Consider the following 58,726-nt stretch of genomic DNA (forward strand, 5'->3'; position numbering starts at 1 on the left):
CTCAGTTATCTCAACTGTTTCTTGTAGAAAACACCTATGATGAAAAATGGCTCAAAGTTATGCTCATATAATATGTCCGGGACATGCTTGAGTAGGCCTACCTAATTTCTTGATTATTGATGCGTGGATAACATTTTCATGCAATTGATACAGTATTTTTAATGATACTCAATATACCAACATAAATATTCCTATACAAGTAGAGCTTCCAATCTATAATAACAGGGAAAGAGACTCATATCAATATTATTGAAGGTCTTTATAATCATGCTCAATTGGAGTGCCAGCCAATGTCTGAATCAATCTCCCCTACCTCAAAATTGAATCTTTTCTATAAAACAAAAATGTTCTAATTTGAATATAGTTTGATAATTCAGATGAAATAGAACTTGTGTCCAGATTCTCAATTATTAATTTTGAGATCCACTCATAAATTATTTTGGAAGAGTTCTTCCTCGATGAAAGAAGGAGATTTGTGGGACAATTAACCAAAATGGGGACAATATGTTTTATGGGTGTAATAAATAAATATAGATAACCGGGGATGAATCCCAGGATGTATCTCCCCCAACAATAGGCCATTCAGGCAATATTTTAAGGAATTTTGGGTCTTTTAGAAAATATTTCAACTATAAATTGAGTTTTGTTTGTAGCTCAAAACACATTTATTCTCAAAAATCAGTAATTTGATACTTTTTAAATATTTAAATCTAATTAGAATCTTGGATATTGAATAATTGTAGTTTATCTCATGGAAAAGTAGTTTTTTAATTTTTCAAGACGTGAGATAGATAATAAAATTATATTACATATTTTGTGCCATTATCCCCATTTTTATATACTTTTAACTTTTTTGCGTTTCAGCTTGCAGTTCTTCCATGCTCTCATATAGGTAGTAGTTATTTCTCCACCCCATAGAATTTTCCTCAAATAGATTCTAATAAAGATTGTTTCAATTTCCTATGCTCTCTATGATTGGCCTGAATTGAATTTTGTTGGAATACAATGATTTCATTCTCTCTACTTATTAGTAATATTTTTGTATAATTGCTGATAAGATTAGATGATGATGATAATTTGTCATTTATATGAATCACTATCATTGTGTATAAACTCTTGTTTTTCAAATAAGCTATTTTTGTTGTAGCACTGCTCGCACCTATTTGGAATTTCTAATAGTGAAATATTAATAGACACCAAGAAACACAATCAGAAAGAACCGTACGTAATTCCTGAATAGCATTTTTTTAACAAACTGTCGTCTGGTGCTAATTTATATTAAGAGGCTTTAACAACTTGAAAGTATTCAATTATTATTATTTAATATTATTAATTATTATGTATTTTGATAAGATAATAATTATGTCATCAAATGGCATACCAAGTGTTTTAACATGCTATAATAAGGTGCGTACAGATTTACGCGCCGCGAACATGAGCAATTCACTTTTAATCAGCTGATGCCAAGCTTTTTATATCTGTATCTTATCGTTTCTGTAAAAATCCAGATATAATCAGCTGATTAAAAGTGAATTGCTCATGTTCGCGGCGCGTATATCTGTACGCACTTTTATATTTCATATTGTTGTACTGTATCATATTTATTCATATTTTTATGGCATAAATATTATCCAACAGACAAATAAAGTGATTATTTGTTTCTATTGTGTTGTACAATTTCTTCTTTATACCTTTTCAGTGTAATATTTTGGATTCTATTGTAAATACGACATAAATATCTCTAATAAATGAAATAATTTTTAAGGTACTGCAAAATGGTGATGTACTCCGCTTCTGATGAGGTACTTCATCGAGGGGCAAATCCCCGTTAACGGGGGCCAAAAAATGCATTCCACTTTGCAATAAACGATACCTACAATAGTAGATTCTATTATTGACAGTGGCTATTGAGAACTCCATTTTGAAGAGGAGGAACTGACGGACCATCTAAGCCAGCTGGTGACAGGACTATAACGCTGGAGACACACGAAGTCAGCTATCTCTTCATAGTGAATGATTTAATAGAATCAACAGTTGCCAACAGTTTGCAATTGAAATAATAATATTTTCTCGAATTTCGAGCTTATTTTGAATTTTAGGTGAAAATGTTACTAAACATTAATTGTAGAGATTTTTATGCTCAATCTTTTCCATTTGGAATTTTTTGTTTAAATTGTATCCGAAGCCTGATAACTGGAAATCTAAAATCAAACTTTACCTAGATGGGGCGGAGCTCCTGAAATTTTTACAGATATGGGACTTGTGGCAGTTGATAGAGCTTAACAATGACTATTCAAGGTATGAATTTGATCAAAATCGTTGAAGCAATTTTCGAGAAAATCGCGAAAACCCCTGTTTCTGGCAACATTTTAGCCGCCATCTTGGATTGCATTTGATCGAAATTATTGTTCGTGTCGGATACTTATAGGGGAAGGACCTTAAGATCCAAATTTCAAGTCATTCCGTTAATTGGGAGATGAGATATCGTGTACATAGACGTACATACACACACACAGACCAATACCCAAAAACCACTTTTTTGGACTCAGGGGACCTTAATTTTTTTCGGAAAGCAATACTTTCCTTACCTATGGTAATAGGGCAAGGAAAGTAAAAATCAGACTATAGAATTATTTATCATAAATCAGCTGACAAGTGAGTACACAGATGTGTGGAGAAGCCAGTCTATTACTGTATTTGTATTTAAGGTCTATAGTTTCAATCAAAGACCTTAAAGAGGTATGCATCTTTAAGCTGGGTTCACACTAAAGTTATTAACATAATGTTAATTCTATATTATCTTATTCTATCATCTTCATCATGTGTACGATAAGTTATTTTCAATCTAATATAATCTATAAGGATTGAGTTATTAACATTTTGTTAATAACTTTGGTCTAATCGCAGCTTTAAGGTCTTTGGTTTCAATATTTTGTTTTGCAGTCATTGCGTGCCCATTAGTATCAATATTCTCACCTTCTAAAAACCTAATTTAATAGGTGATCAAAAATAAACAAAGGAACTAAATAATGCTGGAGAAATTATAACATTTTTGATTGTACAAAATTAATTTTCATCAGATAGAAAGATTATCACGGAACTGGATGAATTATATCTTTCTCTTATTTTCTCTTCAATTCAAAACATATACTTTCTCCACTACATTTAACCAACGTTTATTTTTCAAATTGTAGACTACTGTATTGTAAATATTTATAATTTTCTTTTTAGTATCAATTTTTTTTTCATTAGAACTCTTTCCCCACACACAGACTTGTCTATGTGGGGAAAATTCACAAGTATTTATATTATTTATACATGTGTACTGTATTTGTAATGATTTCTGTGAATAAACTCAATTTGAATTTGAATATATCATATGGAATACAAATTCAAACGTGAACTGAGTTTGTTAGCATTTAAAACAAGTAACATCAGGTACTTGTGGATGAGAATACTGCGTGAGGTCTACTGTTCAAAGAACTACTAGTTCCTATAGAATGATAAATCATATTTTTTGTCAAAAAAACTATTATTGAAAATAATAAATTTTCATAATTGAGATTAAATATTTGATTATATTTCTACAATGTTGAAAAACGATCAGGTAACGTTCCCGAGCTAGAAAAGTATACTTATCAAATGATAGACAAGGATAGCAACACCAATGTTAATCAAATACTGTCATTATAACGTGGACCACACTGTTTAAGCCTAGAACATTATAAGAGAAAGGTTGTAAACTACGTAATCATAAAGAATATAACCATCATGAAAAAGAATAAAGACAATTTTAATCTTACAAAACAATCTTTTTAAATATCATACTTGAATGGAAATAAGGATTCAATAATCTTACTCACTGGTCACAGTCCAGAGCTTTCTCTGTAGCTCAGTTGGAAACTAGGACTTAAATTTATAATACTGAAATATTTTTTATTCTCACAAATTATTACTTTTCTCTTAATGTCCACGAAGAATCCCATATTTTGTATTTAAACACGGCCTTGATACAATGAGGTATTATGAGAGTATCAATATTAAAGAAGAATGAGAAGATGAATATTTCAGACTTCTGTTTGCGTAATTCAATCTTCAAAAAGAGGAATCATGTCTTCACTGTAACAGAAAATACAATAATAAATTAATGTTGTATTTTGATTTTGTATTAACATTTTTCAAATAAGTGCAATATTTCTCAAGTATTTAATTTATTGTGATACATTCTGTGATTCATTTAGAGTATAAAATCAACCTTCAAAATTTCAAATCATCATTCCTGGACCAAAAATCAAGTGACGAAGCAGTGTGTGATTACATAACCTTATCTTTTGGACAACATTAACATTTTATCAAAATTTTTGGAGAGAAATAGTACAGGCTCAGCCTAGTTTTTTCTCCAATGTCATAATTGTATTATGATTATAGTATTTTATACAATAAATGAATGAATGTGATTACAGTATCAAAATAGGCTAGATAAAAATCAAATAATATTTGAGTTCAATGGTATATTATATATATTTCCTATTTTAGTGATAATAATGTGAAATATTTATTCTATGTTTAGTTTTGAAGCAACTAATTTCAAAAATCTACTTTGTGAAAATAATTATCTAAATTATTCAATTTCTTATCTAAATTTGGGAGAGGAATAGCACAAGGTTACCTTATTTTTTCTCTCCCTATCATTATGATTATGTACTTATTGTATGAATCAATCAATCAATAATACCAATGTCTTCCAAATCAATTTAGGAAGAGGAATGCTTTCAAAAGCAATGCCAGTTTTTACTATAGATTCATTAGAAAAAACTGTATACTCTATAATATAATAAAGAAAAGAATTGGCTTATACACGTAGGGGATAGGAAATTCACGAATGCCGCATTGTCACATCTGAACTACTGGACTGATTAATTTGACTTAATTATACATATAAATTCTTAATAACCCAAGGATGGTTATAGGACTATTCTCTAAGATTTCAAAACGTCATTTTTTCAGTTTGAAAATGAAAATGAACTTTATTCAGCCTTTGAGTAATACAACAGTTAAATAACATCATCATTTCAGAATTATACTAGCAGCAATTTTTCATAGACGCTGCCAGTTTACATTTATCCTATATTATTACCAAACATAATATTTATCAATTATCAAAACAATATTATTGAGGTTAAGTGGAATCAGGTAGAAAGCAATAATAGAACAGATGTTTTTTTTTTTAATTTCGATCATATGATTTTCACCATATGAAATAAATTGTATGTCCCATAAGTAAAATTTGAACATCAATTATGAAAAATCTAGAAGGAAAATTTTATTGAAATTTGGGATTCCAGGTGCACGAGATTGATATTTTTAGAAACGATGTACAAAATTTGGAGATCTAAATCATTCCCGTTTTTTCGGTATGCAATCCACAAGTTGATAATTATGTTTTAATGCGAACAGACACAACCCTACTCTCTCTTATTATAAATATAGAAGAAGATATACATTTCATAATATAGCGGTAAGAGTTGCTAAATTACAATTATTATTATCTGCGGCCATTGCGGTACAATGATAAGAAAATACAGAGAACGAAACTTAGAGTCAAAATTTAGAGTTGAAAATTGAATGTCGAAAAAACAAAACTCAAAAATTCAGAAGCATAGAAACAGTTCAAAATACAATTCAGAAAACTTAAAAAGCACCAATATATTCATGAAGAGATTACAATGAGGTTAAGTCTACAATCTGACATGTTAAGACAACACTTGTATTAAACTGTCTAAATCATGTTGTTAAAACAAACAAGGTTTTATAATTTTCGTGAAATTTGAAAGGGAGGTTTTCCTCCTGCCATCATTAGGTATAATGTTTTATAGTTTGTCAAGTTTTCAATTAGACCGGATTATGTACTAGTGTTGTAATAAAAATGTGTACGGTACATGAAGAAAATGTGAATAGTGATCATACTGATAATAATGGGGCATATCCCCATAAGTATGTGTTGTGTTGCTCTTGGTCACTCTGTATTAGACCTGTTTCTCCTGGTACACCCTGTACATAGACCCAAAATTGTCCTGGAGTGTTCATGTCGAGAATCTGTGTACAAGGTTGTCAAGATCAACATTTGTTCTTAGAAGACTTATAGATCAGCTATCAACCCAACATCTAAGAATGGTGTATTTGGCTCTAGTTCAGAGTCATCTAGCTTATGGCCTGCATTTGTGGGGTCACACAGCCCATCTACTGCTGTACCAGAAGAGAGCAATTAAAACTTTTTTCAATAGAATCAGCAAGAGACTTGTAGACCTCTGTTTATCGACTCAATGTATTAACAGTATTTAACTTGTATATACTGTGATCTGTCTGTACACAGAGTGTTCTGAAAAAAGGAGCCCATAAGCCAGGGAGTGATTACTCACATCAAAAGAAGAAAAAAGTCCAATTAACATCGGTCCGAAAATTCTTAGTTACCAAGTTATACGGGATGAAAGATTTCGTCTGAATTTCAGTTCCCCTGCTGAAACGAAGCCCTACGGGTATTTGCTAGATGTTAATTAAGATGTACAATTTAGTGTATTTTATGTAAAATGAACTGAAAAATTGAATAAAATCGTTTTCAGACCTGTAGCTACAGTAATTTTCAAGATATGTGACGAAATACGCAAAAATTGGTCCCAAAAAGACAAGTTCATTTAAGGTTTGAAGCAGATTTACTATGTTGAATGTACAATAAACACAACATTTTTTTACAGAACTTGTAGAAAATTAATTTCGAAGAGCAATATGTGAAACAAGTCTATAATAGACAAATGCAACATTTAAAAAAATAATCCTTAAGTACATACAAAATGCATGAAAAGAGATCTTAACAGATTTTGTCTATTTTTCATGCGTTTTGTATGTAACTAAGGATTATTTTTTAAAGGTTGCATTTGACTATTATAGACTTATTCTACATCTTTCTCTTCGAAATCAAATTTTCTACAAGTTCTGTAGAATAATATCTGGTGTTTATTGTACATTTAACATAGTAAATCTGATTCAAACCTTAAAGGAAAATGTTATTCGGGATCAAGCTTCGCGTATTTCGTCATATCTTAAAAATTACAGTAGCTACAGGTCTGGAAACGGTTTAATTCAATTTTCCAGTTCATTTTACATGAAGTACGCTAAATTGTACATCTTAATTAACAGCCAACAAATACCCGTAGGGCTTCGTTTCAGCAGGGGAATTGAAATTCAGACGAAATCTTTCATCCTGTATAACTTGGTAACTAAGCATTTTCGGACCTATGTTAATTAGAACTTTTTTCTTCTTTTGATGTGAGGAATCACGCCCTGACTTATGGGCACCTTTTTTCAGAAAACTCTGTATAAAAAAGAACATTTTTTTCAGCGGTCTCAGATACATAGTTCCAATAAACGATCCAGTCAGATGTTGCATCTGCTAAGTTGTAGAACAGACAAATCATACAGAACATACTTTGTAGGTGGTGTTAATTTTCTATCTTCTATCTTTTACCACTGCCATTATAACGTGGACCTCACTAAATAGAACAACTTACCATCATAAATATCAAACTTTTTGTGCACTTGACTAACGGACACGTCGAGAATGGTCGCCAGTCGACCGAAGACGCACTGAGTCAAGTCCTTCATGTCATTGTAGTCATGGAGCAGCTGCATTTGCTGTTCATTCAAATCAGTGAATGAGATTAGCTTGTTGTCAACGTCTTCTTCAACTGATTTCAAGTGCATCCACAGCTCACTAACATTCTGAAAATTACATAAATAAAAATAAAATTGTGATTGAACGAACAGACTTTTTAAATTTATTTATTTAGGCTATGGCTTCCAAGAGGAAAAGAGTCCAAGTTTCAACACCCAACCCTCTAGGAAGAAGACCCCTTGGGAGACCCAGACAGAGATGGTGGCAACAGGTTAAGACTGACATGGAGAGACTTGGAGCGACAGAAAGAGATGCTGAGGAGCGAACTACGTGGAGACAGTTTGTTGGTGCGGCCAAATGTCAACTTAGATATAGCTGGCCCTGGGAGTAAGAAAGTAAGTATGGCTTCCAAGACAAATTAGTATTCATTTCCATCTTCACTTCTTCAGGATCATAATATGGGAATGATCCCTTGTTTCAAGGTATAAAAATTTGGTGTGGTGCACTCACACAACTTTCCTTGCCGTTATGAAAATTTATCAACTGACGCTAGTGTTCCCGCGCATCTCAAGTCTACTTTTCTAAGATCTGAGCCAGCTGGTGACAGGACAATAGCGCTGCGGACACACGAAGTCTGCTATCTTTTCATAGTGAATGATTTAATAGACAATAGCCAACAGTTTGCAATTGAAATAATAATATTTTCTCGAATTTCGAGCTTATTTTGAATTTTAGGTGAAAATGTTACTAAACATTAATTGTAGAGATTTTCATGCTCAATCTTCTCCATTTGGAATTTTTTGTTTAAATTGTATCCGAAGCCTGATAACTGGAAATCTAAAATCAAACTTTACCTAGATGGGGCGGAGCTCCTGAATTTTTTACAGATATGAGACTTGTGGCAGTTAATAGAGCTTATCAATGACTATTTTCGGTATGAATTTAATCAAAATCATTGGAGCCGTTTTCAAGAAAATCGCGAAAAACCCTGTTTTTGACAACATTTTCTCAATTTTAGCCGCCATCTTGAATTGCATTTGATCGAAATTGTTCGTGTCGGATCCTTATATTGTAAGGACCTCAAGTTTCAAATTTCAAGTCATTCCGTTAATTGGGAGATGAGATATCGTGTACACAGACGCACATACACTCATACACACACACACACACACACACACACACATACACATACAGACCAATAGCCAAAAACCACTTTTTTGGACTCAGGGGACCTTGAAACGCATAGAAATTCAGAAATTGGGGTACCTTAATTTTTTTCGGAAAGCAATACTTTCCTTACCTATGGTAATAGGGCAAGGAAAGTAACAATTTATTCAAATACATATATCCAGTCCATTCAGATAGGCTATTGAATTTGGAGTTGCCATCAAGAAATCTTCTTCTGTCTCTCCTCTAAAGGCCGTGATTGGGCACTCTTTCACTATGTGGCCAATCGTTTTCCTTTGCAAATAAATATTCGTTACAGTAATGCTTCCTATTTTAACAACCACACTATAGACATCTAAGGAGGTAGAGATAAGAGAAGCATTTTCTATATAAGTTACTACTCCGTATGCTTGATGATAGGCCTATATGGTGCTAAGTAGGTCATATCCAGGTACCGTATCTTGCCTCTATTTTTCAATTGCTCCTAACCGTCACAGTGAGTTTCCTCAAGTGCAACCACATTAATATTGTCTCTTTTTAAAATCTTAGATAAATACTGACTCTTAACTAATGCTTTCAATATTCAAGAGGAAAATTTGGACTGACGGTCCAATATTTCTTGTCGGCAAGCAATCAAACTAGACAAATCTTGTCTTTTTAAAAATGATTTTATTTGAGAAACCACATGTTACAATGTTATAACTCGTGCAATAGAGAGTACCGTTCGCTATAGTCTGTATGAAATAAGTTGAGACCTGGCCCTCCATCCGAAGAAATTACAGTGTTGCCAAATCGTGTAAAAATGAAACTTTCTCTTTGGAAAAGTTCAAATTAATCATGAGATAAAGTAATTCACAGTATGATAATAAATTCAAAACTGGAGGAAAATTGGTGATTTTGTTTAATTTGACGAAATGTAAGTTTTCAGAACAGTACTCAATCAAGTTTATGTTATAAAACATTTTTAAAAAGGTACCTGAAACTCCTTTGAACCGATATCTTTTAGTGACTCACACCTGTTGCAGGCTGTTAGAATATCAGTATTGAGCTCAAATTTGTCTGGAATGAAACGAAAAATGGAAATCAATGAGTAGAATTATATAATGTTGATTGGAAGAGATCAATAATATTTATGGAACACATGTGAGAGGCCAAGAATGAAAGTAATCTCATTTTCTCCTCTGGCATGTAAACCAATTGACAGAAATATATAGTAAGGTCCACGTTATAATGGCAGTGTATAGGTGCGTACAGACTTACGCTATGCTCCGCAATCGACCGTCACTCGAGCAGATCGATTGATGATCGCAGGTGGAGCAAGAGTGGAACGCGAGAAGAGCGTGTAACAGAGCTCGAGCTTGGCAAATTGCTAGGTCAAACTAACCAATAGTTGTGCATACGTGGTTAACATTATTGTTGGATCAGTTACGATCTCTGTGTTAGCATATGAAATTATCAGAATTGATCATTAATTATTGAATCATTAAAATTAAATAATGTAAAATTATAAAAACATTTTTTAAATAATGTACGTACCAGCATATTAGAATTCAAAAGAAAGGAACCCAACACCCAACCACGCCCTTCACCACTGTTGCCAGATCGTCTTTCAACAATGAAGAATTAATAAAATATTTCATCTTAATTATGGAATTATTGAAAAATATAATTTATTGCTTGATAAAATATCATTGATTATTTTAAAAGAGAATGAACAGTTAATATTACATCAATAAGCCTGTATCAGCTACCGGCTATAGAAGGCATTAACAAGACTGAGGATCGGAAACATTGTTCTCCTATCTTTCTCCACTGCCATAATAACGTGGACGTCACTACAGTCTGTTCACCCGGAACCAATCACTGGCCACCTTCAATAGACCTGTGGATCGCCACTGCAGCATCTCCATTCCTGGCAACTGGGGTTGTGTCATCTGCGAATAGGACACTTCCATCTATAGTGAGGTCCACGTTATAATGGCAGTGGAGAAACATAGGAGAAAAACGTTGCCGATCCTCAGTCTTGTCAAAGCCTTCTATAGACGGTAGCTGATACAGGTTTATTGATGCAATATAAATTGTTCATTCTCGTTTAAAATAACCAATTACATTTTACTAAGCAAGAAATTATATTTTTCAATATTTTCATAATCAATTTACACATAATTTAAGATAAAATATTTTATCAATTAATTATTAATTCTACATTGTTAAAAGACGATCTGGCACTAGAGCAAAGCGAAATAGAGATAGTGCTATCCGCTTTGTTGAATGAAAGATAAAGATAGCAATACCATTGCTAATCAAACACTGCCATTATAACGTGGAACTCACTATAGCCTGATGTAGTTGATGAATTATTTTAGTTATTTTTAGTTATTTTATGTTAAGTCCATAAGGTGGGCATAAAAACCCCCAGGGACACGTCACGAGAACAAAAAAGAAGCAAGTAGGCCAGTCGACCTACTAGTCCAAAAGAAAAACAAATAAAGCAAGCAGAGGAAAGAAATTAATTAAAATAGGCGCTTACCAAGCTGCTGTCCAACATGAAAAACTCACGGAGTGAGTACAAAGGATTATTCAGCAATAAGTCTCTCAGGACCCTCCGAAATTTGCCGGCAGGCAGATTCCTAGCCATCACCGGCAGCTTGTTGAAGAGCCTGACAGATAGATGACCATAGCTCGATCGTGTCCTGCTCAGTCTTTGGTAGGGCTCATCCAGCCTCTGTCTCCCTCTAGTCTCATGTGAGTGAAAATTCTGCCTTGTTACAAGCTCCCCCACATTTGCATGTGTTCTGCAGAGGGTCTGAAGTACATAGAGGGAGAAGACTGTGAGGATTCTCTCTCTCACAAAGAGGGGACGACAATGGGCAAGACGCTCAGCACCACAAAGGATCCTCAGGGCCCTCTTCTGAATGAGTAACACTCGTGAAACATCTGTGGCTCCACCCCAAAGCGTGAGGCCATACAGGACAATGCTCTGGAAAAAACAGAAATAGCAGACCTTAAGATAAGAAGCAGGAATACAAGATTTCAATTTCCTGAGCAGGAAAACCACTCTGCTCAGCCTGCAACAGACAGCCTCAATGTGGTCAGCCCAAGAGAGCTTTCTATCCAGAACGAACCCAAGCAGCTTCACCGGGAAAAAATCATACTCATCCCCATTTCTGAGGCTGAATATGATTGACTGCGTTTTATCATCGTTGAGATGAAAGAGGTTTGCAGAAAACCAGTCCGTAGCAAACAACCTGGTCTCCAACATCTCGGCCCTCAGTACATCAACTCCATGACCATGATCGTAAAAAGTGGTGTCGTCTGCATAGCAAACAACACTTCTGCCATCCATGCAAGCTACATCGTTTACTGAAATCAAAAATAGAAGTGGCCCCAGGACAGAGCCCTGAGGCACACCACAGTTGACACAGTTTCTTATATCAGACAACACACCATTAGCCAGTACAGCCTGCCTGCGGCCCCCCAGGTAGGATTGAATCAATCTAAGAGGGGATCCACTGACCCCATAGTGCTTGAGTTTTCTCAGAAGGATTGAATGATCAAGCGTGTCAAAAGCCTTGCTGAGGTCACATAATGTGAGCCCAGCAAGCTCACGCCTCTCAAAGCACTCATAAATTTTACGCAGAAGGAAATCGACAGCATCAGCAGTCGATCTTCCTTTTCTAAAACCAAACTGGGTGGCCGCAAACAAGCTGCACTGCTCACAATATTCAAGGAGCTGCTCCGCAATCACAATCTCAAAAATTTTCGAGATTATAGGCAGAATAGAAATGGGCCTATAGTTGGATGGGTCAGTTTTATCTCCCTTCTTGAAGACTGGTACCGTCTTTGCAACCTTCAGCTCATCAGGAAAAACGGCCTGTAAGAGACACTGATTAATACAAGCAGTTAAAGGCTCAATAATAGACAGTATGATGTCCTTAATAAATAAGCTAGACATATAATAAATGTCTTTACTTGAAGATTTGCTCAAGCTAGTCACAATCCGTAGAACATCCTCACACGTCACAGGGCGCCAGGTCAGGAGCTGAGAGTCCGGAGGGCGAACTGAGGCAGCCAGCAGGTCCACCGCCACTGAGGAGGAAGCTTGGATCCCCCCACGGATCCTATGAATCGAGTCAGTCCAGGTGTCATGCAGGTCATCCGCAGAAACAGGAATAGTAGACGGCACTGAAGAACCCGTACTTGCTCTGATAATACTCCAGGCAGCCTTGCACTTATTGGGAGACCGGTCAATAAGTGCAGAGTTGAACTGCAATCTGGCCATCCTAACTGCCTGCTGGTAAGACTTTTTCAGGCCAGAGTAGATTCTCCTCGAAGATGGAAGTCTATCAGCTCGAAATTTCTCATAAGCCACAAGCATCAGGTCACGCATATCAAGCAGTCCATCTGTGACCCAGGCCACTCCATGCCTCTTACTTTGTCCCTGGAGGATCCTCTTTAGAGGGAAACAGCCATTGAATATGCACAGGAACTCTTTGAAGAATGATGAAAAATTCAGCTCAGCACAGGGGTGAACCAACAGCAGGTCCCAGTTGATGTTATCCAGGAGCTGGAGGAAACGTTGCTGTCCACACTGTGTAATGGGCCTCACCCAAACATGCCGCTGATGCCTCACAGGCTCAGACACCAGACCGGACACCTCAACTGTGCATTCGAGTGCCAGGTGGTCACTGAGGAAAAGGTTTAAGGGAGAGCACCTAATGCAGTCATCAATCCTCAGGGTTGAAGCCACATTGTCCAGGCAAGCATCGAGTCTAGTGGGCTGCCAGTTGGCCAGATACATGTCCAAGGATCGAAGGAGATTGATAAAATCTTTAGCCCTGTTATCAGCCTTCAGTAGATCCACATTGAAGTCACCTCCGATCACAACCTCAAAGCTTGGGTTTACCCTGGTAAGGTCAGCAATAAGTTTCTCAAGGGCGAGGAGGAAGTTCTCAAAATTCCCAGCTGGGGAGCGGTATACCAGAACAATATACAGTCTAGCAAGCTCATAAGAAACACAGGCAAATTCGTGAGCCTTATCCATGCAATGTGTGGTAACATCAACACATGCAAATAGGGCATGCAAATCAACATCAATGAAAATGGCCACACCACCGCACTGGTACTCACTTCGACTATAGAAAGCAGCTAACTTATAGTTAGAGATGTTCAAAAGTTTAAGCTCCTCAGGGCACATCCAGTGTTCAGACAAACACAGTATTTTGTACCTCCTGCTCGTGCTGACAATCAATTCCAACTCATTCACCTTATTTCGAAGGCATTGGACATTATAAAAAAGCAAATCGAAAGAAACATCAATGGTAGAATCAACAGCCTTACTCCCATCATTCATGAGTGTCACTTGACCCGGGCAGCCCGGCTTGGTTGGCCTAAAAAAGCACTTGATTGATCCCTAGGCTTCTTGGATGGAATGAATTTTTTCACCAAAATTCCATCGGTCCAGAAGTCTGAAGCCATGACACGCTCAAGCAGCCTATCAGTAACCACTATCTTGAAGGATGAATAGGTATTGAATTTAGAGTTCAGTTTGTAGCAGTCAAAATCAGATTTATCCATACCAGATTCAGTCAGATATTTCACAAGCTCCCCTACCTCCACCTCAGGGTGCAGCCTAGAGACGAAAACTGATTTTCTCCTATCCACTGTCTTGAGGGGTAGAATACCAGGTTTGGAGGGGGAAATTTTTCTGGAGCCAATAATAGTAGTCTTAGGCTTTTTTAATAAAGCAGCGCAATATGAGTCCGTCCCGGTAGAGATCGCACTAGGCCTGTCATTTTTCTTCAATCCCTGTACATTAGCTGAGTCGCAAGATAAAAAGACATTTGGAATTGATTTAGATAAGGTGTTTTTTCTAGAATTACTATTTTTTCCTTTAGTTACAAGTTTCCATTTTGTATGTTCATCGTCATCATTATCATTAGTCAAATCACACAACTCCATTCTACTTGAGAAAATGTTAACATGGGAGTTTGAAATAACTTCGTCATCACTTTTTTCATTCGCATCTTGAACATGTAAGACTTGGGAATGTTCATGTAACTGTTTGCACATAACCTCACTTGATTCAATTCGTTCAACACGCTTATTCAATTGCAAGTAATCCTTATTCATTTTACTCATCTCGTCAAGAATTTCACTTAAAATAAAATGATCGTCACTGTTTGAGTTCAAACGGCTGGATTCATCCTTTTTAGACACAAACTTTGCATGCTTAGATATGATATCTCTTACCTTGCCCTTGCACGCCTCACAATACCACACTGTTTTGTCACCTAGATCACATATTTTTCGATATTCTATTGTTACAATGTTGATACACTTGATATGATACCAGTTCGCACACAAACCTTCACAATTTAATGCACTTTCATTTTCTTTAACTATCTTACAACAGACTCCGCAGTTTGACTCAGCACTCACATCCGCCATTTTTTTAACATCAAAGTTAATCAAATACTCATCAAATAATCAAATACTTGATGAAGATGAGGGCCCCAGGATAGAGGGCTCCCTGACGCACACCACAGCATACACCGCAAGCATCCGAAGCCACCACCTGTCTATAATGAGCAAGAAACCCCATCAGCAACTTGAGGGCCACCCCTTGATCTCCATATCTTTTAAGTTTCTCTAAAGGTGCGTACAGATATACGCGCCGCGAACATGAGCAATTCACTTTCAATCAGCTGATTATATCTGTATTTTTACAGAAACGGTAAGATACAGATAAAAAACCTTGGCATCAGCTGATTAAAAGTGAATTGCTCATGTTCGCGGCGCGTATATCTATTCACTTTTAATCAGCTGATTATATCTGTATTTTTACAGAAACGGTAAGATACAGATAAAAAACCTTGGCATCAGCTGATTAAAAGTGAATTGCTCATGTTCGCGGCGCGTATATCTATTCACTTTTAATCAGCTGATTATATCTGTATTTTTACAGAAACGGTAAGTTACAGATAAAAAACCTTGGCATCAGCTGATTAAAAGTGAATTGCTCATGTTCGCGGCGCGTAAATCTGTACGCACCTTAACACTGTAGGCCTACAGTGAGAAACTCAATCAAAGGCCTTGGTCAGATCGCTCAGAGCTACTGCCACTGAGGCCCGTTTGCACAAAAGCCGGTTAAATTTTAACCGTGATTAATTTCACGAGAACCAATCAAAGAAGCCGTCTTTTCTAAGGACCTTCACTGTTTGGTTCGCGTGGAATTAATCACGATTAAAATTTAACCGGCTTTGGTGCAACTGCGCCTCAGATTCACTTACTCATTTGTTCAACCATAGAGTGTTCATCCTCTATTGTCACAAGCACGGACTCCACCAAGTAACAAACAGCATCTGTGGTAGAATGCCCCCCTCGGAATCCAAACTGATGAATTGAGAAGAGGCAGTTTTCCTCAAGAAAGAAACTGAGTTGAGTGTAAAAACTGCGTTAATTACTTTTTTTTAAATTGAAAATTTTATTGTTTCAATTGTTTGGTCAGACAATAAGACAACATTTTATAATGTAGAGAAAACATAACCTCAATTTGTTTAAATTTAATTTTTCTTCTGTCTGTGACCAGTGTATGTACCGGATAGACATTGTCAATTAATAAAAACACAAAATTTCCTTTTTTCAAAGAAAATAACCTATTTTCTGAACTACTGTATATGAATGAATCAAAACTCGAGGGAAAAACAGTTTTGGGTTGCGCCTGTTGATCCTATACCAAAGTATTAAAAAAATAGTTGTGTATCATTGAATCAATAGAAGAAACACAGGAATTATTGATATATGCCTAAAGTTTCCCTATTTGTCTGAGTTACAATTCATTAGTTAAGTTACATTTAAATATTAAATAAATAGGTAGGCCCCACCCTTGTGTACTCACCCATTTTTACAGTTTGTTTTTTCTACATTGAAGTGACCGATAAGTTATTCCAAAACTTATTATTTAAAAGTACCTACACTATTTTAAAATATTATAATGGTATGAAAATATTTTTGACCATACTAGAGCATATTCTTGTCAGCTGTGACAGCAGAAGCAGACGACAGTATTACCTACTGTTTGCAACACCAATCAATCACCTGAGTCTCAGCGGTAAATTCAAAAGTTTGCATACTGTAATAATCAGCGACTTATATTATATCACAGTTGATATAATATAAGTCGCTGGTAATAATTAACTATAGTGAGGTCCACGTTATTTTGGCAGTGGAGGAAGATAGAAAAACAATGTTGCCGATCCTCTGTCTTGACAATTCCTTCTATAGACGGTAGCTGAAAAAGGTTTATTGATATAATATTACTCTTCATTCTCGTTTAAAATAATCAATTATTTTTCATCAAGCTAGAAATTATATTTTTCATTAATTTTCATAATGAATTTTCATAATCAAGATTAAATATTTTGTTGATTATTAATTCTACATTGTTAAAAGACGATCTGGTAACAGAGCAAAGCGAGAAAGAGATAGCGCTATCCACTTGTATGATGGACAAGGATAGTCCTACATAGATTACAAGTATTGCTAACCAAACACTGCCAATATAACGTGGACCTCACTACAGTTACTGGTATCTGAAATCACAGGAATAATATCAAAGGCAATAATATTGAATTTAAAGTTTATATTTCCCAAATAATGAACCAATTCTTCAAAGTTTTTATTCAGGCTTCATACTATTAGTGTGAAAAAAATTCAATAGGTTTTTATTGGTCTAGTTCTGTGTTTCAAATGAGAATAAATCATCCATCTCACTTGTATCATGATTAGGGATGTCAATCCCGGGACTGATTTCCAATTCCGGTATTTCGGGATTATCCAATATCAATCCCGGGATTGGCAAAAATCAGTTTCATGCATTTTTAACCAATTGTTCCTCCTCAATTACATGTTCAGTAACAGTGTGTGTAGATAACTCATTATAGAGGGAGAGGATATTATTTAAATGAAACATCATTAGAAAAATATTAAAATTAAACATTCTATTCCTATAAATGTTTTCAAGATTAGGAGTAACTTTTTTCAAAAGCTGTAACACTACTAAATGAAATTTTGTAGAGCCAACTGTATTATTCACTTCAACTAGCTATTATACTTATTATAGAGAAAGAGAAGATAGTATATGATGAATCATTAGACAGATAAGAGAGTTAATAGATGGTGCTTGTTTATTTCTGATTTCTGAAGTCTTTTCAAATTTCTGAGTGCATTTCAAGGAAATTACATCAGCACTATTGCAAATATTGCGCCGTCTAGACCAGTGAATATAGATTGTAATAGAGAATAGAACTATTAATATAGAATAGAATTTTTAATATAAAATGGAATTTTTAATATAGAATAGGATTCTTAAGTATAGAATTAAATTTCTTTTCTTACTGGACTAGACTTGTAATTGTGGTGCTGTGTAAACAGAAACAAACGTAGAGGCTTGAAACCGATGTTGAACCGATCAACAACTATTCTGAGAATGATGCGAACCCATTATGTGATTTCTATTTATCCAGTACAGAGTACAGTATATTAATTATATGCAATTGTAGGCTCAACACTAAGGCTCAACTCACACTTACGCGACTCAGGTCGAGAAGAGACTCGACTCTAGTATAGAGCATGTGTTTCCAAATGGTGACACTCAGACCAGTCAATTCTAGTCTCCGCGACCTCACCATTCTAAACACATGCCCTCGACTAGAGTCGAGTCTCTTCTCGACCTGAGTCGCATATGATTTGAGCCTCAGAACAATAAATTAGTCATGCAACGCTCATATTCATCACTGTAGATGAATTCTAAATTGAATTGTTTTTGGAAAAAAAATATTCACAATTCCAGGTTTTCTAATCCCGAAAATCCCGGGATTGACACTGAGAAATCCCGGGATTATTAGGTATCAAAAATGGACCGGGATCCGGATTGACATCCCTAATCATGATAGCCTATGAGATCGTCATCACATTCAAGAACTGTAATCTGTAAGGGTATAACACTATTCTGTAAAATGTATAATGGTATAAACTATAAAGAGAAAAAATAAAATGGAAAAAATAAAATAAGTTAAGGACGAAAATAATGAAAATTTTGTTAAAAAATAAAAAAAACGGTAAAGTTATTCACCAAACCTGCGACTTCACGCCGCGCCTCTTTTGTACAAGAAGTAATGTAAGAAAACAGTCTTTCCGTCATATAAAAAAGATCCAGAAAATTTAATTTCAAAATAAAATGAATTCGTAAGTGATGGAGGAACTTATAACAAAAATAGGAGTATTATTGGCAAACCAAATAACAAAGAAATGGATCCGGATATAATATAGTTTGGAAAAGTCCATAAGAAGAAAAGAAAGAGAGAATCAATAAAACATATCAAGAACAAATTTCAAAAATCTGGTGTGGCGCACTCACACAACTTTCCTTGCCGTTATGAGCCGTATTCAAGAAAATCGCGAAAAATCCTGTTTTTGACAACATTTTTGCCATTTTAGCCGCCATCTTGAATTGCATTTGGTCAAAATTGTTCGTGTCGGATCCTTATAGTGTAAGGACCTTATGTTTCAAATTTCAAGTCGTTCCGTTAATTGGGAGATGAGATATCGTGTACACAGACGCACATACACTCATACACACATACACACATAATACAGACCAATACCCAAAAACCACTTTTTTGGACTCAGGGGGCCTTAAAACGTATGGAAATTTAGAAATTGGAGTACCTTAATTTTTTTCGGAAAGCAATACTTCCCTTACCTATGGTAATAGGGCAAGGAAAGTAATGAAACGTATAGAAAATATTAAATTCGGGTACCTTAAATTTTTTTGGAAAGCAATACTTTCCTTACCTATGGTAATAGGGCAAGGAAAGTAAAAATGCAAATAAAAATTAATTTTTGATCAGTATACTATGTGGAAAAAAGTCCAGTAACCTACTGTATACTTTTTGTGAGTAGTAATGTATAGCTCACTTGTAAACTTGTCATTCTTTATATTTTATTCTTTGTGTTGTTTGTATATTTTATTTTAAGCATAATGCTTGTGCTGAGGGATGAGTCGCTTAACATAATAATTTTATCTTGGACTACAGTACAATAAACCAGAACACATTCAAACAAACCGGAATATCATTCAACAAAACAAAGAACTAACTACAACAAAATAAACTAAGAAATCCTTCAACAATACTAAAATAAACTGAATCAATTGTGTTCCATTTTAACACTATTTGTTATGAATATTGTAAATATTTGTACCAATTTTTTACAAAACAAAACAAGAAGGATAATTTTCAATCAACAAAGAACTAAATTTACAATCTATTTTGGTATAAACAGAATCATACCTATTTATATCTAATCTAATCTTATAAAAGAAAATAAATAAAATAATTTTCTTCATTATTATATTAAAATTGTTCTTTCAGAGTCACTGAAAATTGAATGAATCTGGTATATAAAAACAAGATAATGATAATGGACACAGTGATAAAAACCAACAGAATGCAAAGAATAAAGAGCAACAAAGAAAAGACTCTCATGCACTTAATCCTCAATTTTAACGTAATAGAACATTTAGGGTAAAAAAGAGAGAGACATAAGTAAACATAAAGGCCTATCAATCTTCAATTTTGCCTCATTTCAAAGAAACAACGGACACCATTTTTGAATATAGAAAAGCTTGGTGCAGAGACTATTGATAGAGGAAGTTGATTGAATAAACGGGGCCCCCTGGAAAAAGCATGATTTGCAGCTGCAAAAAGTCCTGAGACGAGGCTCCTCAAGGGGTTCTCTAATTTGTCTTCGTGTACCATACATGTGTACCGCAGATAAAGGAAAAGTATGTGGTCTCAAATAAATAAATTTCAATAATTCAAATTCAAACAGATGTGGTTTAGTAAATACCAGAAATTCTCTGTATTGATATTCAGAAGGGTGCCGTATCTTATTGGTTTTTTAAGACAGATTTTAAATGCAAATAGCAAACGAGTTAGATGTGTAATCCTGATGCTGATATTCTGTTGTATCTCTTTGAGAAAATAGTTTTGATGCAAATAAATGAATGAATGACTCATTTGTATGTAGTTATGCAGTCTGCAGAAGGAAGTAGACGCGCGTCTGCTCTGTTGTTGTCTGCTTTCTGTGCGCATGCGCTGTTCGATGAGCGAACCTTCGCCTCTCCGCTCTTCCATGTGGTGTTCGTCAACTTGGCCTCCAATCTGCTGCTATTTAGCCCCGCCCCCGATCATTCGGTCTTCGGAGAGTACAGCAAACTCGAGTTGGAACTCGTTTGAAACTATAGTACAAACTCTAAAGCCTGGTTTTCACTAGTAGAGTTAGTGGTCGAGTTACTGGCATACCAACTCTACCGAGCTAACTCAACTCTTCTTACTTGGTCGAGTAGGTAAAGTGTGTTGTCTAGTGAACAGAACTAACCTTAAAATGTCAATACGGAACATTCATTATTGCCGTTTAGCCACACCAGTTTTACAAAAAGCATTGAAATATGCTTAAACTGATAGTTTTTAAACATTATTGATATGTTCTTAAACTTGATAGCCTATGACACGACTCTTCTCTACTAATCCGAGACTGTTTTGATTAGCATAGTTGTGGTAGAGTAGAGTTAGAAGAGAAGCGGTGGTGGGGGAAGGCAAGTGGTAGAGTACTATCCCACTCTCCTCTACTAAAAACTAGTACTCTACCATCAACGTTTACATTGGGAGAGTTTTCAAGATAGTAGTCGTCTTATCAAGAAGGCTTTATTCATGTGTTCAACAATACAAAATCCATCTCACGTTCTATAGTGAGGTCCACGTTATAATGGCAGTGAAGAAAGATAGGAGAACAACGTTGCCGAACCTGTATTGTCAATGCCTTCTATAGACCTTAGCTGATACAGGTTTATTAATGTAATATTAACTGTTCATTCTCGTTTAGAATAATCAATTATTTTCTATTAAGCATTAAATTTTATTTTAGAATAATTTCTTAATGAATTTTCATAATTAAGATGAAATATTTTGTTAATTATTAATTCTACATTGTTAAAAGATGGTCTGGCAACAGAGCAAAGAAAGAAAGGGATCAGCTTTGTTGAATGATAGACAAGGATAGCAATACCATTGCTAATCAAACACTGCCATTATAACGTGGACCTCACTAAGAATAGAATACAATGGTGAATCATCATATCAATCTACAAACTGAAGAGTTTTACAATAATTTCGAGCAGAGATGTGATGAAATATGCAAAAGTTGAGTTATTACTGTAATGTTTTCACATGAAACGGTGAAGTTTGGACCTTCAGTTGTCCATTCTCAAAAAGGGTATCGAGGATTTTTACACTTGACTGCAGAGGAAAACAGTGTTGCCAATTCTCCGCCTTGCCACTGCCTTACATACCGGTATATCCGCACTGATACTTCCATAGCTGATACCGGTATATCTAAAGTGATATCAACTATTAATTCTTGTTTATAATAATCACTAATATTTTATTCGTCAAGAAAATATATTTTTTTAAATAATAAATTTGTATGATTGAGATCAAATATTTTTTTAATTATTTGTATTTCTATATTGTTTGACTGAAGCGGAGCTGAGGTCTTAGTTTCGACACGATCAGCTTTTGTCTGTTTGTTTGTTTGTACCGCAGTTACAGTCGCAGTTATTGTCCGATTTGGATGAAATTTGGTATACAAGTTCTTTGAAACAAGGCGCAGAAACGTATGTGTAATGATTTTTGATAATACCTCCGGTTTTAATATAAATTGTGCCGCTCTAAAATGTGCTGTATTGAATGAATGGTATCGTTGGAATGCTATCGATAGAGGACAAGAGTTGTCAGCGGTGAACCTTGAAACGTCTGAGCCGCTCCGAATCATACTGTATTTATTAATTGAAGAAAACTTCTCACTTGATTGCACCATTTCTTCTTCCTTTTTCAATACAATATCTCCCTGTTTCATAGATGAATAGTTTCTAGACCTACCGAACCGGCCGGAGACATCACAGCTTAGTTAGTTAGCTCTTGTTTTCGTTTTAGTATGAGGTCGGAAACCGACTTGTGAGCATAAACATTCTGCATAGGCATAACAAGCCGCCATAACATTGAATCAATTTTTCATGAATTATTAGCAAGCTTCTGTCATTTTCACCAACAAACCCATCTTATTTAGAATCATTTTCCATCTCATTATCATCTGTGAAAAGATTCATCGTCTAAATTGCCTACTGTATATTCCATTTTTCTGTCAGTTGACCGATTTCTTATAATTAATTGTTGAAAAATTTGTAATATTGTAAAAATGGGGATGATATGAAGGTACCTCCTTGAGAGACATTTATAAGTCCGGTGTCCCTGGAAACAATGTCTTTAGCACTTTCAATGGAGAAAATAATAGAAAATAGAAAAATAATAACATGGATAAATCTTCACAATATACTGTACTTTCTTCATGGCCCTTCTCATTAGTTTGAAAGTTGTAGGCTATTCATGAGTGAGGTCTATTGTTCGCAGAACTACTGGTTAATAGATCTCATAAAAAAGACAAATCTCCCAGATTTGGTTGATTTTCGAGCTATGGATAGAGGTTTATCTACAAGTGTCATGATGTAATATGAGACGTTTTGCTACAATATAGGACGAGTTATTCTCTGAAACATAAAATCTTTCCTAAACTCTCAGATCAGAAAAATCACTCATCTTCAAATGCTTTATAACTCAAGAATAGGAATGAATTTCGCCAATTTGATGGCATATTATTGTCCTTCTCATCAAGCACTATCATTTCTGAGAGTTTGAGCGATTTATATTTTTGACCATTTTTGCAAAAATCCATGGATTTTATAAAAAATACAAATCTCCCAGATTTGGTTGATATTAGGGCTATGGATAGAAGTTGACCTAACAAGTGTCATGCTATAATATGAGACTTAGGGATTTTCGCCTTAGGGCAGCTGTTTTTACCACATTTTCTTGGTGTGTCCCAGAGTGCTTGACTTTAGTGATCCCTTTTATTGACCTAATTAATTAAATACTACATCTAAAGTTGACCCCCCTCAGCGAAAACCAAACTGCATACTTGAGACCTAATTAATTAAATACTAGATATACTACATCTAAAGTTGACCTCCCTCAGTGGAAACCAAACTGCATACTTGAGAAAAGGTTATTTAACTTGAAGAACTTGAGTCTTGATAAGTCTTCAACCACCATATTCCAAAGATTGGAGATTATAGTGCAACAATGAATAATCCTATTAGAAGGAATGAATATTGGAAAAAATCTGAAATGAAGATATTATTTTGTTTATTGGAGATAGAAGTTTATTAAAAAAAAAACATGAAAATGGATTGAACATTCTGAAAAAAATTTATTGTTTTTCATATAAAAAGGTTTTCCAAAAAAGGGGTTCTCTGGAATTATTCTTCAACTATCAAATCGAATGGGAATACCCCTCATAAAATACTCTATTAGAAATAAAAAGATAGATTCATTAAAATTGAAAATCAAAGCTCCCTTTTTAATATTTGTTTTTCACAACATTTTTCAACTTTATAATTATTTTCAAGTAATTTGACCCAATGTGGCCCTAGAATACAAGTAGGCTAGTATTAAACAATAACGTGAAAATTGTAAGAAAGGTCTATTATATTTGTACACAGAGAAGAAAGAGGAAAGTATTCCTTCTACTTTGTAATGGCACTCAACCAACTGACCCAACTCCCATTTGACCCAACCTACCACTAGACCCAATTTTTTAAAATATAGAAAAACCGCGAAACCATTTGACCCAATAGACATCTGACTCAATATACCATTTGTCCCAACTCTATGAATATCAAAAAACCAACTGACCCAATTGACATCTGACCCAACCTACCACTTGACTCAACTACTGTGCTGCACTCTGGCAAAACGTCTGCAATGTTCCAGGCTTGGTTACTCTCTACCTATGGTCTACTCTTCAGGTAAAAGTCTAGAAGGCCTTGAAACCAAGCACAACTGTTTTGATGTTTATAATATTGGGGCAAATGGTATATTGGGTCAGATGTCTATTGGGTCAAGTGGTTTCGCGGCTTTTCTCGATTTAAAAAAATTGGGTCAAGTGGTAGGTTGGGTCAAATGGGAATTGGGTCAGTTGGTGCAGGATAAGTCGATGTTTATCGAGGGTGCATACCAACTGACCCAATTCCCATTTGACCCAACCTACCACTTGACCCAATTTTTTTAAATCGAGAAAAGCCGCAAAACCACTTGACCCAATAGTCATCTGACCCAATATACCATTTGCCCCAATATTATAAACATCACAAAACCATCTGACCCAATTGACATCTGACCCAACCTACCACTAGACCCAACTACTGTCCTGCGCTCTCGTGGCATAGTTTATGGTGTGCAAAACATCAATGCCTTCTTGATGAGTGGTACTCCTTCGACAACTTCAATAAATAACTCAACTGAGAATGCAGTCTCATAAGTACCGGTAACCGAGAATTGTAGGGTACTATATCATGGAGATTATTTGATTTTTTTACAAATTTCGTTGTGCAAATTGTTTATTTCTCAGTAAATAAATAGTACAACCAGAAACATAGCTTCTGAAATATTCATAAAACTATGTAGGTAGGCTACTCTAAATCGATGTATTCTAGAAACACTTATCCAAATTTACTGAGGGAAGAAACTTGTGAGGAAATTTTTTAAGGCAGATTCCATCAAAGTCATTCTCTACAATTATTTATGTTGTAGGTTTTAACCTAGGTTATAAGGAATGTCCATAAATATTCATTTCCAATTTCTATTTCTAATACAGTAACTCAATTCCATTGTCTTACAGAACTTATATCGTAGGCTGTAGGATACCTGTCAACAGCTTTTTTCTGACTTAATAAAAACTATGATAGCAACAATAGACTACAATACTTGGAGTAAGGTAAAATCTAGTTGTGAAAAGTTACCTATATCAAATTGAATAATCATCAATCATTTACTGATTGATAAGATGCTTTTATGGTGGTTTTACCAAATCTAATAACCTCATCCAAATTTAATAATACAGATCTAACCTCAAAATCACAAAATAACACAAATCTAACCTCAAAGATAGCAAGAACTGTCAAAACAGTTGTGCTTGGTTTCAAGGCCTTCTAGACTTTTACCTGAAGAGTAGACCGTAGGTAGAGAGTAACCAAGCCTGGAACATTGCAGACGTTTTGCCAGAGTGCAGCACAGTAGTTGGGTCAGATGTCAATTGGGTCAGTTGGTTTTTTTGATATTCATAGAGTTGGGACAATGGTATATTGGGTCAGATGTCTATTGGGTCAAATGGTTTCGCGGTTTCTCTCTATTTTAAAAAATTGGGTCTAGTGGTAGGTTGGGTCAAATGGGAGTTGGGTCAGTTGGTTGAGCCCCGTTTATCGGGTGTGAATAGAATTATCAATTTAATGATATCGATAATTTCCTCTACGAAGCTCCTGCATCGATTTCAAGTATTGATTTCGGATTTTGATTTTAAATTCCTATTGCTTTACAATAATTTTATATAAAAACAATTTAGAATATAAAAAATTTAGAAAATTCTCAAACTTTTATTTGTAATTTTTATCTTTATTTATTATATTCTATAAGAATAATAAATCAATAATATATTTTTTTAATTGTTGAACATGATTATTTTCAACTTATTTCAACATGGTATAACTGCATCAGCTTTCGGAGGATAAATTAAATTTCTTGTGTGTGGATTGTAGAGTGAAAGTTTGATATGTTGAAGTTATAATTTTTATAGATAAAAATGGCTGGTGAAAAAGTGAATCTGGTGAATATAAAAAAGTGGAGTGATGAGGGGAAATTGTTGATTGATAAGTGTATGGAATGGGGGATTTTGAAGCGTTTTTTAGTTTGTTCAGCTTGTGGTCGGGATGAATGTAAAATGACATTACGGAAGTGTAATTCTGAAACAGACGGCTATAAATGGTATTGCAACAATTACAGATCTGAGAACAAGAAGAAAAGGAAGAGATGTGGTTATTCTGTGAATCTTAGACGAGGAACTTTTTTTGAAAAGTCAAAACTTCCGTTGTGGAAAATTATAGGTTTCATATATTTGTGGACAAAAAATGTAGCCGCAAAAGTGATCATTGATGAGTTGGGCATTTCAAATCGGACAGTTGTTGACTGGAGTTCATTCTGTCGGGAAGTGACTTTTGATTTTGCAGTATTGAGAAAGAAAAAAATTGGAGGACCTGGAAGAAAAGTTCAAATTGATGAGAGTAAATTTGGAAAGAGAAAATATAATCGGGGGCGGGCTGTTGAGGGTCAGTGGGTGTTTGGAGGCATCGATGAGCTTTCTGGAGAGGTTTTCATGGTGGCTGTTGAGAACCGGTCATCAGATACCCTGATACCTATTATCAAAGAGTACATCAAACCGGGCTCAACAATCGTGTTGGACTATTGGAAAGCTTATGATTGTTTGAAAGAAGAAGGCTTTGAGCACTTGAAAGTGAATCACAAAATGAATTTTGTTGACCCACTTTCAGGTGCTCACACAAACAAGATCGAAGCTTCTTGGGGCGTGGCAAAGGCAACTTTGCCACGCTTCCACAGGAAGAAAGCTTTTGACAGAATCCAAGGTCAGGGCAGTGGACTGTGAATGATAGTTGGTATTAATACCTACAAATAAATCTTTGAATTCTGTGCTTAAAAATACTGATAGCTTGAAGTGTGGTAAGTACGCCAATAAAAGACTAAATGAATCAACAAGATAAGATTTAATAACAATAAAATAATAATAGGCAGATGGCCACATACAAAACAATTGTAAGTAGATTGAATCAAATATCTTGGGATAATTACAACATGATAAAACGTTAGAGAAATACAAAATTTAAATGAAATTAGGTCAATGACATTAATGACCATTGAAGTCTGACAATAAACGAAAAGGTAATATTAATGATACCTGAAATGAATATAAATTGAGTGCTATAATGAAAGTTATTGCTGTAAGGTTCAATATTAATGATTAATAAATGACAATAAGCTGTAAATAGTGCTCAACAAGTAAAATACATAAAAATATATGCGGCATAGGCCTTCAGTGATTTGAATGTCAAGATAGACATCAATCGTACAATAATTAGGCGTCAGTGGCCTTAGAAAATCACTTGTAAAGCCAAGGGTAGCTGTCAAATCCAATGAAATAATAGGCATCGGTGGCCTCAGTGAATCACTTGTAAAGCCAAGGGTAGCTGTTAAATACAATGAATTAATAGGCGTCGGTGGCCTCAGTGAATTGAATGTCAAGATAGACATTAATAAAACAATAAGTAGGCGTCAGTGGCCTCAGAATTGAATGTCAAGATAGACATTAATAAAACAATAAGTAGGCGTCAGTGGCCTCAGTGAATTGAATGTCAAGATAGACATTAATAAAACAATAAGTAGGCGTCAGTGGCCTCAGTGAATTGAATGTCAAGATACACATTAATAAAACAATAAGTAGGCGTCAGTGGCCTCAGAATTGAATGTCAAGATAGACATTAATAAATCAATTATGATACATACGTAAATGAAAATTGAATAGAACGATTTATATAACCTGAATAAAATTTTGAAGAGGAGATGCAGCCAGGCAGACAGGCAATGACTCCGCAATACCCACAGGAACAGGACATCAGCAAGCAATGATGTGATCTGGCCATGCGATGACAAGAATGGAAACGTCTACCACAGCAGGCGAATCCCCCAGTGGAAATGTAGGCAGGAGCAAGTAGAATTCCAAACGAATAATCCGATCTTCAAGTTGTGGAATTTTTAGATTGATTTCCAAACGGTAGAGATGATGAACTTGAAAGTTTGAGTTTCACGAGGTGAAGCCAATTGTAGAAGAATGGCAATTGAAGCCTACACGAGGTTGTAATTTTTGACAAAGTTTATCAGAGTAATATGCGAAGCAGTCGATGAATAATTTAATCACAATTGAAGAATAGAATAAATGAATTAATTTGCAGAAGTAATTCACACTTTAAAAACGTTCTGTAGATCAAATAAATAGCGATGAACGCCGACACGAGGTTGCAATTTTTGACAAAGTTTATCAAAGTAATATGTGAAGCAATCGATGAATAATTGAATCACAATTGAAGAATAGAATAAATGAATAAATTGATTTGTAGAATAATTCACACTTTAAAAACGTTCTGTAGATCAAATAAATAGCGATGAACGCTCACACGAGGTTGCAATTTTTGACAAAGTTTATCAAAAGTTTATCAGAGTAAATATACGAAGCAATCGATGAATAATTGAATCACAATTGAAGAATAGAACAAACGAATTAATTCGAAGAATAATTCACCTTTAAAAACGTTTCGTAGGTCCGATGAAAATGGATAAAAGGTTTAGACCAAAAGCGTAAATGCGCTCTTGACTAAGAACCATTGCAAAAGACATGGAAACCGCTAATGCTGTTCAGAAAAAGGAAGATGCCGGATGTGTTTGAAACGTAGGTAAAACGTTTACAGACGTTTGGTGAAAAAGTAACAAATATCTAGAAAGTAAGATGCCTAAAGACAAAATAAATTCCAAAAAATCGAATAGTACAAATATTAAAATTGCAACAGCAAATAATCCGACAAAAAAATATGAATAATAGGATAGAAAACCAACTTGACTAAGGCAGTGGCAAGAACCGTGAGTGTGATGTCACCGGTCAGCACAGACAGCGCAGAATCGAATAGTACAAATATTAAAATTGCAACAGCAAATAATCCGACAAAAAAATACGAATAATAGGATAGAAAACCAACTTGACTAAGGCAGTGGCAAGAACTGTGAGTGTGACGTCACCGGTCAGCGCAGACAGACAAAATGACGACATGATGTCTACGTAGTAGCGGAACGAGTAACAAGTGGAACCGTTCCAATAAATGCTTTGTCAGATTTTACAGCTTTCTTTCCTGGCTATTTATCAAAGTATGTATTTATGAAATCATGCAAATTGAGGAAAGTTGACTGCTTTACTGAGTTCTGTAAGGAAGCAGGAAATTTATATGACCCTGCAAAGCCAAAAGATGGGGAAACCGATGATACTGATGAAACTGACGATTTGGATGATATGAACTGATTAGTATAAGGTGAGCACTATTATATTACATTAATTTTATATATATATATATATATATATATATATATATATATATATATATATATATATATATATATATTATTATATGAATAAATAATATTAATACACTTTTTATAATATTGAATGCAGGAATTATTTTGAATTAGCCTATATTTTTTCATTTTATTAGGCTAGGATTGGTTGGATTGGATAAAAAATAGCTTAGTTTGGATTGAATTAGGTTTGGCTTTGCTTTTCTTGTTTGTTAGGTTAGGGTTCGATGAATTGAGTAAGAGTATTTTAAGTTACAAGGACGGGAAAGGGCCTTTTGCAGGCAAGGATGATGTTTCTAGTCAAGGCGTTAGTCGATTACACTAAGGTTAGGGGATGCTTGAGTTGGAGGAAGCTTTGGTTAGAAAAAGCTTTGATAAGGGAAAAACCTAAGGTTAGGAGAAGCTCAGGTTGGAGTAGCTAAAGTTAGGGAAAGCTCAGGTTAGGTGAAGATTAGATTGAGAAAAAACTCAGATTAGGAGAAGCTAAGGTTAGGAAAAGCTTAGGTTAGGAAATGCTAAGGTTAGGAAGTACTTAGATTGGGGAAAGATTGGTTTAGAAGAAACCAAGGTTGGGAAAAACTTAGGTTAGGAATAGCTTATGTTAGGAGAAGCTTGGATTAGGAAAAACGTAGTTTGGGAGAAACCAAGGTTAGGAAAACTTAGGTTAGGAAGGCTTAGGTTAGGAAAAGCTCAGGTTAGGTAAAGCTCAGATTAGGAAAAAATTGGGTTGGGAGAAGCTTAGGTTAGGAGAAGCTAAGGTTAAGAGAAGCTTAGATTAGGAGAAATTAAGGTGAGATAAAGCTTAGGTAGGGATTAGTAAGGTTGGGAGAAGCTAAGGTTAGGAAAAGCTTATGTTAGGAAAAGCTTAGGTTAGGAGAAGCTAAGGTTAGGTTAGGTTGAGTTAGGTTAGATTAGGTTAGGGTAGATTAGGTTAGGTAGGTTAGGTTGGGTTAGGTTAGGTTAGGGTTAGGTTTGGTTAGGTTGGGAAAGGTTAGGTTAGTTAGGTTGGGTTAGGTTAGGTTGGGTTAGGTTAGGTTAGGTTGGGTTAGGTTAGATTAGGTTAGGTTAGGTTTGGGTTAGGTTAGGTTTGGTTAGGTTGGGAGAAGCTAAGGTTAGGAAAAGCTTATGTTAGGGAAAGCTTAGGTTGGGAGAAGCTAAGGTTAGGTTAGGTTAAGTTAGATTAGGTTCGGTTAGATTAGGTTCGGTTAGATTAGGTTAGGTTGGGTTAGGTTAGGGTAGATTAGGTTAGGTTAGGTAGGTTAGGTTTGGTTAGGTTGGGAGAAGCTAAGGTTGGGAAAGGTTAGGTTAGGTTAGGTTGGGTTAGGTTAGGTTAGATTAAGTTAGGTTAGGTTTGGTTAGGTTGGGAGAAGCTAAGGTTGGGAAAAGCTTAGATTAGGAGAAGATAAGGTTAGGAAAAGCTTAGGTTAGGGAAAGCTAAGGTTAGTATTTTTTAGGTTGGGATTTCATTTTTTTTTCCTTTTTGTTTTTCCAATTTTCTTGAATCCTACTTTAATCCTAATAATCTTCAGTCATGAATATTTACCTTTATGTTTTTCTTGTTTTGTTTCAGAACAAAAATTGTGGAGAACAACCAAAATTTAAGGCGTTTTATAACAGGTTTCCAGTAACACAGAGTAGCCTATTCATTTCAATTTTACAATCATAATATTGATCAAAATCTTCATTATCATCAGTCATCGGTTTCTCCTTTGGGGTTATATCTATATCTTGCTTCATTGCATAAAACAGTAGAGCACTTTCCCCATCTACAAAATGCATGATTTTGTTGATATATATTTTGACAAATAGTTAATGTGGAAGCCTCTTACTTCAAACAATCATATTCTTCCCATAAGACCAATACCTGTTCCACCTTCAACACAAATCTGAACCATCCTTAAAGCCACATGATGCTCCTCCCTCCCATTCTTGAAATCCTTTCTCATAATAATAGGCTATAATTCGGTGCTTTATGCTTATAAATTCAAAATTTTTAGCTCATATAGCCTATATTTTGGACAAAAATTGAACATAAACTTTCAACATTAAATAGATAGGCTAACCATTTTTTTCGAAAATGTTATTTATTATCAAAATTTGCAAATAGTATAGTCTTGGGCTAAGCCTTTTGTTCTTTCCCAATCATTTTCATATGATTGTAATTTCATCCAGAAATAAATAAACAATGCTATCCCTCCCCCTATTAGCATTTATATTTTCTATATTAAAATTCAAATCAAATTTACTCTCGTTGATTTGAACCAATTCCATTTTAATTATCACAAAATAATCAAATCATTACTCTTGGTCCATTGTTTTCTTAATATTAAAAACTATTTTATCATCAAATTCAAAAATTTTAGTATTCTTGGATCAAAATTCTCATTTGAATATAACATAGAAGTACCGTAACCTTATAGTTCTGCTATATATCAAAAATACAAATAGAAATAGCACATCTTAACCCTAGTATCCTTTAATATTATATCTCTTGTTATTCTTTTGGTTGCAACAATTAATAAATAAAAACAGTCCCCTCAAAAGTCACCTCCTGACAGCTAGAACTCACAGTAACAGACTATGATAAATTTGTAATTCCAATTCCTCACTAATCAAGATTCATAGGCTTCATTTTTTATCCACAAATTTAACATTTTCCACAACGTGAGGTCCTTTTAAAGAAAATATTGAAACAAGTTCCAAGAATAGCCACATCTTTCTGAATTCAAGTTCTTACCAGTAGTCCACTATTTCTCATCAATTAGTCTACCATTCAGTTTATCAAATTATGTTTATAAATTTATTACCAATAGTCTACCATTTCTATTCTGCTCTGTTCAATATATTCCATTTCGATGTTATTTTAAATTCTGCCAGCATGCTGAAGAAATAATCCTGTTTTCAACAATCCAAAAATTCATGCACTTTTTGATCAACGTTTTCAATTACTCCACTTACAAAAAATATTCACCAAAAAACTCAAGTACGGTAACCAGTCAACTTCTACTGTTGATAAGTTGTGATTTTAAGAGTGAGGTAAGTTAATATTACAGGTTTACTTTTTTCTACCTAATTATTCAAGATGTTGTTAATCATTGTTTTATTACAATTCATTAGCCTATTGTTAATTAGTCCATATTGGGCCAACTCAAGCTTACCTTTTCAACTAATTTTGGGCTAGTCAGTGTTAGTGAAGAATTGTTTTTTAGGATTTCTATAAAAAATAATCTTTTTTTTGGAATATGAACTCTCAGAACTCTAAGAAATACTGCATTATAAATTTCAGTGGGATTACAATGTCTTAGTTATTAAAAAAAGACAGCGTTTAAAAGAAATATCACTAAAATTATATCATCTCGATATAATGTAGCCTAGTTATGGTGTTAAAAGTAGATAGTAAAACTATATTCAGTAAATATATTATTGGTAATCCCGTCCTGTCCCCAAACCTATGGATTGGGGTACAGTTAAGATTTAATTCACGAAAATGTCGACAACCCCAAAAGTAAGTCTTTAATTTGCACTAACCTTGGAACTGGCGAGGAAGTGGACTGTATCTCGTGTGTAGAAGTTACTGCTGACGATATCCTGTCTTTATGCCTAGGCCTATATGATATTGCACATATATCATGAAACGAAACGAGGTAATTGCGTTTAGCTTGAACGCCACGGAACGGAACGAAAAACGATGGTGACTTCTCGACAACGCTTCTTGAAGTGGTGGTTAGAAAGATAAACGGGAAGGATGAAGGAGGGGCGAGGGAGAGAGGTTATCTTGCCTCTTTGGGAGAGGGGGAAGGGGAGGAAAGCGCAAACTAATCAGCCCACAATCAAGGCTGCCGACGCTGTGAATCCACCAATTATTATTCTAATTCCGCCTGCTTCTTTTTTGTAAACTCCAATAATTATCAAAGTATTTAATTAACCTAACCAACTAGAGTTTAGTCTCAATTAATTCGGATAATTAGAGTTCTACTATGGCATAGGCTGTATGCAATGTAATCTTATTGTTTTTCTTTTAGGTGATCACAAGCGATAAGATGATTGTAAGTTATCAAGATAAAACAGTAGCTCTGCTCTCCGATCCTACTTCTATCCTGAACAGTCAGTTTAGCCAACTGAATTTCTTGAGTATTTATATCTAGAATAATAATATTGTCGATTGACTAAAAATATTGATACCAGATTGAAGTATCGAAACGTGAAAGTCGATCTGTCGTCTGCCGGGTGGGTACCGAGTCGAATCATAAACTGTCTATAAAAAATTGCCATTACCCGGTCGGCCGTTTGAAACATTAAAATTTATGAAGAAAATAAATAAAAATGAATCTTTATTTGGTACAATTCTTTAATATTGCATGAAGCATAATCATAGTACATGCTATATTATTTACGAGTGCATAAATAGCAATTAATTCAAGACTACAGGCATCGTCTACTGAAAATAAGGTTAGTTTATTTGAGATTTTTGAAGTAGCATTAATATTATTCAGAATCGTTTTTTTTTTTGTTGAAATTAGGCTAGCGACATTGATTTTTTCTTTCTCTTTCATTTTAAAAAAAATTGAGTCAATATCTTCAAAAATAGCTGAGATACAATTGTGCCGTAATTAATCACATATACCTCTACTAGGCTTAAAATACTTCTAGGAAGTCGCCTTTGTAAAATACCGTCGACCGGGGTGACTTTGACCCACGTCACGGAAAAAGATTCAAATTGTTTTATCTCTGATCTGTTATCCGAAATCGATGTTAAACATTTATATCCATAGCCCTGATCATTATCTAGGTTTTACAATTGATATCTTGTCGAATCTCGATATTTTACTTGAATTATCGACATAAAACCTAGCTTCTTGCTTCATCTTGTAATTTTGTTGTCTGAAAACTTCGTAGCCTATTAGAAAACTTATTTCTAAACGACTTATAATATCGGCGAGTACATTTCATTTTTGTTTTTTATTATATTTTAATTGGTATAGATAGTGATCATTTAGAAAGTAATTTTAGGTTAAAATTATGGTGACTTTGTCCCAGTATAAAAATTGTGTTATTATGCAGGAGATATGATGCGAATACAATTCAAAATATGATAAATATATAATGTATTCTACCTAATAAAACATAATTATTCACCCTGCTTAAAATTAATATGCTCTCAATATTCATTTTTTGCTTATTCTGTAGCTGGAGCCAACATGCCTCGACGTTACAAAAAGTTTTTAGGCAGCAGAAACATAAATATTTTTCAATAAATAACTTGTAATTTTTTGAAGTGGTTTTCATTTGTTTTTAATTTAATTATCCATTTTAAAGGTTGACATTTGGTTTTACTTTGTATAAATCTTGGAAATTAACTTTTTTGCATATAACAAATTAAAGCTTACATAATCTCCAACAATATTCATTCTACAACTATTTTATATCTCCTCTAGTTTTCGAGATATCCACTCTTGAAGGTGTGACATTTAAAAAAAACACATTTGCCTCCAATTGTTTTCTATTTTTGCTCCTATAAATTTTTAAAAATCGATGGGAAAAATCCATGTTGATTATGAGCTTATAGAGCATTAAATTCTCCTAAATTTGATGTATAATTTCACACTTTTACAAATTCCTCTACACCTTTTGCAGCAGCTTTAGTGTTGAGTATGAAATATCCATTTTTGCAACAATACACCAATTGGCAAAGGAATTTGGAGGGAATGTTTTAAACAAAATTTTTTTTACTTTGCAGCTTTGTTGAGACTAGTTAGGAGGAGAACATATCAAAAGTCCCCATTTTATGTTACATTTTTGGAGAGTTAAGTATAAGCCCTGAAAGAGCAAAACATTGGATAAGAACCTGTTACTTTAACAATTACACACCTTCAAGAGCAAATACCTGGGGAACTGTTGGAAATATCACAAAATTTCACTGAACAAAAAGTGTAGAGAATGTATCAAGCCTCATTTTTGAATAGTTAGCTATGTCGGTTGAATTCATTGTTTTCAAGATATGAGTGTGGAAGCAAAACGCTGAAAAATGCAACTTTTAAACCTTTTTTAGGTGGTTTGGTTTGAATTATCATGACTGGCTTTCTGATGAACCTATGCGATGCCATTAAAGAATGGCTTACTACTGTATGGTCGACTGGATCTGCACTTCCTGTATTTACTGATCCGGAGATGTAAAAATATGCTTCATCTGAAGACCACAGAATAGTGTCATGTTGCACAGAGGTTAAGAGTGCGTTGCAAGCATCTGTATGCTTTAATCAGTAGTCTGAAACAACCATAATAGCTTAGGGGTGTAAATGGAGATCGAAGTGTAAAATTCGCTTTGCTTTTCTGGACGATATTCCAAGTGAAGCTGGATGTTTCCGCACAGAGCGCGATAGGGATTGTTCAATGGACACCCTCACTGCCGCGATATTTTCAGGTACCCCACCTTTTTTAGGTTGCCCAGCTTGTTCCTAGGAAGTGTAGATCATTTCAACCATACAGTAATAAGCCATTTCCTAATGGTTCTAGCATCAGGAACTGTCATGAAGATTCAAACCAAACCGCCTACAAAAAGCATCTGCGTTGCTACCACATTGTCATTATTTTAAAGAATGTACCAACAATAAAGCCTCGATGCTCACCTTACCACTGCATGATGAACATGAATACTTAAAATGACATAGTTTCCACCATATAACACCACCACTCTTATTTCACTATTCACCTGCACACTACTAACTGATTTGAAAGTAGGGAGTCCATTCTGACCAATCTGTTAGGCTACCCAACAGTTAATATCAAAACAGGGAATATGTCAGCCATGATAGCTAAGACAACTGAGGCTGCACTCTTCAGACAGCTAGTGCTCTATAATGTACGTGCAAAATGGATGCAACTCCTGGAAATAAAAATCAATATAAATTTTATGTGGATTGAGAGTAGATTAATCTCTAGTATGATGCATTCAATCTTTTTAATTATTATTTCTTCTACTTAACTCTACTAATACGTTTTTCTTTTTAGAAATTGCTGTGCTACCAATTTCTCCTAAATAGGTTGGATTGCATTTCACACCTATTAACCTACAGGAAGTTATTGGCTCCAAAATGGTAGATTCTTGATAAACTATGAATGGATCTATTGCCTATGAATGAGAAATCCAGTTTTCAGAGCAAACCAACTTATAATCTTCAGACGAATTATGGCAATATACAACACAAATCCACAAAAATAATACCTTACACACCTAAGCATCTAACATCATTACAGGCTAAATACTTATCCATTTATATAGTTGAAAAACAATGGCTATAGGCTTGTAAACACAAAACAATTTTAGACAAAATTAGAACACCATAAAACTGTCAAAACTCAATTTAAAACATTAAAAATTCACTTAAACAGAAAAATATTCAGAGAACACAAAACCAGAACACATAGCCAGCCACCATTTTCATTTTTTAGAGAGAAGATCTGACAAGTAAAGAGTAAAACCCCACCTCAAAACCAGTGTCGATGTCATGAACACGTCACCGATATTAAATTCCAAAAAAATTATAAATCACAAGTGTAGTAGTTGATGTGGATATTGGCATTGATAGTCGATTAATGAGTCACACTAGTTCAAAAATCACCCAAATGTTCTTAACACTCTTCATGGCATTCACTTGTTGTTTATTTCGAGATTCACGTGATAATTATTTAGATGTTAATGTCCATGCTGTACCTGTTATCTTAAAATGCTTATAAACTAAAAAGAAAATTTTGATTAGGCTACCAATACAATCTAATACACATGAAAATACAGTCAGTATACACAGTAATACAGTCAGCAATACATAAATTGTGAAATTTGGAGACATCAATTACAAAATTTTAATAAAAAAATAATTTCATCTCGATTTATTCACTGTTCAAATATTTTATAAAAAGCAAATTATTCAATATTATTAATCATCGTTTGTTGGATACTATAGTTTATTTCGACTTTTCATCAATCACATCAAAATTTATAGAACAAACAGTTTTTTAAAATTTAAAAAAAGACATCAATTACAAAAACTTTAGTGAAATTTTAACCTTTAACTCATTTCAATTAATAATATGACAATATGTTTTTATTTAATGAAAACATTATTATTCAAGTTAACTTTCATTTATATTGAACATCTCATATATATGGCGACACAATTCATTAATACTTTCAAATTTTGAAGTTCTATTATTATAACAAAAAAAATTATACATAAGATTAAATTTCAGCATGTTCTAAATTGAACCATTTATTTTTTAAATAATTTCAGAATTTGAAGACTGTATAATAAGTACAAACCATTACAAGAGTACAATACAAAGTCAATCAAGATGGATAATGGGTAAATAAGTTCCCTAAAAAATACAAATAAGAGAAAAAGGAAATTGGGTAAATAAATTTCCTAAATAATACAAGGAAGAGAAAGATTAATTAGAGCCTATCCTACATGTCAGTACTAAACTTTCATAAGGAAGTATATTTAATAAAATATACTCTTATGGAATTTTGTAGATTCCAAGTATGACTCTAATTTGTTATTACTGTGAGCTATCACTCCCACAAAAACAACTGGTGAAGGAAAAAATATTTAATAAAATATACTACTATGGAATTTTGTAGATTCCAAGTATGACTCTAATTTGTTATTACTGTGAGCTATCACTCCCACAAAAACAACTGGTGAAGGAAAAAATATTTTGACTATTGTGACTGGGTGGAGAGTTCCTAGATGTCTGTAAGGCAATGTAATAGCAGACTCTAGTACCGGACCACAAAAACAAAAGTATGCAAAAGTTTTTACAAACATTTGATGTTGCAGTCTTAAGGTTTTTATATCGCAAACAAGTAGGTCAGATAATCGAGTCCAGCCATATGTGGTTCACGCCCACACCTCTAAAAGAATCACACCTACTTGTCTACCAAAAATCCAAAGTATTGGACAGCAAGAAAAAAAAATAAAATGCAAAATGGGTTAAAAGCCCAGAAGAAAACTATAACCTAATTACATATGGCTTATGGCACGATATGCAATGAAAGATAAGAAAATGGGGCATAACTTGCTCTGAAAAACCTAATTTCCTAATATGATACCTGAAAAAATAGACATAATTAAAATATGTAATACATGATGAAAAAATATACCGCAAGCAAACAATTATTTACACTACAATAGATAGATTTTAGGAAAGTTAAGTTTTATCAATAATTTAAAGATTAGGAAAATAAGCTACTATTTTAACTTCAAAAATTATTTCAGAAAAAATACAAATTTAAATGACTATGGACAAGATTGGTTAAGATATGCATCATAGAAGAAATTTACTGAACATTACACAAAGACAGGAAAGAATCGAAATTTGAAAAGATTAAGGGCCAAGAAAAATTGGCTACAGGAAAGAAAAAAGACACAATTATGGACTTTTACCATACACTGCGTAGCGATTATGCTATTCTGAATCCCGGCATAACACAGGATTCCTAATCATAACATAGTGCCAGGGAGTACCCTTTCATCATGTGATTCACTGTCATCATCTTGTAAGTAAGCAACTTGAAACAACCTTTGAATACTAACACATCAATGGTGACTTTGTGCTTTGTTTTCTTCAAGAACATGATTTTATTCATGGGTTCATTTGTTTCAACAAAGCCATTTTGCTTACAAAAGTCAGTCATGTTCACTAGATAATGCTTTGCATACACTTTTTCAATTTTTAGTTGAAAGTTGAATTCATCAACTTGATACAAAGCAAGATTCATTTTGTTTACATTGTTCCTAACCTCTACAGAAACCTGTCTCATGTAAACATTCACTTTATTTACTGTTTTCCTAACTGTCAATTTGGCAATACTACTTTCTTTACTGTTGACTTTCAATAAAGACAACTCCCTACCTACTACATTACTCAATTCTACTATCTCACTAGGATTTACTTTTTCAATAACAGTAACTAGGCCTACATTATCTGAAATTTGAAATAATTGATCTTGTATCTTAACACTACTATCATCCTGCTTCAATTTGCTTTCATCTTCATGATTATCTATCAATGTTTCATATGTATCTTTTAATAGAAGGTTTATACTAACCTGCTCTAGTCTTATACTAGTACATTCTTGCTTCATATCATCAAACCTAGCACTTTGATCTTGTTTCAAATTATCAATCTTAGCATTTTGCTCATCAATCCTAGCATTTTGCTCATCAAACCTAGCATTTTGTCTATCAAACATTTGTGTTAAGAATGCTATAAGATTTAGATCATTTTTAGCTCCTACCATACTTGTTTCATTTGATATTTCTACTACTTCCTCATGAATTGTTACATTTGAAACGTTTTCACTTACAGCTACACTATTGTTTGAGTCATTGTTTAAGGTTAGGTCGAAATCTTGAGATTCTTCATCTAAGTTTTGAATGTTTTCACTGAATAAAACTTCATTATTTTTATTGTTCTCCATCTTGCTACTGCATAAAAAGTATTTACTCATTAGAACCTGAACTTTCTCAAACCGATTTCCCACTCAGCAGCATCTCCCATTCACAATCTATCAAGATATCTATCCTACCAATATTTTTTTATAACCAGGGATATATTTTGTAGTTTGAGTCCCACACCAGGGCGTACCATTTGCCATGCTACCAATTTCTCCTAAATAGGTTGGATAGCATTTCACACCTATTAACCTACAGGAAGTTATCGGCTCCAAAATGGTAGATTCTTGATAAACTATGAATTGATCTATCGCCTATGAATGAGAAATCCAGTTTTCAGAGCAAACCAACTTATAATCTTCAGAAGAATTTTGGCAATATACAACACAAATCCACAAAAATAATACCTTACACACTTAAGCATCTAACATCATTACAGGCTAAATACTTAACCATTTATATAGTTGAAAAACAATGGCTATAGGCTTGTAAATACACAAAAAAATTTTAGACAAAATTAGAACACCATAAAACTGTTCAAAACTCAATTTAAAACATTAAAAATCCACTTAAACAGAAAAATATTCAGAGAACACAAAACCAGAACACATAGCCAGCCACCATTTTCATTTTTTAGAGAGAAGATCTGACAAGTAAAGAGTAAAACCCCACCTCAAAACCAGTGTCGATGTCATGAACACGTCACCGATATTAAATTCCAAAAAATTATAAATTACAAGTTTAGAATTTACATTTTACATTTGTTCTCAATAAAACTTTATTTTGAAACTGTTATTTTAAATTTATATATATCCTCTATATTTATAATGATCTATTTATCTGTTAATTCTGTTAACTCAGTTTCGGTGATACCATGGAATGAGCAACACAATTATTTATGATAAATTCTCAGTTAAAAAGTTGTCTGCATATCGATTACTCTGATATTTACTATCAAGTTTTATAGATCTCGAATTGAAGATTCGATTTTAATCGAGAAAAAATGTAATATTACAAAATAAAAGTGCCAGTTATGTCTGCCTGTCACCTCATAGAAAGCTTTCCGAAAGACACAATTCCTTGGTAAGTAATGCCTCACTTGACTTGATTATTGGTTTATATAGTGTCCCGAAAAGGAAGGTAGGTTTTTAAAATTACTGTAAAGGTAAATTCCAATAAAACCTCTTAAATCACCTAGTTAAATAAGTACCGTATCAATGTTGTTACAATTTGAATTTTTTTAGGAAACAGCTCTGAAAGAGACATTTTTCAAATTTTCCATAATTATTCATAATAAAGTTATCGTAAAGGTCACGTCCAATGTGTGACAGTCAATGAGCAACAGTAGGAAAAATAGTCCAATGTGCAACGGTATCCCTGGTGAAGGACTCCATTGTTAAGAACAATGAGGGAAGTACACTTAGATAGCCTGAAACAATGGAAGCTGTTATCAAGCACCTTTTTATTTTATCAAATCACGATTAGCTTCAACTCATTAGAGCCATTTTGAATAATAAATAAAGTGAACGACATTCAATAATTGTTAGTTTATGTTCATATGATAATTACCAGTATAAATTAGTTTTTTGCTCTGAAATATGTTTCAATATTGACCTGCAATACGATAATATTGATGGAATCAGTACCTAGCATCTCCCATAAAAAAGTAATCAGGTGTTACACAAAGATGAAACTGTTTTTAGCTTCCTTTTGAACTGTTCAAATTAATTTTCATTTTATATTATTTGTAAAAATAAATTGGAATTTACAGTTTCGAGAAGTTTTATCGATCATCTGCATTTTTTCACGTGAATAACACATGAAGACACGCTACACTACTGGTACTGCAAATAAGTATTTTACAGATATCAAAGAGAGCGCTGAAAAGAATGAAGTGTAGTACGATGAGATCCGAGCATTGTGTCGAAAGTTATGATTGTTTGAAATTTTGATCCTTGAGGTGTCCTTATGCGCAGAGGAGTCCTTAGGAGGTGTCCTTATGCGCATACTGGAATGAAGTGCATCTAACAGGTGATGTTCATAGAACATAATCTCAGGTGTAGGCTACCTGGAAATCTATATGAAATAGAGCGCTCTACCTGAACTCAGATTATAGAGCACAAAAATACGCCCAGACGGATTTTGAATTATACATCTAAATGGTAACAATTGGAAGATATTGTTGATTGAAGACTACAATTCATCAAAACTTATTTTTTCTTTAAATTCCACTCATTTTTGAAAAACCATAATTCAGTACTCATCAGAGATAGAGAGTTCCGAATGATCTTATTTTATTCAGAATCTTTCAATCTAAAAAATTTTTCTGTCCGATTAACGGATTAAGCTGAGTTTTCGTTTGTGCGTAAATCCGTTGTCGACCACGACTGGCTGATGATCTCAGACTGGATGGATTTCAATTTGTCTACATAACCTTAAAGATTATGTTCAATAATTATGTTTCAATGTGGGAGGTTGAGTTTATACTTTTAAATGGCAATATGTTGATATTATTAGAAATGTTTCGATTTAAAAAAAATAAGCACAAATCATGAAAAGTTATTTGATCAGCTATTTTAGCACACTTGAAATTTGGACAATATGAATGTCAACAAAGCTTGTCGAAACTACTCTCGAATATACTTTTGAATATAGCCCAGATCAATATTGTAGGGAATTATGTAAGCCTTAATTTTTTTATAGAACAGTCATGTCTGGAAAATGCATAATTTTCGAGTTGTATGCGAGAAACCAAAAATTGGTACCTTTGAACCACCCCACCCCCTTAGCACAGGGGGTAGGGGTGGGGACTTTTGATATGTTTACCTCCTCACTACCCTAAACAGAACTGCGGGGTCAAAAATTGTCTTCCAAACTTTTCCCTCTATACCCTTTTTTGAGTATTCATTGCCTGGACTAATAACTATGTGATAACTATGACATTTGCCTGTCGTTACTCTGTATCTGAGACAAAGAGATCTCTAAGAGAGTATCTCAATGCTTGTCGTCTTCGACTGCAGAAGTTTACGCACAAACGAAAACGCACTTTAAGGGTAGGTAATGATTAGACGATAACGGTTCGTTTACTCATAAAATTGAAGAGGTTATGTGGGCATAATCCTACAAAAAGAAACTAACACATTGTGATGAAACAAGAATCTCATGAATTAATTAATTATAAGTTTTATATTAGCCTACTAGTATTAATAATTTAAGAATAGAAATTATAATCATAATTTTAGAATAGAAATTGTAATCACAATTTTAAAGTGAAATACATATGCATAATTTTCCTACTTATCAATTAGGAATTAAAACGTTTCTAGTGATAACAATCTTAAAAGGACAGTCCAAATTAAGATATGCATTTCGTTCCGAACCTCCAGTGACGAGACTAAAACTACTGACTAGACTAGATCATGGTTGTTCTCAAAAGGTTATATCGATACATGTTTCAGTGCATTTAAATGATCAGAATACTAAATACTGTTCAATTATAAACTTCTTACTCAGGCACTCACTTTTCTAATTGGCTTGTGCTACATACTATTAACTCGCCTCCTACAGGAGAAAATGCATAATTTACTTTTCCAAATAAAACATAATCACTATACTAAATTACACTATAATCTGATTTTGTCCATTATTTTGATTCCAGGTGAACCTATTGTACTGCATCATAAAAGCGGCAGAAGGAGGTGAAAATCAACTTGCCGACTGTTTAGCTGTGGTAAAAGCTACGGTATCAAATCCATGAATCCAGGAGCCTATTCAATTATCAAGAACTTCTCTGTCATAGTATGGTCGGACCCATTCACCAAGGAAGGTCGCAGTTATCAAAGCATTCATTCTACTCCGATTATAAAGTAATTAAAAAGCTTTGAGGATCGAAATAATTTCTTGAGATATGTTAACTATTTCATGATTCAATGTAATTTCTTGACTATTGACATTTTAAATTATGGGACATCATGCAATTTTAGGCATTTGCCTGATGCAAATGGTTGAGCATTGCCCATATATTATTGTGATGGAGAAAAATTTATTTCAAATCACTTCAATGAATATTAAGATTCAAGCATGCATTCTGATTATACAGATTCAAGCATGGGAATCGGTAATTTTTGTCTCAAGTTACATATTATACATAATTTGAAACTCTTTATTTTTCCTGTTTCATTATTATGTAAGTTCTGCTGAAATTAACACGTGAGGTTTATTGGCTAAAATTACTTCCCACTATCTTATATTAATTTCTTCCAATTTATCGAATTTCAAATTTTTTTAGCTTCCTCAACAACCTTTCAACTCAAATTTTACTTGAATTTTTATTGCAATCTCTAGGCTTTTAAATTTCTAATAATGTATACGAATAGTTTAGGATGATAAATCATTCTATTAAAAAATTACATACTGAGATTTGCTTTACTTTTACTTGCTTTGCTTTTTCAAACTGATTGTACTGACATTAGGACAGAAAATTTGTGCATCGCACATTAGCGAAAACTTTTGCATTATAGATAATAGAATAGAATAAATAGAAAGAATGCTTTATTATTCAAGATTACACAATACAATATATATATATATATATATATATATATATAATATATATATATATCACCAGCAGGTAACCTGTGCTTTGCAAGGGTCTATTTTAAAACTTAACGTAATGAAATCCAGAAGAATTGAAAATAGGCCTATAAGAATCCTCGGTTGATTAAGAATTTATAAGCAGCATTTCAAGTAAATCAGTCCAGTATTTCAGACGTGATGATGCGTCAAACATAATTTCCCTATCCTCCATACACGTGTGTATACGTCTTTAAGCCAGTTCTTTCCTCTATTATAGTATAGAAGATGATAGATGGATGGATATAAATCATCCATCTTATCTATCATCTTCTATACTATAATAAAGGAAATGAATGAGAATAAATTTTGAAAGGTTTGAGATATCGATGTGTGGTTTTCACCATACCTTTTCTCTGGAAATCCTCTATCAGAATCATGTATCATATGACCAACTTTCAATTAAAAAAAGAAGTTGTATTCAAAATGGTGGTTCCAAAAAGGCAGGAAAAAATTTGGGTGCGATGGAAAACCTGTTTTTATCATTCGAAAAGGATCCCCAATCATACCTATCTTCTAATTTCCCTTTTAAGAGAAATGTTCTGCTGCTTCCTTACAACAAGTGAAAGCATGACAAATAATTGAAAACTTGATGTAATCAAATATTGAAGAATTCGAAATAGGTTTATAACCATCCTCGGTTAAGCAAGAATCTATAATGCAAAATTTCAAGTTAATCAGTCCAGTAGTTCAGATGTGATGATGCATCAAACATAATTTTCCTATACTACTTTACACCTGTATACATGATTAATCCAGTTCTTTAATAATAAAATAAAATTTTTTAATTCTGACCATATGATTTGGTGATTTTTTTATGAAATTGTATGTACTATTAATGAAGTTTGAAGAATAATTTTGAAAAATCTAGAAGGAAATTTAAAATTTGGGATTCCAGGTGCATGAGATTGATATTTTTAGAATCTATGTTCAAAATAAGGAGATCTGAATCATTCCCGTTTTTCCGGTATGCAATCCACAAGTTGACATGTTTTGATGCGAACAAACGAACACATGAACAAACACAACCCTACTCTCTCTTATTATATAGATATTATTATAGTCATGGTCTCTTTATAGACCTTGATTATATTATTTCATAATATGTAGAATAGACGTTGTAATATTACATTTTTTCTCGATTAAATCGAATCTTCAATTTGAGATCTATAAAACTTGATAGTAAATATCAGAGTAATCGATATGCAGACAACTTTTTAACTGAGAATTTATCGTAAATGATTGTGTTGCACATTCCATGGTAACACCGAAACTGAGTTAACAGAATTAACAGATAAATAGATCATTATAAATATAGAGGATATATATAAATTTAAAATAACAGTTTCAAAATAAAGTTTTATTGAGAACAAATGTAAAATGTAAATTCTAAACTTGTAATTTATAATTTTTTGGAATTTAATATCGGTGATGTGTTCATGACGTCAATAATGGTTTTGAGGTGGGGTTTTACTATTTACTTGTTAGATCTTCTCTCTAAAAAATGGTGGCTGGCTATGTGTTCTGGTTTTGTGTTCTCTGAATATTTTTCTGTTTAAGTGAATTTTTAATGTTTTAAATTGAGTTTTGAACAGTTTTATGGTGTTCTAATCTTGTATAAATTGTTTTGTGTGTCTACAAGCCTATAGCCATTGTTTTTCAACTATATAAATGGATAAGTATTCAGCTTGTAATGATGCTAGATGCTTAAGTGTGTAAGGTATTGTTTTGTGGATTTGTGTTGTACATTGCCAAAATTCTTCTGAAGATTATAAGTTGGTTTGCTCTGAAAACTGGATTTCTTATTCATAAGCAATAGATCCATTCATAGTTTGTCAAGAATATACCATTTTGGAGCCGATAACTTCCTTTAGGTTAATAGGTGTGAAATGCTATCCAACCTATTTAGGAGAAATTGGTAGCACGGCAAATGGTATGCCCTGGTGTGGGACTCAAACTACAAAATATATCCCTGGTTATAAAAAATTATTGGTAGGCTGATGTCTTGATAGGTTATGAATGGTATGCTGCTGAATGGGAGGTCAGTTCTGGAGTGGTCAAGTTTTAATGAATAGATATCAGTGCATATTACAAAATGGCAAACATTAAAAATGATCTGAATCTTATAACGTTCTTAACACAAACGTTTGATGAGCAAAATGCTAGGTTTGATGAGCAAAATGCTAGGTTTGGTGAGCAAAATGCTAAGATTGATGAGCAAAATGCTAAGATTGATAATTGTGCTAGGTTTGATTATATAAAGCAAGAATGTACTAGTATAAGACTAGAGCAGTTCTTTCCTGTCTTTGTGTAATGTTCAGTAAATTTCTTCTATGATGCATATCTTAACCAATCTTGTCCATAGTCATTTAAATTTGTTTTTTTTTTTCTGAAATAATTTTGGAAGTTGAAATAGTAGCTTCTTTTCCTAATCTTTAAATTGTTGATAAAACTTAACGTTTCTAAAATCTATCTATTGTAGTGTGAATAATTGTTTGCTTGCGGTATTTTTTTTCTTCATGTATTACATATTTTAATTATGTCTATTTTTTGTCAGGTATCATATTAGGTAACTAGGTTTTTCAGAGCAAATTATGTCCCATTTTCTCATCTTTCATTGCATATCGTGCCATAAGCCATATGTAATTAGGTTATAGTTTTCTTCTGGGCTTTTAACCCATTTTGCATTTTATTTATTTATTTTTTTTTTTTTGCTGTCCAATACTTTGAATTTTTGGTAGACAAGTAGGTGTGATTCTTTTAGAGGTGTGGGCGTGAACCACATATGGCTGGACTCGATTATCTGACCTACTTGTTTGCGATATAAAAACCTTAAGACTGCAACATCAAATGTTTGTAAAAACTTTTGCATACTTTTGTTTTTGTGGTCCGATACAAGAGTCTGCTATCACATTGCCTTACAGACATCTAGGAACTCTCCACCCAGTCACAATAATCAAAATATTTTTTCCTTCACCAGTTGTTTTTGTGGGAGTGATAGCTCACAGTTATAACAAATTAGAGTAATACTTGGAATCTACAAAATTCCATAGTAGTATATTCTATTAAATATACTTCCTTATGAAAGTTTAGTACTGGCATGTAGGATAGGCTCTAATTAATCTTTCTCTTCCTTGTATTATTTAGGAAATTTATTTGCTCAATTTTTCTTTTTTCTCTAATTTGTATTTTTTTAGGGAACTTATTTACCCATTATCCATCTTGATCGTCTTTGTATTGTAATATTGAAATGTTTGTACTTATTATACAGTCTTCAAATTCTGAAATTATTTGAAAAATAAATGGTTCAATTTAGAACATGCTGAAATTTAATCTTATGTATAAATTCTTTTGTTATAATAATAAAACTTCAAAATTTGAAAGTATTAATGAATTGTGTCGCCATATATATTAGATGTTCAATGTAAATGAAAGTTAACTTGAATAATGTTTTCATTAAATAAAAACGTATTGTCATATTATTAATTGAAATGAGTTAAAGGTTGAAATTTCACTAAAGTTTTTGTAATTGATGTCTTTTTCTAAATTTTAAAAAACTGTTTGTTCTATAAATTTTGATATGATTGATTATCGTTTGAAATGGATGCTGGAGTGTAGTAGAACTTTTAGTGGGGTTTGATGATTGGAATTTTGCTGGTATGTGATTGTTTTTTGAGATGGAAACCCATTATTGCCTAAAGAAGGAATAACAGAGGTTATGACTTAGAGAGGCAGTAATGAGATAATATTTTTGTGTTGATTACTTAAGTTGATTGCCATAGATGCAAAATAATGATTAATAATGTTTATTGCCATAGATGCAGATGATTACTTATGAATATTGATTGCCTTTGAAGCAAAATATTATTGATGTTTTGAATGATTTCTTGTTTAATGATTGATAGTAAAGTTTTGTCATGAAATGTAGTTTGTGTTTAGAACATTGAAAAGTCGAAATAAACTATAGTATCCAACAAACGATGATTAATAATATTGAATAATTTGCTTTTTATAAAATATTTGAACAGTGAATAAATGGAGATGAAATTATTTTTTTTATTAAAATTTTGTAATTGATGTCTCCAAATCTCACAATTTATGTATTGCTGACTGTATAATAAGATGTTAACAAATTTCATTTTTATATTGATTATATACTTGTAAATAATTTTCATGTGTATTAGATTGTATTGGTAGCCTAATCAAAATTTTCTTTTTAGTTTATAAGCATTTTAAGATAACAGGTATAGCATGGACATTAACATAGAAATAATTATCATGTGAATCTCGAAATCAACAACAAGTGAACCCCATGAAGAGTGTTAAGAACATTTGGGTGATTTTCGAACTAGTGTGACTCATTAATTGACTATCAATGCCAATATCTACGCTGATATCTATACAAATGCCAATGCCAATATCTACGCTGATATCTACACCAATGCCTACGCCGATGCCTGTGCCGATGCCAATGCCAATATCTATGTTGATGTCTACGCCAATGCCTGCGCCGATGCCAATGCCTGTGCCAATGTTGATGCCAATGCCTACGACAATGCCAATGCCAATGCCAACACCAATGCATATGCCAATGACAATTCCAACGCCTATTGCTGTCCATGTAACTCAAACTTCAACACTACCACATTACCTGGAGGTAATTGCCATCCATGTTCACATTCACAACTTCGAATTCAGAATAACAGTCACAGTATCATGAAAGAATTGATTCAAAAAATCCTCTCCTAAATTATTCCTGTATGCAGAACTCTAAACCTTGAAAGCTGAAAATATCAAAAAACCAAACCTTACCTAAATTAATCCTCACCTAAGTTAATCCTGTAACTTATGCAGCGTCTATCTCTTTTCCAAAAAACAAATTACATTGTCATTTCAAGCCTGAAATGTACATTGTATAATTATATTATAACAAATTTACGTGACTCTGTATTGAGTTTGTTAAGCCGTCTACTACTAGCATGAGGCAATGCTAACTGAGATGTCACCTGTATCGAGTTTGGTATGCATCAGTCGACTACAAGTATCAGCCCAACACTACAAGTATTCTAATCAGCCCAACACTGATGTCATCACACTGGAGTCACACTTAACTGAAATTCATACTGAGTGCCTTAACAGACTGTTTTCCAAAATTTGCATCGATAAAATCAACCGCGTCAATAGTGAAAGAAATGAACATTTTTTGATTTATTGAAATTTAATGTGAAAATTGAATGTAACAATTCATCAATTCATTTAAAAAAAAATTTTTTTTTATTCAACATACTAAATTTTTTTATGTAATAAAAAATTGAAATTTTCTATCTATTAAATTTATGTGCAATTTCAAAAACTATTCTTTATATATATTTAACTTTCCATTGAGATATTTTCCTTTAAATTATAAAGCTAAATCAAAAGTAATTTTGATATTCTATACTTTGAAATATTGTTTGGAAACGTATAACAAATGCTATTGATGAATTTTTATAATAATTTTCAATATTATAGGATGACATGTAATGTTTTTATAGAAAAATTGTTACTGTTCTCGAATTTAATTTCAACAATTTCCATTTGTTTCAATGTAATTTTTCCTTTAAATTTTCAAACAGTAAAATTTTTTATGTCAAGAGGGGGGTATTTGTAATATTACATTTTTTCTCGATTAAAATTGAATCTTCAATTCCAGATCTATAAAACTTGATAGTAAATATCAGAGTAATCGATATGCGGACAACTTTTTAACTGAGAATTTATCGTAAATAATTGTGTTGCACATTCCATGGTATCACCGAAACTGAGTTAACAGAATTAACAGATAAATAGATCATTATAAATATAGAGGATATATAAATTTAAAATAACAGTTTCGAAATAAAGTTTTATTGAGAACAAATGTAAAATGTAATTTATAATTTTTTGGAATTTAATATTGGTGACGTGTTCATGACGTCGACACTGGTTTTGAGATGGGGCTTTGCTCTATACTTGTTAGTCTCTCTCTAAGCCGGCAAGGAGCGTCATCGTCCCATCATCATGAGGTTCGACGGCTACCGGACAAGGCAGAGGGTGTTCACAGCCAAGCGGATGCTCAAGAACACTGGCATCACCGTGAGGGAGGACTTGACGAAACACCGACTGGCACTCTTGAACGCAGCAGCAAACAAGTACGGGATAAGAAACACGTGGACAGTCGATGGCCACATCAAGTACGCCGTCGGAGAGGGACCTGGACGATGCATCTACACCGCCGAGTGTCTTGCCGACCTCCAGTAAACACTTCACGGTGTTGGCACGTCATATCTTCCTACTAAAGGTGAGCTCTCATTATTTCAATTGTGCCTCTTCATGTAATCATCACTCTTCTCTCTTTTCATCTTTTATTTTTTGTTGGACAATTGCCCTATAGATACCATTTTTACCAAATTAATTTTTGCTATTTGAACATATATACTACTGTTTTCATGGAAAAAATATAACTGGATTCTATGTTTACGAATCTCAAAATTAATTTTTGCTTTTTTGAACATATATAATACTGTTTTCATGGAAAAAATATAACTGGAATAAAGCTATATCAATTTAGTTATAGCAATTATTCATCTAGTATACTGAAAAGTTTTTACTGATTGAATCATCCAATACTCAATCAGGAAACTAGTTTTCCATTAGACATAACCGAATGATGTTTCCAGCTAATCCAATGTGTCACTTTTTATCTAACGATAGCATAGTACAAAAATAGAACCTTTTCCACTGCTGATAAAATTATGAAAATTGCTCCGAAACCTATGTTCACTTTAATAATACATTTATAACCTATTTAGAATTGCTGAGTTTATAACGCTTCTTCCTCATCTCAGTTCATTGTCAATCCATAATCTATTAAATCCATTTCTGTTTATCAACAAAGCCTGAATCCAGTCTCCACATGTATATTACTAGTGTGTATAGTAAACTTACAGCAGGATTCAAGTTGACTTTTCGTGGAATTGACAACAATAACAGAAATAACAGTCATCGTAATAATGACGGTAAACTTATGATTGGCACTTCTATTGTGATTTTCACCATAGTCACATTCCAACCTTCTATTCGCGTATTCTATTTATATATTCGTTATTCTGTTTTCAGTATTACCTGTCTGTAACTTCTATTATTTCTTCTCTTCCTACCTCTTCTCATTCTGACCTCCCTCCAAATTAGCTCAATTCATGCTCAAAACTAGTTATACTGTATATTTTTAATAATATAGACATGCTTACTTCATTACTATACCAGCTCATTAACACTGTACTCTATGCTATCAATCCCTTCGCTCTATCTTACTCACACCCTCTCTCTCTCCTTCGGTTTTTCTCATCCCTCCAATTTCATTTTCTTATTATCTACCTCATTTTATGCACCGGATATTTACTACTTTCTTCTAATATCTCTCTCTTCATCCACCTTTTTAGACAATAATCTTACATAATCTATGTGTATTCTCACACAGCTTAGTCCTCTCTTCACATTCTTCTCTCTAACAACCGTCAACTGCAATTTGAAATCAATCTACTGATTCATATTTCTCGTTCTTATTTTCCATCTCTCTGTACACTCTCTTTTAATTGTCTATCCTCTTAATGATTTTCATATACTTTCTGTACTTTTTTCTGCTGTGTTTCTGCTGGAGTTTTCTTCCTGTTTTCAGACCTGGTTCCTGTGACTTCTCGCACGCGCTCTCTCTTGCCGCCGCCCTGGCTCTCTCTCGCTCCCCCACCTGCTCGCTCCCTTCAGCATCTACCACTGCAAACTGCCCACCACATTGGATTATCTGCTGGACTCTGACATGAATAAAGGAATCTGAATCTGAGTCTGAATCTGAATCTCGCTCTACCTCCACTTGGACCCGATTCTTCCACTACCAGATACCTACTCGCTCTATCTCCACTTGGACTAGATCTCCCACTACAAGCTCTTCCTCAATCTTCATCTTATTCACCATTAGAATTTTTCATCACCGGAACTCCACACATCTACATCTTATTGTGTTTAGTGAATTTTTTGAACTAGTGCTATAAATAGTGAAGGGATCCGAACTGCCAAGGCATACTGAATGCACTCGAATCAAGAGACTTTTTCATTTAGGTTAAGTTTTATCAGTTTCATCCCCATTTTCCCCGTCATGTGTCGTTCTGAGGTCGGTTCACGGTTGGTCTGCTGCTTCCATGATGCCTCTCACTGACACGTCAGCTCCCTCGCCCTCAAGTAGGTATGATTATTTCAATAATAGTAATAATGACGCAGGTATGTTTCTAGCAAATAAGCTCCACTCTTTCAAAAAACTTTTCAAGGCTGCTCACCTTAACGTACAATCCCTCAGCTGCCACATTGATGAACTCAGAGCAATCTTCCGTTTTCAGGACTTCAATATAATCGGAATTTCCTAATCATTTTTGAAGCCTAGTATTCCATCAAATTTTGTTGCTTTGCCTGGATATAATCTTTTCTGGAATGATAGATTAAATAAAGCTTGTGGGGGTGTAGCAATTTATGTGAAAGATTGTATCAAAACAAAAGTTTTAATCACATCTAAACAAGAGTATTGTTCCAGACCAGAGTTTATGCTACTTGAATTATCCTTATCTAGTACTGATAAATTACTCGTTGGTATCTGTTATCACCCACCTAAAATAGGTCATTTCACAGATTTCGAAAGTGCCTTGCTTTCTCTTATGCCTTGTTATAACCGTATACTACTTCATGACCACTTCATGAGAAAATTACATAAATTATTACATAAAAAACATATAATCATACCACATAAAAACAAGAAATCATCACATTAACGTCTTACAAATTCTCCATATTAAAAGCAAAATATTCATCATTAGTATAAAAACAGGTTTCTTATTAGAAAATCCTTAATTTTAAGTTTATATTCACTCACTAGTAAGCCTCTTTATATGTAACGGTAACTGATTATAAAACCTAATTGCACAAGCCCTAAAACTGATATGACTAGATTTATACCGACAATATTTGTTTCTAGGTTCAACCTATTTCTTGTGTTGTGGGAATAAACATCAAAATGACTAGAGAATGAGAGCAAGTTAATCTTTATAAATAATAAACATTGAAAAATAAAAATGCACGGCAAACACATAATTCTCAATCTAACAAATAGCGGTTTGCAGTGCTTAAGGGGAGGAACATTACCGTATACATGGTTCTTATTGCTCTTTTTTGTAACCCAAAACGTGAATGGAAATCACTACAATTGGCCCATAATATTGCTCCATACAAAAGATGTGAATGAACGTAACTATAGTAGACATTTACTAAAAAATTTTGACACACTATTTCCTTTTATCTTCTCAACATAAAAACACCTCTTGTTACCTTGCGTTGGGGATAGTGCAGTCGATAAAATAATGGCAATATATACAAACACATACCAAAAAAATTGTGACTGTGGGAACTTTTTGTATGATGAATGACTTCATTGGCATTCTCTACACAATACAAATAAATAATATATTAACAGTGTACAGTTGAAATGTTTAATAAGTCTAAATCTATCCAACTCGACTGTAGTTTCATATGCAATTCAATTTGTAAGTAATATCACAAACAAAATTATGAAATAGTCGGCATGATCTAGTCTAGCCTACTCCTATAGACCTACATTTATATTTTGTATCCTCAGTCGATTCTGAACATTCTAGAGGTTATTTCAATGGGATAAATATTCTCACACACACCTCATTCAATTTTCGTAAACGTACCAATTGGAATGATAATTTTATATTGATAGAAATCAATTTGAATAAAAAAACACATCTATTCCTGCAGTGGCAGACTCTTGTTGCCTCTCTCTGTCATGGCTGCCCTTAGTTTGTCATGTAACACATTGAGAGCGCTGTAAGCACACCAACAGTCACTCTATAGTTTACTATAAAAGCTCATTGATAGAGAAATAGAATAACATTTCTTATCAGGCCTACATTTTTCTATTGTATAGAAGATAGAACAGAAAATATTGTTATCTCCTACTATGGTATGGTACTCATCAAGCTAAATTTCAACCAATAAAATACAGTACAACCCACAATCACGTACAAACATAGAAAAATGCAACTCCAATTAGAACGTATATTTTATTCTATATTCGATATATGCCCATGTGGGGATTTGCCAGCAGTTACCTCCATCGGGCGCGTCCCCGTTGGAATAGGGGGAAGCTCACCGGCCCTGCAGCCAGCAGCGTCGGGGGGTAGTGGCGAAATAAAATAGTCACCGTGAAACAAAAACTGGACTGGTCCTCCAGGTTGGGGGTTGGGCGTAGGGCCAACAACCCTTCCCCGGAAAAACTCACACTCGTTGCGAAACCCACAACAAAGCCTCAGATAGGACAGGATTTTCGGATTAATAACAGGAATACAGACACAACTTTGAATAATGATTTACGGAATAAGCAATCTAAGATCAGGAGAGATATGGATTGGAAAGTGGCAACGTGGAATGTTAGAACAATGTTGGCGCCTGGTAAGATGAAAGAGATAACATTGGAAATTTCAAAATTCAATTTGGATATAGTTGCTTTGCAGGAAATAAGGTGGCAAGGTAGAGGACAGATCGATAAAAAAGACTTCTCTTTGCTGTATAGTGGTACAGAAGATAGGACTGGATACGGCGGTACAGGCTTCTTCATTACGGCTGAAATGAGAAAAAAATTACTAAATTTTGAGCCAATATCGGAAAGAATGTGTATAATCAGACTGAAGGGAAGATTTAGAAATGTAACGTTGGTCTCTGTCTATGCCCCTACAGAAGATGCTGATGAGCAGGTAAAAGAAGATTTCTACGACATGTTAACAAGTAAATTAGAACGGATTAGCCAACACGATATAGTACTGGTCTTGGGGGATCTTAATGCTCAAGTAGGGAGAGAAAGTGCCCTTAGGTCAATGGCTGGAAAATATTCACTCCATGTAGAATCCAATAGTAATTGGTTTCTAGTTGCGCAGTTTGCAGAGAGCAACAGATTGATTATCAGGAGTACCTGCTTTCCTCATAAAAGGATACACCTGGGAGCATGGAAAGCACCAGGCACTGAAATTGTGAATCAGATTGATCATGTTTTAGTATCTGCAAGGCATGCCTCGGGTGTTGGATGTGCATACAATGAGAGGACCAAACTGTGACTCTGACCACTTCATGGTTAGAGCTGTAATACGATTTAGACTGGCCAATATATGCAAGGAGAATGGGGTGAAAAGGTGCAAGTGGGATGTCAGTAAGTTGAGGATGGATAGAGAGAGACAGATATTTTAAAATGATCTAGATAGGAAGTTTGGACAGAGCGAAATGGAAGAAGCAGATGTGAATGTTCAGTGGAAGAGGATACAGAGCATTTTAGAGAGATCTGCCAAAGAGACCATAGGGGTAGAAAAAATGGCAAGAAATCAGGAATGGTTTGATAGGGAGTGTGAAGAAGCAATTAGGGAAAGGAACGATGCTAGAAATAAGATGTTGCAAAGAGATACAAGAGGAGCTAGAGCAAACTACAATTTATTAAGAAGGAGAGCAAAATCAATTCTAAGGTCGAAAAAGAGAGAAGCAATCAAGCAAAAGATTCTACACCTACAAACATTGAGTGAAACCAACCAAAGTGAAAAATTGTACAAAGAAGTGAACTGGTTCAGAAAAGGGTTCCAGGCAAGGTTGAACGGCTGTAAAGACAAAAATGGGCATGTGGTTAGTAATGAGATGGTCTTGAATAGGTGGACCGAGCATTTCGAGGAGGTGTTGAATGAGAGAGAAGATGGACAGCCAAGCCGTCGTTTTGAAATGCCACACAATGTTGACAGGGAAGATGAAGAAACTGCAGAACCTACCATTCAAGAACTAGAGAGAGCAATAGCAGCTCTAAAGAAAAATAAAGCTCCTGGTGAGGATGGCATTCTCAGTGAGATGATAAAGAGTGGAGGAGATAGATTGAAAAAGGAGCTGTATGAATTAATTTTGATGGTATGGAGAGAGGAGAAAATGCCCGATGATTGGAAGACAAGCATGATCTGCCCAATCTTTAAAAAAGGGGATAAAATGGTTTGTGAAAATTATAGAGGAATCTCTTTGCTTAGCATTGCTTATAAAGCCTTCACATATATCCTACTTCAACGGCTCACTCCTTTTGCAGAGGCAGTGCTTGGTGACTACCAAGGAGGATTTAGAAAAGGCAGGAGCACAGTGGACCAGATCTTCAAATTGAGATAGGCAATGGAAAAGTGTATAGAGCACGATATAAGTCTCCACATGCTGTTTGTAGACTACAAGAGAGCGTTCGACAGTTTATACAGGAGAAAGCTACTTGAAGCACTGGATAAGAATAACTTACCTTCAAAATTAATAAGGCTAGTGGCTGCTACCCTAAATGAGACCTTCTCCAGAGTAAGAATAGGCAAGACTGTTGGGAGGCGTTTCCCTGTAAAGTACGGTGTAAGGCAAGGCGTTGTCTGCATTATTGTTTAATTTGGCTCTCCATGAAGCAGTAAAAGGTATCACGCATGGAAGCACCATAGTAAATAGACTATGGCAAGTTTGAGGATATGCAGACGATCTGGTCGTGGTAGCTAGAACAGTACCAGCCTTGAGAGAAGCCTTCACATCACTGGCAATCAATAGTGAACCAATGAGATTGGAGATAAATGAGGCCAAGACAAAGTATCTGAGAGTGTCACCAGCAGTAGGCCTAGGTAGGAGAGTTGCTAGAGACATGAAAATTGGACCCTACACATTTCAACAGGTAGGAGAATTTGTCTATCTGGGAACACTTGTGACAAGTAGTGGGAAAGTCTTAGCAGAGATTAACAACAGGATCATGGCGGGAAACAGGGCATACTATGCTAATATCAAGTTGTTCAAATCTCTATTGATATCTAGAGCTATGAAATTACAATTATACAAAGCATTGGTGAGGCCTGTGGTGAGTTACGGATCGGAAACATGGGTGCTTACAGCTGGAGATGTGCAAAGATTGAGAGTTTTTGAAAGGAATGTAGTGAGAAGAATCATGGGTCCTGTTTTTGAGAATGGTCTTTGGAGAGGAAGAAAAAATTTGGAAATAGAGCAGTTCTTAAACAATGAAGACATTGTGCGGTTTATTAAAGCTGGCAGAATAAGATGGATGAGACATATATGGTGAGAATGGGAGATAAAAGAGTAGTGAAATGTATATGGAAGGACAGGATATATAACAGAAGAAGAAAAGGTCGACCGAGAAATAGATGGACGGATGATGTGGAACAAGATCTGAGAACGCTTGGAGTTTGTAACTGGAGGGGGCAGGCCAAGGATCGTGACAGATGGAGAGGCTATGTGAGGGAGGCCAAGGGTTGCAAAGACCTGTAGAGCTGAGGAGTAAGTAAGTAAGTATTTGATATATGGCCATACATAAATTTCCGATTTTCATTGGGCCATAGTGACGAATATGTTGGTTGTGATCGAAATTAGCCTTGTTAATTAAAGCTACTGGATGTTACTTTAGTTTACAACCAAAATTAAAGCATTCTCAGCCTCTATAGCTGGATAAATTAATCGTTGAATAAAATAGTAAG

The 58,726-nt window shown here is 34.1% G+C and overlaps 2 protein-coding genes across 2 annotated transcripts; both read right to left on the reverse strand.

Annotated features, from left to right (window-relative positions):
- Nucleotides 1-3,772: 3,772 nt before the first annotated feature.
- On the reverse strand, nt 3,773-16,945 carry LOC111058791. Its single transcript, XM_039420783.1, has 4 exons — nt 16,737-16,945; nt 9,813-9,895; nt 7,566-7,776; nt 3,773-4,119 (listed from the first exon to the last, which is right to left on the reverse strand). Exons 1-4 carry the CDS (start codon nt 16,738-16,740, stop codon nt 4,109-4,111), a joined length of 309 nt encoding a protein of 102 aa, XP_039276717.1. The 5' UTR covers nt 16,741-16,945; the 3' UTR covers nt 3,773-4,108.
- On the reverse strand, nt 11,367-14,217 carry LOC120349816. Its single transcript, XM_039420782.1, has 2 exons — nt 12,809-14,217; nt 11,367-11,816 (listed from the first exon to the last, which is right to left on the reverse strand). Exons 1-2 carry the CDS (start codon nt 14,187-14,189, stop codon nt 11,716-11,718), a joined length of 1,482 nt encoding a protein of 493 aa, XP_039276716.1. The 5' UTR covers nt 14,190-14,217; the 3' UTR covers nt 11,367-11,715.
- Nucleotides 16,946-58,726: the final 41,781 nt, after the last annotated feature.

Source organism: Nilaparvata lugens, chromosome 2, assembly GCF_014356525.2.
Source record: "Nilaparvata lugens isolate BPH chromosome 2, ASM1435652v1, whole genome shotgun sequence".
Taxonomy (NCBI): domain Eukaryota; kingdom Metazoa; phylum Arthropoda; class Insecta; order Hemiptera; family Delphacidae; genus Nilaparvata; species Nilaparvata lugens.

Excerpts from the sequence above, each read along its gene's own strand:
- LOC111058791 (XM_039420783.1), bottom strand. Across the intron at positions 7,777-9,812 it reads TCGGTTCAAAGGAGTTTCAG|AATGTTAGTGAGCTGTGGAT; the intron begins GTACCTTTTTAA and ends TGTAATTTTCAG.
- LOC120349816 (XM_039420782.1), bottom strand. The coding sequence starts at position 14,189 with ATGAATGATGGGAGTAAGGCTGTTGATTCTACCATTGATGTTTCTTTC. Across the intron at positions 11,817-12,808 it reads TAGCTTGAGCAAATCTTCAA|AGCATTGTCCTGTATGGCCT; the intron begins GTAAAGACATTT and ends TGTTTTTTCCAG.